The 72,089-nt window shown below is 44.3% G+C and overlaps 1 protein-coding gene across 3 annotated transcripts; it reads right to left on the bottom strand.

Annotated features, from left to right (window-relative positions):
• Positions 1-34,443: 34,443 nt before the first annotated feature.
• LOC134340294 (chondroitin sulfate proteoglycan 5-like) lies at positions 34,444-64,581 on the bottom strand. 3 transcript variants are annotated; one of them, XM_063037356.1, is made up of 6 exons: positions 64,445-64,581; positions 57,613-58,561; positions 56,838-57,026; positions 55,027-55,165; positions 53,213-53,377; positions 34,444-36,341 (listed from the first exon to the last, which is right to left on the bottom strand). In XM_063037356.1, exons 1-6 carry the CDS (start codon positions 64,524-64,526, stop codon positions 36,291-36,293), a joined length of 1,575 nt encoding a protein of 524 aa, XP_062893426.1. In that variant the 5' UTR covers positions 64,527-64,581; the 3' UTR covers positions 34,444-36,290. The 3 variants fall into 3 exon arrangements, with proteins under 3 accessions (XP_062893426.1, XP_062893427.1, XP_062893428.1); XM_063037357.1 differs by lacking the exon at positions 53,213-53,377; XM_063037358.1 differs by lacking the exons at positions 53,213-53,377; positions 55,027-55,165.
• Between the last annotated feature and the right edge of the window lie 7,508 nt (positions 64,582-72,089).

Genomic DNA, 72,089 nt, shown 5'->3' with positions numbered 1-72,089 from the left:
ATTTGAACATGGAAAATGAAAGGAGAGGATATCCACAAACCCGACAAGGACAGGGGTGGGGAAAGAGTTTAGATGCACACTGAAAGAGCTGATGGGAGAGAACTGTGAAGAACAGAGGTCTCTAGACATACGAGCAACTATTGTTGACCATATCCTAAATCATGGCCTGGCCATGCAGTAGGCTACACCCTTAGGCCAGCCTCGTGTGCCATGTTCACGTGCAGCATCAATGATTCAGACATTCAGGAATAAGAATCGGTAAGACATCACATAGCAAATTTACACCTGTATGTTATTTAACTGAGTTTGACACCATGTATAAAACAGTACAGTTTTCACTTTGCAAATAGTGTGCTACAGTAAACGTATTCAGTGGAATTAGAGGTGCAGTACTTGTCTTTTCATAGAATGGCAAGAAGACCTTCAGCTGATGGACAAGCCAAGGTGTTCAATGCTGGACAAGAGGCAGCAATTGTTCAGATGCTGCTAGCGAACAATGCCGTATGCTTGTGTGAAATCCAGACAGCTGTAATTGTAAACTGTACCATCTTCTCAAATATTCAATCAGTGTATTGAAAAATTGATATGGTGTTAAAATGTCACCACATTGAAATGAAACAGATCTACAGAGTGCCTTTTAATAGAAACAGTGACAGCGTTAAGAACCGAGGTACCTGCATGTACAGGTAAGTTGTCAACATTGTACATGTAGGTTTTATAAAGAAATATTTTATTCTTTTCATATAGTCCTGCATGATTCACTTTGTGAAAATGATTACCGAGGGTAATGGAATGGCTGTCCAATGCAAGTCTACATAAATTCATCTACTGTATGTTGATGAAAGTGGCTTCAATATGTCTAAGACAAAGTGGAGAGGAAGGAATATTGTAGGTCAAGGGCGACAATCCCGGTGCCATGTCAGGAAGGTTCAAACATTCCCATGTGCAGCTACTGGAGATCTGGCAGACATCCCAATGGCTGGGCCATATAACAACCCACGCCTTGTCACATTCCTTAATTTGGCTTTATAGACAACCTGGTGTCCAAGGAGGAACAGGATGCCAGGATCAATGGCCCGCACTATATAATCACATGCGTCCTTCACCACTCATCTGCAGTGACAGACTGGTGTTGGACTCATCCACAGTACTCCTTCCACCATACTCCGTGATCCTCAAACCTATTGAGACCTTACCCTCCTGGAGAGGAAAGGTCTATGACGAGCATCCTTCTGACCAAACACCATGACTGAGGGTTGTCGGATAATCACTGTGTCAGACTGCCAGGGCTGGATTAAGTATTCCCCCTGATGTATGACAATGTGATGTTGATGAAAGCACTTGGCCCAACATAAGGACAGAATAGATCATAGGTGGCCAACATTATACTGTATCTGTTATCAGATGTGTGTGTTTTTCCCTAAAAGTGTGAGCAATTTTGCCTTTGACAACAGATAGTAAACTGCTGAGAGTTCAGTGAAAACTGTGAGCGTGTTTTCATTCTTGTATTGTATTCTGTTGGTCCTTCAATGTTCTTACTTATGATCAGAGTTGTAATCATTATGTTTACAATAATAGACTGAACGTTATTATACGCAGTGAGTAACACTGCATTCTACACAGTGAGTAACAAGAATCATGGTGTATGACTGACTACACTAGTCAGTGCTACCCACGTGGACTGACTGACCAGGAAGGCTGGTGTGGGCAGCGATGTCTCTGGTCCCATTACACTGAGCACTGTCGCTCCCCAGGGCTGTGTGTTCATTCCGCTGCTGTTCATGCTGCTGACCCATGACTGAGTCACAGGATCCAGCTCAAACCGTGTCATCAAGTTTGCAGAGGACACAACAGTGGTTAGTCTCATCAACAATGCTGATAAGACGGAATACAGAGAGGAAGTAGAGCAACTGGTGGATTGGTCTGAGAAGAACAATCTAACCCTGAATGTGGAGAAGACAAAGGAAATCATGGTGGACTTCAGGGCAGCTCAGACGAACCATCCCCCCTCTGCGGATACATGGCTCCTCCGTAGAGAGAGATAAGTGCACCAAGTTCCTGGGAGTTCACATCACGGATGACCTCATCTGGTCCCTGAATATCACCTCCCTGCACAAGAAGGCACAGCAGTGCCTCCACTTCCTAAAAAGATTGAGGCAAGCAAGGCTTCCCCCACCCTCCCCCCCCATCTTAAATGTGTTTACAGGAGCACCATTGAGAGCGTCCAGACAAACTGCATCTCCGTCTGGTCTGGGAGCAGCCGAGCATCGACCAGAAGTCCTACAAGGGACTGTGAGAACAGCTGAGAGGATCATAGAGGCCTCCCTACCGTCCATCGGGGACATTTATCAGGAGTGCTGCATACACAGGGCCCTTAGTATTATCAAGGCTCCCACCCATCCAGCCAGTATCTTCTCTAACTTTCTACCATCTGGTAGGAGACTACAATGCATGAAAACAAGAATGGTCAGGATGAGAAACAGTTTCTTCCCCCAGGTCATTTGGCCTCTGAGTTCCCTGTCGCATCGTATTCGAAGTGTCACTGGTTAATCTGTTCCATACCTTACAATATTTAATATTAATGCACTTTAGTTTGTTATTTATGTGTGATTCCACTGTAGATTTTATACTTACCTTCATAAATTCTTGTATGTTATGTGCTTTACACCCTGATTCGAAGAATCATTGTCTTGCTTCTATGTACATTTTATGGATATATGAGGGGTGATTGATAGGTTTGTGGCCTAAGGTAGAAGGAGTCGATTTCAGAAAACCTAACACATTTAATTTTCAACATAGTCCCCTCCTACATTTACACACTTAGTCCAGCGGTCGTGGAGCATACGGATCCTGGACCTCCAGAAAGTGCCCACAGCAGGGGTGAAAGATAAGTTCGTGGCCGAAGGTAGAAAGAGATGAGTTATTAACTTCAAACTTTCTGCATAATCACTCAAGGAGTTGAACCGCATGTGCATGTAACGAGAGCTGTATAACTCATCTCCTTCTACCTTAGGCTACGGGTTTATCAATCATCCCTGCTGTGGACACTTTCTGGAGGTCCAAGATCCGTATGCTCCACGACCGCTGGATGAAGTGTGTAAATGTAGGAGGGGACTACGTTGAAAAATAAATGTGCTCGGCTTTCTAAAATTGACTCCTTCGACCTTAGGCCATAAATTTATCAATCACCCCTCATATATGTTACAAGCACATGTATATAGTTAAATGACAATAAACTTGACTGTTCATGTTGTCCCTCGGTGAGAAGGATGGTCAGTGATTCACCAGTGATTGCGAAGGTGTTACTGATGTAATGCTGTGTGCTACTGTTTTAATTGAAATATTCATTTTTATTGTAAGTATTTATTGATTTTGATTGGCTCGCTGCATTTTGCAGTGAGAATGAGGAGCTTTGCAAAACATGTTAGTAATTTGCGGGTTGTGTTGACTTTTGAGAATGTGGTTACTGTTTTGACTAGTGTGGTTAATTGACTGAGGGGGAGAAAAACTGTAATTAGAACCTCTTTAGACCTCAGCCTCCTTAGAACAGATTTCTGTCTAGATAGCCAACAAGGGAATGTGTTAGGGATTGTTAGCCTTGGAGCACCTGAAAGTAAGAGGGTTTAACGGCAGTTAATACAAGAACCAGGTTTTCAAAAAAAAACCTATTTACATGTAACTACCCAGATGTAATCAAACAGATGCTATTAAAAATCATATGCTTGTGGTTCACAGCAGAAAGCCACTTAAGATATGCTTTGGAAACTGAAAAATCTAATAAACACTTGCACATTTATACTTGATTAAATATTTGTAAATTCAATACTCAGTTTCTGCACCATTGTAACTACATAGGGGAAGACAATAACAAAATAGATTGGTAATTGGCTGTCATTGAAACTTGCAGGATGAGATCAGGGAAGATATGTTAAGTGACAATTTCCTGTATCATATCATGTAGCTAGAGACATTGCAACCACTTCACACAGTTATGACACTTGTTTAATCTATATTCATGTTTGTATATCCATAGCTGTCTCCCCCTAATGGAATTATATTGTGGGTTTTATCTCGGAGCACTGTGAACCATCTACTAATATTTGAATATTCAGAACTATTTTCAGATGAGGTGTAGCTGTAATCTACAAAATTACTTGTCTTCATTTCACTTTTGAAGTGGGTAATTGTAACCACTTTTTAACTATTAAATTACTTGTTTTGTTTTAAACAAATTATAAAGCCTCACTGCACTTCAAATCATCTCAGAGAGAGAGAAAGTCCAGACTTCCTACTTGTATAGAATGACCTTTCATTTCTACAGCTCATTCAAAATCAGTACCCACTGCCATTTCAACAACTTCCTGTTCTCTAGTACCAATGACCCAGCTTTTCCATGGTGTTAATGCTCCTCCATCCCCTGTCAGGAAGATCATGGTAATTGAGTGAGGACGGTGTGAGCTTTCGTGCCACCGATCACAAACACTGGACCCAGTAATGATGCTCAATGGTCCAAGTTTCAAGAGACCAGTGTTACGTACCCCGTAACTGGGTTGCCAAACCAGCAGAAATGGATCACTCAGTTGGAGTCTGGATTACTAGAGCTAAGGAAGTTTTATTAAAGAAACAAGCAACACAGTACTCTAATCAAAAGGATAATGAATGCAACAGTTCAGCAATGATAAACACACATGTACACAGAATTAAGATAACAGGATCAATCAAGCTCTATCGTTGTCTAGGGGTAAATGACCAGTTTCAAAGTGACGCAAAGTTCAGTTCAATTTAGTTCAGTTCAGTTCGCAGTAATCGCTGCCGTGGGAGATGGACAGTGTGGGGGGGGGGTGGGGGGGAAGGAGAGAGAGAGCAAAATGAATGAATATTCAAACACACAGACCTTCGCAGTCAGCTTTCGGATGAGTCCTTTGTGATGTCATCTGAGGTCACCGACCGTGACCCCTCTGTTTCCCGATACGATCGTTTCTCTGCGGTGAACCTGGCACCCAGGCAAGGGTGGACACACACCAGGTTCCCGCCGATCGTACCTTTCCACCCTGTGCGTCTATGGCTTGATCCCGCGACCAGCTGTCTAAAACTTCCCACCGACTTGTGAGAGACGCACCGCTTCCAGGGTCTCGTTACCTCGGGGTGTCGTGTGTGTCGTGTGTGTCCTGCCTTAGCGAACCTGTCCCTTTTTATCCCCCTGCTGGGGTATCACCTGTCCATCACTTCAAACAGTTCAGGGTTCAAAGGGGGAGCCGATCTTGACAGCTCCCCTTCCGTTACTCTCTCCCGTCCCTTCATTAACATCTCCAAATGCTGCTCCATTGTTTTCCTTATCTCTCTCTCTCCTGAAGACAGGTGGCAGACCAACTGCTGATCCCACTGGTGCCAGCACAGGACAGCTAACATCTTAATCTATGTGTATTCTCGTCACACTTCCCCCCTTTAAGGATTTTTACCGGGGTAAAAATTACAAACATGAATACATTATTTGATACACACAAATACACATCTTTATCAGCTATTGGCTGATACAACGAATTTGAAGTTGTCAACACCTGACAGACAGTCAGCCATCACATTTTCTGTTCCTTTTATATGTGTTATTAATAATCCCTTAGACCAGGCTCCAACTTAGCAAACTTCATAGTGGCCAAAAACACTGATGAATTGTGATCAATGTAACCTCTCATTGGGTTTCGTCCCAGACCACAATAACAAGGGTCGTCCCATTCTGACTTAGTTTTCTCTCACAAGGGCTTAGTAGGAGGGGGAGGGGTAGTAACCGCAGAGTTATTGCAAAACTTCCTACAGTACCCCACCATCTCCAAGAGCCTTCTGAGGGCCCTCTTGTCTGTCGGGGTTGGGATGTCAGAGATAGCACTTTAGCTTGCATCGCTGCCAGCTGCCCCTGTGTCACCACAATTCCCAGGTAAGTGATCTTCGTGTGGCCGAACTCATTTTTTTCAAGGTTCACTATCAAGCTGGCTTCAGACAGCTGTATTACATCGTCAATACACACCTCTGTGTTCGTCAGCCCTTTGGTCACTGAATTACTCATTCTATAGGGCTGTTGTTCGCTAGGCTGGCCTAGTGTAACAAACACCACCCAACGTCCCAGTTCTTTGCATCGCCTCGGGACAATCAAACACACGTGTGCGAGTCGTTTAATTACTTCTCCTAAAGAGTCGCTTTGTTTGGGGATTAAGGGAGAGACCTTATCAGCAGAGCTGGCCAAAACAATAGCCTTCTCCCATCTGGTCGATACCATACTCATCTTTTCAAAATGGTTTTTTTCTCTTATCGGGGGCTCCTAGCTTCGTTGATTTCCGCACGAACACCGACTAGGTTTGTTAGCATATCAAAAGCCTGTGACTGTCTCAGTTTGCGTCGGCCATAATCAATAACATCCTTCCTCCGGGGCAACCGGTAAACCTCTTTCATGATTCCACCAACTGTTTCCTCCAGCACCTCAAAATATCCACCGAGGGGTACCTTGTGGGCCAGGTTAAAAATCTCATCCCCATAACTCTTTTGCACCACCCGCCATTCCTCATCTGCGGGTACGGTACTTGGTCTCCCTTTCTTCCTTAGCACTTCCTCCTCCACATAATAGCCTACTAGTTCCCTTGTTAATTCTGCGTCAGAGAGAGCTGTCTCTGCAAAAACCATCAGCCCCTCGTCTCGCTCCTGCGCCTGCACAAATTCTTTCCTGGCTAATGCTAAGTCTGTCTCAGCTCCCTCACTACCTCTTGTTTCACTACACTCCTTCTTTTCACTTTCTACCCCCTTCTCGTACAAGGCTGGCAGAAACGTCTCAGCTAAATTTACTACCGCGGTCCCATGATGAACCTGTGAGTCCATGGGCGGGGCCTCAATACTGGCAGGCTGACCTGTCAATCTCACGACTGGGAACACGATTCCTCCGGCGATGTCATTACCGAGCAAGACTTCCACGCCTTTCATCGGTAATTCGGACCTCACCCCGATCGTGACTAGTCCAGAGACCAGGTTGCTTTGTAAGTGTATCTGGTGCAAAGGGACTGCCTCTGTCCCTTCTCCAATACCTTTGACCTTGACCTCCCCAGTCTGGGTTTCTGAGCTAAACTCTAATACACTCTTCAGTATCAGTGACTGACACGCTCCCGTGTCTCTCCAGATCCGCACTGGAACTGGTTTTAACCCCTCCTTCACCGACACCAATCCGGCTGAGATAAACCTCTCGCGCCCTTCCTGAACTTTGGCAGACCTGTCCTGTCCTAGCGGTTCGTTTACCAGCTCGATACAGCCAGTCAAAATCGCCGTTTTTCCTTTTCCCGTCTCCTTCTTTGGGGCAAAGCACCTGGACGCAAAGTGTCCGACTTTCCCGCAATTATAAAGACGACCCCAGGAGACTTCCTACCAGACTGCTCCCGGTCTACCTTATCCTTCTCACTAGTCCCCGGCTTACTTTCTGACTTTTCTGGCGGACTCTCCCCGCCGTCCTGACTACCCTTCTGGTAGCCTTTACTCAGGGCAAACTTCATTTTATGCGTCAACGCATACTCATCCGCTAACTTAGCAGTTGCGGCTAACGTGGCTGCCTCTTTCTCATCGAGGTAGGGTCTCATACCCTCAGGGACACAACCTTTGAACTGCTCAATCAGGATCAGCTGTAGCAGTCTGTCATAATCCCCCTCTACCCCCTTTGAGGCGCACCAACGCTCACAATATGTCTGCATCTCACGGGCAAACTCTAAATACACAGAGTGTCACAGTTTGAGGATAGAGGGGAAGCCTTTTAGGACCGAGATTAGGAAAAACTTCTTCACACAGAGAGTGGTGAATCTGTGGAATTCTCTGCCACAGGAAACTGTTGAGGCCAGTTCATTGGCTATATTTAAGAGGGAGTTAGATATGGCCCTTGTGGCTACGGGGGTCAGGGGGTATGGAGGGAAGGCTGGGGCGGGGTTCTGAGTTGGATGATCAGCCATGATCATAATAAATGGCGGTGCAGGCTCGAAGGGCCGAATGGCCTACTCCTGCACCTATTTTCTATGTTTCTATGTTTCTATGTTTCTATACGTGCGGTCCCACTGCTTCCTCGCATTCCGGAACCTCTGCCGGTATGCCTCCGGGACCAACTCATAAATCCTGAGGATGGCCTCTTTCACCACCTCATACCTCTGGCCATCTTCCGCAGACAAAACTAAGTAAGCTTGTTGGGCTTTCCCTTGCAGTACACTCTGAAGCAAAACAGCCCACTTATCCCTCGGCCAGTCCTGACTTGTAGCAACTGTTTCGAAATGGAGAAAGTACCGATCCACGTCGGTATCGTCAAATGGGGGAACCAGCCTAACCTCCTGGGTTGCCCGCAACCCTCCACCTTGGTTCGGCATGAGCCCCTGCTCTGCACTTATCTTTAACTTCTCCAGCTCGAATTCCCTTTCCCTCTGTTTCTCCTCTCGCTCCAACTGTCTCTCCTGCCTTTCTAACTCTCTCTCCTGCCTTTCTAACTCTCTCTCCTTCTCTTCTCGCTCCAACTGCCGTACCCGGAACTCGTGCTCGAGTCTCAGTTTTTCAAGCTGCACTTGTACCGCGTCTCCAGCAGGTTTTTCAGTAGACACCACCTCCAGCTCCCCTTGGGAAACACACCTTTAGATACATAGTGCTCTATGATAGCTCTGTGTATCTCCTCTCTCCTCATTGTCGACTTCCCCTTAGCAAGATTCAACCGTTTGGCCACAGCTGCCAATTCCGATTTCCTGGCATCCTCTAATGCCTCCAAGGTCGGCGCCTTTATAAATTCCTCAGCCTCCATTTCTGCCGTTTGTCTTTTCTTTCTTTCGGGAATTTTAACCCAATCAATTTACCCCGTCCCAAATTTAGCGTTCAAAATCGCGGACGAGAACCCCACTTATGTTACATACCCCGTAACTGGGTTGCCAAACCAACAGAAATGGATCACTCAGTTGGAGTCTGGATTACTAGAACTAAGAAAGTTTTATTAAAGAAACAAGCAACACAGTACTCTAATCAAAAGGATAATGAATGCAACAGTTCAGCAATGATAAACACACATGTACACAGAATTAAGATAACAGGATCAATCAAGCTCTATCGTTGTCTAGGGGTAAATGACCAGTTTCAAAGTGACGCAAAGTTCAGTTCAATTTAGTTCAGTTCAGTTCGCAGTAATTGCTGCCGTGGTGATGGACAGTGGGGGGAAGGAGAGAGAGAGCAAAACGAATGAATATTCAACACAGCTTCCACACAGACCTTCGCAGTCAGCTTTCGGGCGAGTCCTTTGTGATGTCATCTGAGGTCACCGACCGTGACCCCTCCGTTTCCAGATACGATCGTTTCCCTGCAGTGAACCCGGCACCCAGGCAAGGGTGGACACACACCAGGTTCCCGCCGATCGTGCCTTTCCACCCTGTGCGTTTATGGCTTGATCCCGCAACCGGCCTTCCAAAACTTCCCACCGACTTGTGAGAGATGCACCGCTTCCAGGGTCTCGTTACCTCGGGATGTCGTATGTGTCCTGCCTTAGCGAACCTGTCCCTTTTTTATCCCCCTGCTGGGGTATCGCCTGTCCATCACACTTCAAACAGTTCAGGGTTCAAAGGGGGAGCCGCTCTTGACAGCTCTCCTTCCTTCATTAACATCTCCAAATGCTGCTCCATTGTTTTCCTTCTCTCTCTCTCTCTCCTGAAGACAGGTGGCAGACCAACTGCTGATCACACAGGACAGCTAACATCTTAATCTATGTGTATTCTCCTCACAGCAGAAAAACACAAGTAAATCCCACCTCAAGTCAAGTTTATTGTCACCTAACTACATACATCTATATAACCGCATAATGTATATAGAAACGAGGCAATGTTCCTCCGAAGCTGGGTAGTACACATAGCACATGTTAACTTACGAAGGTAAGGATAAAATCTACAGATAAAAACCTGAAGTGCGTTAGTATTAAATATTGTAAGATATGGAACAGGTTAACCAGTGACACTTCAAATATGATGCGACAGGAAGTTCAGAAGCCAAAAGGCCTGGGCAAAGAGCCTGTTTCTCATCCTGACCATTCTTGTTTTTGTGGGTTGTAGTCTCCTGCCTGATGGTAGAAAGTCAAAGAGGATGCTGGATGGATGGGTGGGATCCTTGATAATACTAAGGGTCCTGTGTTGGCAACGCTCCTGATAAATGTCACCAGTGGATGGTGGGGAGACCCTTATGATCCCCTCAGCTGTTCTCACAGTTCTTTGTTGAGATTTACGGTCCGATGCTCGACTGCTCCCATACCAGATGGAGATGCAACTTGTCAGGACACTCTCAATGGTGCTCCTGTAAAAATGGAGTTAAGACAGTAGACAATAGACAATAGGTGCAGGAGTAGGCCATTCGGCCCTTCGAGCAGGCCCTGCTATTCACTGTAATCATGGCAGATCATCCACTATCAGTATCCAGTTCCTGCCCTATCCCCATAACCTTTGATTCTGCTATCTTTAAGAGCTCTATCTATCTCTTTTTTGAAAGCATCCAGAGACCTGGCCTCCACAGTCTTCTGGGGCAGAGCATTCCATATATCCACCACTCTCTGGGTGAACTCAACTCTGTTCTAACTGACCTACCCCTAATTCTTAAACTGTAGCCTCTGGTTCTGGACTCACCCATCAGCGGGAACATGCTTCCTGCCTGCAGTGTGTCCAATCCCTTAATAATCTTATATGTTTCAATAAGATCCCCTCGGCCTTCTAAATTCCAGAGTATACAAGCCCAGTCGCTCCAATCTTTCAACATATGACAGTCCCGCCATCCTGGGAATTAACCTCGTGAACCTACGCTGCACTCCCTCAATAGCAAGAATGTCCTTCCTCAAATTTGGAGACCAAAACTGCACACAGTACTCCAGATGTGGTCTTACCAGGGCCCTGTACAGCTGCAGAAGGACCTCTTTGCTCTTATACTCAATTCCCCTTGTTATGAAGGCCAGCATGCCATTAGCTTTCTAAGATGGGGAGAAGCTTTGCTTGCTGCAATCTTCTTAGGAAGTGGAGGTGCTGCTGTGCCACCTTGTTCTGGAAGGAGAAATTAAGGGACCAGGTGAAGTCATCTGTGATGAGAACTCCCAGGAACTTGGTGCACTTAACTCTCTCTACAGAAGAGCCATGTACTCACAGAGGAGGATGTTCGTCTGCGCCTTCCTCAAGTCCACAATGACCTCCTCGAGCTCAGCGAGGTCACAGCAATAGTCAGTGTAAAGGGAATAGAAGGTTAAGTTACTGTTGAGGAGATGTAAAGCATTTACAGATGAAACAGTCTGTTTTGTTTGGTTCTATTCATGTATAATGATAATTAAACTTGAATTTGAACAAGGCTGCCAGGAGCACAGGCCTGTCCACCAAGATTGCAGAGGTAGTGGAGACTGGTTAATTAATGGGCAAAATCCTCCACCAAATAAAAAAGAACACTGGTCACACACAACTGAGATACAAAACAGGTATGACTTTAGTTAGAGGTGGCTGGGCAGAGGCAGCAATGTGCAAGTGGAGATATTATGAGACCTTGTTTCACTACTCCAGCTTCACAGATTGTCAAAGTGGGGCCCATCCTCAAAGCTGAGACAGCACAAACTGGGATTGTGACTTTACTGAACACTGGCATTTGGCACCATGGTAATGGTTAAGTAATATAATCCTAATATGCAGATGTAAAATATGCAGATGGATATACGGATTAGTATTGCACTGTAGCCAAGCAGGAATGTACTGATGTATAATAATTCACAGTTTCTTTTGTTCTGTGTAACTATCTGAGGTACTTAGCAGCCCTTTCCCTGATAACTTAGAGATGGGCAATGCCAGCCTTGCCAATGTTGCTTGCATCCCAAAAACTGAATAATAAAAAAGGACCCCTGAAGATACAAGTAATGGGGCTTAGAATGTAGATATTAAATATGGAATATTCATTTTAAGGGAAGGTAGGTCATTCCACCAGAGTACCAGAATCGATCCTTGTGATCCAAGGAAAGAGGGGGGAAAACTGCAGGATGGTGTCCTTACCAGGATAAATGGTTCCCCAAAAATGCTGTACCTGCTTGGGAATTAAATTTTGAACCTTTGTCACAAATCAGTCACTTGATTTGGCACCATTAACGTTAAGTTTGTCATAGGCTTTTTGGCGATTTTTTTTTTGCAGAGTTGTTTTTAAAAAAACTGTCCTCTTAAAAGGATTAACATTTGCAATGAACCTCAATGTTTGAAACACTTAACTGAATAATGAGAGCCCTGACTTTTCTACTGCTCTGCTTTCTTTTTTTGCCTTTACTCGTTGTCTCTGGCAGTTAGCCTATGTAAACAAGTTTCAAACTCAACATGCATAGCAGCAACTGCTGTATTGAAACTATTTTTATTACAACCATTTTAAGTGCACAGTTATACTTTTATACTTTATTGTCACCAAATAATTGATACTAGAACGTACAATCATCATAGTGATATTTGATTCTGCGCTTCCCGCTCCCTGAATTACAAATCGATAGTAAATATTAAAAATTTAAGTTATAAATCATAAATAGAAAATAGAAAGATGGAAAGTAAGGTAGTGCAAAAAAAACAAGAGGCAGGTCTGGATATTTGGAGGGTACGGCCCAGATCCAGGTCAGGATCCGTTCAGCAGTCTTATCATAGTTGGAAAGAAGCTGTTCCCAAATCTGGCCGTACGAGTCTTCAAGCTCCTGAACCTTCTCCCGGAGGGAAGAGGGATGAAAAGTGTGTTGGCTGGGTGGGTCGTGTCCTTGATTATCCTGGCAGCACTGCTCCGACAGCGTGCGGTGTAAAGTGAGTCCAAGGACGGAAGATTGGTTTGTGTGATGTGCTGTCCCGTGTTCACGATCTTCTGCAGCTTTTCCGGTCTTGGACAGGACAACTTCCATACCAGGTTGTGATGCACCCTAGAAGAATGCTTTCTATGGTGCATCTATAAAAATTAGTGAGGGTTTTAGGGGACACGCCAAATTTCTTTAACAATTTCGTTAACAATTCTGATCTAGCACAATGTTGTCAATTTAACCCAGGTGAATTCAGCGAGGTTTTCAAACACATTGGTTTGAGTAGACTCTCAGAAAACAAATGAGATGAAATCTTAAAACATGGGAGCAGAGTCAGGCTAAATGGGTCAATTGAGTGTCAGGATAGTAGGTGTTGCTATCTCACCATTCACCTCAAGTGAATGGTGTATATCATACCTCAAGTTTGATTGACTTTTGAGGAAGTGACAAAACAAATTGATGAAGGTAGAGCAGTGGATGTGGTGTATGTAGGATTTTGGTAAGGCATTTGACATTGTTCCCATGGGAGGCTCATTCAGAAAGTCAGGACACATGGGATCTAGGAAACTTGTCTGTGTGGATTCAGAACTGGCTTGCCTACAGAAGGCAGAGGGTGGTAGTAAATGGACCATTTTCTGCCTAAAGATCAGTGACTAGTGCTGTTCTGTAGGATCTATTCTGGGACCCCTGCTCTTTGTGATTTTTATAAATGACTTGGATGAGCAAACGCAAGGTGGGTTATTAAGTTTGCAGATGAAAGATCTGTGGTGTTTTGGACAATGAAGAATGTTGTCATGAGTTATAACAGGATATCGATAGGAAGCTGGGCTGGGAAGTGGTAGGTGGAGTTCAATCTGGAAAAGTGTGAAGTGATACTCTTTGGAAGATCGAACTTGAAGACAGAAAACAAGGTTAATGGCAGGATTCTTAGCAGTGTGGAGGAACGGGGGATCTTGGGGTCCACGTCCATAGTTCCTTCAAAGTTGACATGCAAGTTGATAGGGTGGCTAAGGTGTTTAGTTGTGTATTGAATATTGCAGTAATATTGTAAATATGTTATTTGATAAAACATCCTTTGTTTATATAATTCATTATGGATTATATGTACAAAGTACAAAAATAGCAAAAGTCATTACAGCATCGCATTATATGTGTGCACCTTACTAACAGTAAAAATGAAGAGTACACACTTGTTTCTTTCAATTAGTTTTATGCTTTGGAGCTATAAGACAACAGTGGTAACAAATAAGATTTGAAATGAGCCCGAGATGACTACCTACCTATGGAAGTGCAGTGAGGTGTTAGAGTTTATGTTAAAAAAATAATAATTGCAGCGTGTGTTCTTCAGAAGGGACAGACACAATTAAGTTTTTTTTTAAAGAGAGAAAATGGATGAATTCACAGGTTCATAAACAGTGAGTACCAAGTGATAATCATAAATGAAATGGTTGGCTACAGTGAAAAGATGCACATTGACTTGCACAAGAGACCACTGGATATTGTATGGTGAGCAAAATGAGCTGTATTTTGAAGCCAGTGAAAACTGAGTGCAGTGTTGCTGTGTGTAATAGGTGGGAAAGCATACACTTTGCTGAGACTTTTAACTGCTCCAACCAAAATGAGTTTTGCTGAGATTGCAAAAGTAATGCAGAAATATTTGGAACTGAAATCATTGTTGATTGCAGAACATTGTTGATTGGCTTTGTAAGTGGAATCAAAAAGTGGAAAAGTCAATTTCAGCGTATGTGGCTGAATTGAAGAGATTGTCTGAGCATTATCAGTTCAGTGATGAGCTTAATGATGCACTGAGAGATTATTTAGTTTGTGGGATCTTACAGGAAAGCATTCAAAATGGCTCCTAAATGAAGCACAACTCCTTTAAAAGAGCGATTGAGATCACTGTATCAATGGAAACAGCAGAGAGACAAATTGAGTTGCAGTCAGGAATGAAACTAGATGTTGCAATTTTGTTCATGCTCAAACAAAAACCAACCTGGCTGAACAAATAGTGTTACCATTGTGGCAGGGGTTCACGTACACCAGATCAATGTAGGTTTGAAGACTAACTTCCAGAAAAAGCAACAAAGTTGGACACATACAAAAAACCAAGGCAGGCAGACAAAAATATATGGACTGTACGCAAGATTAAAAAGTCAAGGTGAAGTTTCAAAAAGAGCACTAGTCAACATGCTGCTGCGGGAAAATCTGATAGTGATCAGGGTGACACAGGACTGAGTAGCCTTGAGATTTACAATGTGAAAACTATTAAGAGACAAGCAATATAGCTTTCACCAGAAGTGAATGGCAAATTATTTAAAATGGAATTGGACACTGGCTTGGCTGTTTCAATTATTCCACAAAATGAGTTCGAATGGTGTTTCGAAGATTCTGAACTAAAGCTGCAGATAATCAACTAAGAACTTATACTGGAGAAACGATAACTCCTGTGAGAATGACATTTGTAACAGTGAAATACAACAACCGACAAGGCACATTGGGCTTGTATGTGGTAAACACAAAAGGGCTAGTGTTGTGGGCTGTGATTGGTTGAGACAGCTACAACTTGATTGGCGATCCTTCCACAATTTGCATGCCACATCTCTTGCAATAGTCAGAAGCATGAGAAAGTCTGCAGATGCTGGAAATCCAAAGCAGCACACAAAATGCTGGAGGAACTCAACAGGTCAGGTAATATCTATGGAAGTGAATAGATAGTCAATGTTTTGCGCTGAGACCCTTCTTCAGGACTGAGAAGGAAGGGGGAAGATGTCAGAATAAAAGGTGGGGGGGGGTGAGGGGAGGGGAAAGAGGTTATCTGGAAGTTGATAGGTAAAGCTAGGTGAGTAGGAAAGGTGGAGGGCTGGAAAAGAAGGAGAGGAGAGTGGAGCATAGGAGAAAGGGAAGGAGGAGAGGTCTCAGGGGAAGTAATAGGCAGGTGAGAAGTAAAAGGTTAGAGTGAGGAATGGGTGGGGGATGGAATTTTTTTTACTGGAAGGAGAAATTGATATTCATGCCGTCAGGTTGGAGGCTACCCGGACAGAATATGAGGTGTTGCTCCTCCACCATTAGGGTGGCCTCATCATGGCACAAGAAGAGGCCATGGACTAGTAAGTCAGAACAGGAATGGGAATTGGAATTAAAACGTTTGGCCACCAGAAAGTCCCACTTGTGGCAGATGGTGTGGACGTGCTTGGCAAAGCGGCCTCCCAACTTACGACTGGTCTCACTCATGTAGAGTAGGCTGCGATGGGGTATCATACTCAATAGACAGCCCTAGCAAATTCACAGATGAGGTGTTGCCTCACCTGCAAGGACTATTTGGGGCTCTGAATGGAGGTGAGGGAGGAAGTATATGGGTAGGTGTAGCACTGCAATAGTCAATTGAAAGTGAATTAAAAAGGGTGATTTTAATGTCATCAACAACCCAGTACTGAAAGTTGATCAATACCCTCTGCCCAGGATAGAAGATATCTTTGCAAACCCTTCTGGAGGAAAACACTTCAGCAAAGTGGACTCCAGCAAAGTTTCACACAGATTGACAGAGAGGCCTTGAGTCTGGTTTGAGGTGTAAACCATTTCAACTGGTACTTGTATGGGAGAGAGTTTACCCCCATTACTGATCATCAGCCACTAGTCTCCATTTTCAATCCACAGACGGTGTTCCACGAACAGCAGCACAAATGCAGAGATGGGCTCTGTTTCTTGGAGGACACAAATACAAGATCAAATTCAAGAGAACAACTAATCATGGAAATGCTGATGGGTTGTCCCATTTACCCTTAGAAAAGGAAATACCTGTAAAATTTACAAAATACGACTCTTAATGCTTAGTTAACAAATTTCACGTCACATACCAGTGATAGTAAATCTGATTCTGATTCCTCTCGACATTTTCTCCCTAACGCAAGTTTCTCTGTTACAGCAGTGATGATACAAAAGGAAACCAGAAAAGATCCTGCACTGTCTCAGGTCCACATTGCTGCCCAAAATGGTTGGAATATGCTGCAGAAGTCCCAGTTTCCCAATTTTTACCAGCACTGCGATGAACCTGCCCTTGACGGCAGTTGCCTTAGGTTGGAATTGTAAATTTTTGTACCATCCAAGCTGAGAGCTAAAGTGTTAGAGGAGCTACACACCAGCCATCTAGGTGTGGTCAAAATGAAAGCATTGGCTAGATGCTTGGGTGGCCTGAGATAGATCAGCAGATCAAGCAGCTTGCCATGCACTGTTCGACATGCAAAGAAAATCTTCAAGAAAGGGAAAAGGTGCCCAGAGCTGTCAGAACCACTTACTGTCGTCCCAGAATAAACTCCTACAATCACCATGGAGGAGGCCCCAGAAGCTGAGATTGTTTCACAACCACAAGTCTCACCTGTCAAGCAGAGTGACCACCCCACCCCACCCCCACCGGTCAGGAATGTTGTCCCACAAGAGTAAGAAATTCTCTGCAGTGATTAAATCTGTAGGCCTCAATGGGACAATTAAAAAAATTACTCTGCTGTGGATGTTTGTATATAGCAGTTGCATTATATAATATACTGTGTGGTAATATGACCACACTTGGAGTAGTGTGTTCAGTTTTGGTCACCTTATCATAGGAGAGACGTGGACGCTTTAAAGAGGGCACAGAGGAGATTTACCAGGACGTTTCCTGGATTAGGGAACTTGTCCTATGAGGATAGGTTGAACAAGCTGGGGCTTTTCTCTTAGCAGTGAAGGAGGATGAGAGGTGATTTGATAGAGGTGTACAAGAGATGAAGGGTAGACAGCCAGCAGTTTTTTACTGGGCCAGCAATGGCTAATACGAGAGGGCATACTTTTAAGCAGATCCTGGTGGACTTCTTTCAAATCTTGATATCAATTGACCATAATATTAGACTATTCTTAAGGGGGAGATTGGGTTATTAGGCACTTGACAAGGGCCAATAAAAATGTTTAAGCAGAGTGGTTGTTATTGTAGCAGAACAGAGTTTGAGTGGGGGACAGAGGCTTTGAATTAGGAGGGTTTGGTGAGCAGAGGCAGAGGTTAGGTTGAGGATTCTGTAAGTTTCTCTTTATTAGTAACTAGTTATAGAAGGAATGGACCCCAGGCCTGTGCAGTGCTCCTCTTGCAATATATGGGAGATCTGGCAGGCTTCCCATCTCCCAAGCTGCCATATCTGCGAGAAGTGCATCTGGGTGCAGCTCCTTACAGACAGAGTTAGGGAACTGGAGCTGCTGGATGACTGACAACTCACTCAGGTGAATGAGGAGCTGATAGGCGTGACTACCTCCCTGTAGCTTCTATCTAAGTTGCAGGAGCCAGGTAGCTGGATGGCTGTCAGTGGAAAGCCTCAGCAAACTGGTCTCTAGCACTGAGTCTGGCTCTGTCTCGGAAGGGAAGGGGGAAGAAGAGGAGAGTGGAGGTGATAGACGATTTAATAGTTATTGGAACAGAAAGGGAATTCGGTAGAGGAGAGAGACTTCCTGATGGTATGATGCCTCCCAGGTGCCAGGGTCAGTGTTGTCTCGTAAATACAAGAGATACTTCAGATGCTGGAAATCTAGAGCAATGCGCACAAAATGCTGGAGGAACTCAGTAGGTCAGGCAGCATCTATGGAAATGAATAAACAGACTCTGATTAAGTCCAAAACATTCTTAAGGGGGTGGTTGAGCAGCCAGAAGTCATGGCACAGTACAAATTGGAGCCAACAACATAGGTGGGAAAGGGATAAAGTCCTGAAGAGAGAATATAGGGAGTTAGGTAGAAAGATGAAATCCAGGATCTCAAGGGTCATAATCTCTGGATTGCTGCCTGTGCCACATGCCAATGGAAGTATGAATAGGATGATTGGCAGATGAATGTGTGGCTAAGAAACGGTGCAAGGTTTCAGCTTTCTGGATCATTGGGATCTCTTTTGGGAAAGTTGTGACCTGCACAAAAGGGATGAATTACACCTGAACCCAAGGAGGACCGATATCCATGCAAACAGGTTTGCTAGAGCTGTTTAAACTATCTTGGAAGGAATATGGGAACCAAAGTGATAGGGCAGTTGGTATACAAGTGGATGCAATGTGTAGAGAAATTGTGAGAATGGATAGGCAGGTGATGGGGTATAATTACAGTCAGTTGGATTGGTTGAAATGTGTCTATTTTAATGCAAGTATCAGGAAAAAGGGTGATGTGCTGAGGTGCACAGGTCAGTACATGGAACTACAATAATGTGGGCATTACAGAGACTTAAATGTCACAAAGGCAGGAATCGTTGTGGATGTTCAGGAGTTTAGATGTTTCAAAAGGGACAGGGAGGGAGGGAAGAGGTGGGGGAGTAGCATTGCTAATCATGGATAGTATCACAGCTGCAGAAAGGAAGACCGTCATGGAGGGATTGTCTGTTGAGTCAGTGATGCAGAAGTCAGAAACAGCGAGAGAGCAATCACTGTATTGGGAGAATTCTGTAAGCTCCCAATAGCAACAGATGCCAAGGAACAGATTGGGAGGCAGATTTTGCTAAGGTGCAAAAGTAATAGGGTTGGTGCAGTGGGTGACTTCAACTTCCTTAAATATTGATTGGCACCTCCTTAATGCAAAAGGTTTAGATGGGGCAGAATTTGTTACGCATGTCCAGGAAAGGATTCCTGACATAATGTGGGCAGGCTGTCTAGAAGAGAGGCTATACTGGATCTAGTACTAGGCAATGAATCTGGTCAGGTGACAGCTCTCAGTGGCTGAACACTTTAGAGACACTGACCGCAACTCCCTTATGTTTACCATAGACTTGAACAGGGATAGGAGTAGACCCTATGGAAAAGTATTTAATTGGGGGAACGGTCACCTGCTGAAATTTGTTATAGAATTTGGTATGCATTTCATAAAGTAATTTACAGAGCAATCACAGTTTAAATTTGAAGCTGATTAAAGCAGACCTCTGCTCATTGTTTTAATAGGCCATGTCTTTGCATTGGATAGTAAAGTTCTCCCAGGTCAATACTACCTAAAAACTGAATGCTTAAGATGACACTTCTGACCTGACACCAGAGTGCAGGTGTGCACAACTGGCCACGTCATTCAATTTGGTGAAGAAAAAAATGAGTGAGCAGCACACAGTAGCCTAGTGGCTAGTGTATTTAGTGCCAACATACGGGGTTCAAGTCCCACTGCTGACTGTAAGCAGCTTAAATATTCTCCCCGTGACTGTGTGGGTTTCCTCCGGTGTTCTGATACCTTCATGTATTCCAAAGACCTATAGGTTAGGGTTACTAGTGGGCTACGTTGGCACCAGAGGCATGGCAACACTCGCTGACGCAAACAACACAATTCACTAAGTTTCAATGCGCTTATGACAAATAAAGCTAATCTAGAACAGGGCTGATGGAAACAGCAGTGAAAAGGTTAATGTGGCTCAGAAGAAAAGCAACAGCTATTTAACTTGATTGCAGCTGTCAGTATTAATGAAACAGCAATTTAGAGACAATTTTGAAACAATCCCAGTGACAGATAAAAGCCTAAGAACAAATTATTACCCATGGAATGGATTCAATTAGGAAACACTTCAGGAATTTGTCTGTGTATAGGATTATACCAGGTTGCAATTTGAAATACATGGCAGATTTTTTAATTGGCATCTCATATAACGCCCCATTGTTGGGAGTAGGCCAGTGTTGAGAGTAGGAGCGTCAGGCTTTGACTCGAGGCTTTGGTGAGAAGAGGCTGAGGTCAAAGACACAGGTTAGAGGATTTGGTCATGGTCGTCCATAGTACAGTGCAGGCAGGATGGCAGATATGGCAGTGGAATGCTCCTCCTCTAGAATGTAGGCATTCATGGAACCTGATGGTCTCCACGAGGGCTACACCTGCGGGAAGTGCAGCCAACTCCAGCTCCTGAAAGACTACATTAAGGAGCTGGAAATGGAGACGGATGGGGTTAAGATCATTCGGGAGGCAGAGCACTTTTGAGCAGGTGGTTACACCCAGAGTGCAGAATTCAGGGAGTACTTGGGTGAACACCGAGAGAGGTAAAAGGAGAAGGAAGGCAATGCAGGGTCCCTGTGTGGCCATTCCCCTCAGCAACAGGTATATCCCTTTGGATACTGCTGAGGGGGATGACCTATCTGGGCAAGGCAGCAGCAGTAGCCAGACCAATAGCACTGTGGTCGGCTCTAAGCCCCAGAAGGGTAGGGTGAAGTCAGGCGGAGCAATATTCAAAGGGGACTTAGTAGTTAGAGGGACAGATTGGCGATTCTGCAGCAGCAAAAGAGACGCCAGGATAACGTGTTGCCTCTCAGGTGCTAGGGTCCAGGATGTCTCTGAGCGGTTACAGAATATTCTTGAAAGGGATGTTGAGCAGCCAGAGGTCATGATACGTGTTGTTACAATGACATAGGCAAGAGAGGGGTAGAGGTCCTGCGCAGTAAGTTTAGGGAGTTAGGAAGGAGGCTGAAGAACAGAGCCTCCAAGGTGGTAATCTCAGGGTTACTCCTGGTGCCACGAGCTAGTGAAGGTCAGAACAACAAGATAGTGCAGGTGAATGAGTGGCTGAGGAAATGATGCACAGGGGGCAGGGTTTTTCAAGCTCTTGGATCAATGGAACCTTTTCTGGGGAAGGGGTGACATGTACAAGTGGGATTGAACTGGAGGGGAACCAACATCCTGGGAGGGAGGTTTGCCAATTATATTGGAGAGGGTTTAAACTAAATTTTTAGAAGGTTAGGAACCGAAGTGAAGAGGCAGAGGATGGGGCGATTGGCACACAAGTAGAGACAGCTTGTAGGGAGTTTGTGAGGAAGAATAGGCAGATGTTAGAGCAAAGATGCACTCAGCCTGATGGTTTGAGATGTGTCTATTTTAATGCAAGGAGTATCATAAACAAGGTGGATGAACTTAGAGCATGGATCAATACGTGGAACTATAATGTTGTGGCTGTTACAGAGACTTGGATGTCTCAGCGGCAGGAATAGCTGCTGAGGGCGCCAGGCTTTAGCTGTTTCAAAAAGGACAGGGAGGGAGGCAAACAAGGTGGGGTGTGGCATTGCTAATCAGGGATAGTGTCATGGCTGCAGAAGGGGAGGAAGTCATGGAGAGATTGTCTACTGAGTCATTGTGAGTGGAAGTAAGAAACAGGAAGGCAACAATAGCTGTACTGTGTTTTTATAGACCCCCCCCCCCCCCAGTAGTAACAGAGACATTGAGGAGCAGATTCTGGAATGGTACAATAATAATTGGGTTGTTTTGATGTGTGATTATAACTTTCCTAATATTGACTGGCATCTCCTTAGAGCAAGGGGTTTAGATGGGGTGGAGTTTGTTAGATGTGTTCAGGCAGGTTTCCTGAAGCAATAGGTAGATAAGCCAACTAGAGGAGAGGCTGTACTTGATCTGGTATTGGGAAATGAACCTGGTCAGGTGTCAGATCTCTCTGGAGGAGCATTTTGGAGGTAGTGATCACAACTCTAGATCTCCTTAATGACAGTGCTGGAGAGAGATAGGAGCAGACAATTTGGGAAAACTTTTAATTGAGGTGGGAGAAATATGATGCTATTTGGCAGGAACTTGGGAACATAAATTGGGAGCAGATGTTCTCAGGGAAATGCACGGCAGGAATGTGGCAAATGTTTCGGGAACATTTGCATGGTGTTCTGCATAGGTACATTCCATTGAGGCAGAGAAACGATGGTAGGGTAAAAGAACTATGGTGTACAAAGGATGCAGAAAATCTAGTTAAGAAAAGAAAAGCTTATGAAAGGGTCAAGAAACTAGGTACTGTTAGAGCTCTAGAAAATTACAAGGATGGCAGGAAGGAGCTTAAGAATGAAATTAGGAGAGCTAGAAGGGGTCATGAGATGGCCTTGGCAAGCAGGGTTAAAGAAAACCCCAGGGCATTCTACAAGTATGTGAAGAGCAAGGGAATGAGCTGTTTGAGAATAAGACCAATCAGGAGCAATACTGGAAATGTGTGCATGGAGTTGGAGGAGGTAGTGGAATTACTTAATGAATACTTTGCTTCAGTATTCACCCGTGAAAAGGACCTTGGCAATTGTGGGGTTGACTTGCAGCGGACTGAAATGTATGTGTGTATAGACATTAAGAAAGAAGATGCACTGGAGCTTTTGAAAGGTATTAAGTTAGATAAGTCACCGGGATTCGACGGGATATACCCCAGGCTATTGTGGGAGGCGAGGGAGGAGATGACTGAGCCTCTGACGATGAGCTTTGCATCATCAATAGGGATGGGAGAAGTACCAGAGGATTGGAAGGTTGCAAACGTTGTTTCCTTGTTTAAGAAAAGGAGTAGAGATAGCCCAGGAACTTATAGACCAGTGAGTCTTACTTCAGTGGTGGACAAGTTGTTGGAGAAGATCCTGAGAGGCAGGATTTATGAGCTTTGGGAGAGACATAATGTGATTAGGGGTAGTCACTATAGCTTTGTCAAGGGAAGATCATGCCATATGCATCTGACTGAATTCTTTGAGGACTTGACTAAACAGATTGATAAAGGTAGAGCAGTGGATGTAGTGTGTATGGATTTCAGGAAGGTAGTTGATATGGTTTCCATACAAGGCTCATTCAGAAAGTAATGTGGCATGGGATCCAAGGAGACCTTGCTTTGTAGAATCAGAGTTGGCTTGCCCACAGAAGACGGGGAGGTTGTAGACAGGTCATATTCTGCATGGAGGTCAGTGACCAGTGGTGTTCCACAGGGATCTGTTCTGGGACACCTTTTCTTCATGATATTTATAAATGACCTGGATGAAGAATTAGAGGGATGTGTTAGTGAGTTTGTTGATGACACAAAGGTTGGAGGTGTTGTGGATAGTGTGGAGGGCTGTCCGAGGTTACAGCGGGACATTGATAGGATGCAAAACTGGGCTGAGAAGTGGCAGATGGAGTTCAACCCAGATAAGTGTGAGGTGGTTCATTTTGGTAGGTCAAATATGATGGCAGAATATATTATTAATGATAAGACTTTGGCAGTGTGGAGGATCAGAGAGGACACTCAAGCTGCTGCGCAGGTTGACAGTGTTGTTAAGAAGGCATACGGTGTATTGGCATTCATTAACCATGGCATTGAGGTAATGTTACAGCTATACAAGACCTTAGTTGACCCCACTTGGAGTACTGTGTTCAGTTCTGGTTACCTCACTACAGCAAAGATGTGGATACTATAGAGACAGTGCAGAGGAGATTTACAAGGATGTTGCCTGGATTGGGGAGCATGCATTATGAGAATAGGTTGAGTGAACTTGGCCTTTTCTCCTTGGAGCGATGGAGGATGAGAGGTGACCTGGTAGAGGTGTATAAGATGATGAGAGGAATTGATCTTGTGGGTAGTCAGAGGCTTTTCCCCAGGGCTGAAATGGCTAGCACGAGAGGGCGCAGTTTTAAGGTGCTTGGAAGTAGGTACAGAGGGGATGTCAGGTCCTCCATCGATTTCCCCGGGCTTTGTCGACTCCCGGTCCCAGTCCAATTCCTCCCCTTTCTAGTGTCTACGACCTCTCCTTTCTGGCATCTTCTTTTTTCATCTTCCACCGAACAGAAGACCCAGATCACCTCGGTCTCAGGCACTCAACAAGTAAAAACACTCCCCTCATTGGACAGCTCACATTCCAAAGCCCCCGTTATCTCTAGCCATAAACCAAACACTGCTGCTACAGAAAAACCATGACATTAGCAGTGCTTCTACAGAAAGACCATTACATTAGCAGTGAAACCTTTCCCAGGGTGTTACACAAACATAACGGCTTTCCCTGTCTCCCAAGATGTGCACTCCACTCATTCAATTGACAAGGACCTAAGAGTGAAACTTATTTAATAGATCAAAGCAGCTAAAAAAAATGTTTTTTGAAACCAAATCAGAATTGAGCATCTTCCCAAAGTCAGGCTAGCTCTACATTCATCATTGGGAAACATTTCTCTTTGAAAGTTATTCCTAGACCCAGCAGTATATGCTCCAACAAAAGGAAGTAGCCTTCCCACCACAGCTACCATATAGCCACCTATCAGCTCATCAATTATTTCAGATGGTCTGTTAATACAACAGAGTTAATGCAAAGTAGCCTTTATGTTACTGGGAAAGCTGAAAGCATTAAAGTACTAACTGAAGCTTTAAAATAATAAACGAAAATGTAAAGAACTACAAGCAAAAAAATTGAGGGAGAAGCAGCAATGTTTCAGATACAGCATACTTCATCAGGGCTAGGAAAAAGAAGTCTAAAGAAAGGTTTTTTGAAATAGCAGCAAAGATCGTTAGGGAAGGGGAGTGAGAAAAAAGAAGAGAAGGGGAGTGGGAATGGGGAGAGGGCAGGAGGGGAGGGATGGGGAGATAGAAGGGTCGGGAAAGGGGAACATGGGGAGAAGTGGGGGACGGAAGGTGAAGGGGAGCAGTAAGTGAGATCAGAAGTGGAGAGAGGGAAAGGGAGATCCAAGGGAGATCAGGGGAAGGGGAAACGTGGTAGACAGAAATGGAAGGTGGTCAGGGAGAAGTGGGAGCTGTAGTGTAAGAGTGGAAGGGGGAATGGGGTGGAGGAGCAGCGAGATAGGAGAGTCAGGGAAGGTGGGATCAGAGGGGAAGGGGATGTAGGAAGCAGGGTAGTCAGAGAGGAAAGGGAAGGGCATGGGGAGTGGAAGAATCAGGAGGGAAGAAGTGGGTTTGAATAGGGGTCAGGATGGAGAAGGAGGAAGGGGAAGGGGAGGAGGTGGTTTGAACAGAGGTCAGGAAGGAGAAGGGGAGTGGGATGGACAGGAGAAAGGAAGGAAAAAAGAAGATGGAAGGAGGAAGCAATGGGTGAAGGAAAGAGAAGGGGGGGAGGGAATGGCTGCCAGCAGAAGTTGAGGGAAGGAGGAATGAATATCAAACAATTGTAAAGAAATTAGAGAGCAAGCAGTCATCAAAACCTTTATATGGACTTTGTTACATCACTTCATGCAGCTACCTAAACCCTGAAACTTACTGCAACAACAACATGTATTTATGCGGTGCCTTTCATATACAAAGAATTCAATGGACTTCCCAAGGGTGTGAGGGAAATACATCAAATTGGATAAGAACAGCACAAGAGGGGGAAAAGTAAGTTTGACCCAACAGTTGGGACTGCAGGAAGGGCGACAGAGAGGGTGGGCAGGGAGGTACTGTAATTCTAGAAGAGCTTGGTTTGCTGCAAAATGGCTGCCACCAGAAGCCAGGGAGAGAATAACCCACCAATAATGTCCAGTGCAGTATTGAGATTGAGCAAGTTGTGCATTGTCAGAGGCGGTATCCTTCAGAGGTCTGGCCTGCTTTGTCAGGTCAGTGTTGTAGATGTCATGCAATTGCTTTGAAGACCTATTCATGGTTAATATTTATCCTTGGTTCCTGCTACTGAGATTAACAGAGTAAGTACAGAGGAAATTCACTGGAATGTTGCCTTGGATGGAGTGTTTCATTTGTGAGAAGAGATTGTACAACAGGGCCTGTTTTCTTTGGAGCAGAGGGTATGGGTGGAGGGCCTGATAGAGCTGTACAAGATTATGTAAGGACTATTTAGGTTGGATGGTAGGAATCTTCCTCATGGAAGAAACATCTAAAACTAGATGGTGTAGATATTGCTCTGAAGAAGCTTAGGGTTTGGATTAGGCTTTCTATTCCAGAACATTTCAGAGGTCCTCCTTTTTCAAAGAAAAGGGCTTCCCATCCACCACCATTGATGCTGTCCAAACCGCATCTCCTTCATTTTCCACACATCGACCCTTACCACATCCTCCCACCACCATAACAGAGGTATGGTTCCCCTTGTCCTTGTCTACAACCCCATTAGCCTCCATATCCAGTGCATCATTCTCCGTAACTTCTGTCATCTACAATGAGATCTGACTACTAAGCATACTCTTTGCTTTCCATAGGGATTGCTCTCTATGTGATTCCTTTGTTCACTCGTCCCTCCCCAATGATTTCTCTCCTAACACTTACCCTGCAAGCACCTGCCCCGACACCTCCTCCCTCACCACATTTCAGGATCCCAAACAGTCCTTCCAGGTGAGGCGACACTTCACCTGCAAGTCTGTCCGGGGTCATCTGCTGTATCTGGAGGTCCCGGTTCTGCCTCCTCTACATCGATGTGACCCGACATAAATTGAGGGTCCACTTTGTTGAGCACGTTTGATCTATCCACCACAAAAGGCGGGATTGACCAGTGGCCACCCATTTCAATTCAACTTTCTGTACCTATTCTGGCACGTCAGTTCATGGCCTCCCCTACTACCACAAAAAGGATCGGTTTGAGGAGCAACACCTCATATTCCACCTGGGAAGCTTCCAACCTGATAGCAGAAACATAGATTTCTCTAACTTATGGTGATTTATCTTCCCTCCTCCTCATCTCTTTTTTCATTCATCATGCTGTTTACCCTCTTACCCCTACTCTTCTCCTCACCTGCCCATCACCTCCCTCTGATGCCCTCCCTCCTTCCCTTTCTTCCATGGCCCACTGTCCTCTCCTATCAGATTCCTCCTTTAGCTCTTTACCTCTTCCACCTATCACCACCCAGCTTCTTACTTCATCCCCCCTCCACCCCCACCTACCCAACTTTCCCTTCACCTGGTTTCACCTATCACCTGCCAACTTGTACTCCTTCCCCTCTCCCACCCTCTTATTCTGGCTTCTGCCCCATCCTGGTGAAGGTTCTCGGCCCGAAATGTCAACTGCGTATTTCACTCTGTAGATACTGCCTGACATGCTGAGTTCCTCCCGTGTTTTGCATGTGTAGCTCCGAAAAATACCTTTTTCACATGGATGGTGATTGGAATCTGGAACCCATTTCCTGAGGGGGTGGTGGGGACAGAGACTCTTACAGCATTAGAAGTATCAAAATTAAATCACAAAGACAGAGAAGTCTACGGTCCAAGTTCTGGGAAGTGGGATTAGCATAGAGAGTATTTGATGATCAGCATGGATCTGATAGACTGACGGGTCTAATTCCATATTATGTGACTCAAGGACTGTCACTGTCAGTCTGGAAATTGGAGGTTGCTGTGCACAGATTGGCCCCACGTTCCTTACGTTACAACAGCAACTCCATCAATAAGACATAACACAAGCAAATAGTGTAGGTGCAAGAGTCAGTGCCTGATCCTTCAAGCTTCCCCATCATTCAATGTGACTGATGGGACTCCTTCCCTGTGCCAGACCCCCAGAGTCCTCAGCCCCGCAATCTTTCAAAACAGACAACCCCTCCACTGCAAGACTTGTAATATCACCTCCACCACTCCCTGTGCCAGAGAATCCCAGCAAATCACCACCCATCAGCATTTTTGATGCCCACAGGCACTGATTCCTCTAACCTGTGTGGTTGTGCAGCCGCACAGTAACTGAAATGTCCCTGTACACATAGGCTTTGTTGCTGCGCAGCTGGAATTTTCTTAACGTTTGAAAATTTGAAGTGCCATGCAGTTTTCAGGCCATGTAAAAGTTTCCTGTTCAGACCAATGGTTGGTCACGCAGTTGTAAAAACAAAGTAGAGGGAACATTCCCCACAGGGGATGTTAGGACAAATGTAAATGTTCATTGTTCTACTAATCTCAGGATTCCAGCAGCAGTTTAAAAAAATCCCAGCTCCCTGGGATCCAGAAACTCTCTACAAACTAATGAAGTGTGCATGCAACAAAAACATCTGGAGGGTGTCTGCGTTGGGAGACGAGACGTAATAAGAAGATTTAACCAAGAGCATACAAAGGAGCATCTAAATGAGCTGATTATCAGACATAATTTAAAACTAATCACAGTTACAATTAAAAATTTGCATGTTGAGGGAACAAAAACAAAGTAGCCGAGGGACTGTTCCTTTCTTGCAGAAGCCTTGCTGTCCAATCTCCTCCTAACTTTTCAAAGTCCATCCAAAGTTCATGTCTCCCACCCACACCAAATATACTTTGAGTTTCAATAATTGCAAAGGTCCTCTTCTCTCCGCCTGTACTGTTTTAATACCCATCCGATAAAAAACATTCCATTTGAAATCAAATCCAGCCTGATCCAGACCTTTCTGTGTACTCTTTGGAGCTTTAACAGGCCCCTTCAAATGGCAAATAACTAATTTCAACCCATTTTTTTTTATGTATACATGTGACTTAAGCAATGGTTGTGGGCAGAAGTTCTATAATGACTGGTCTGGAGAAAAGCCCATGCCTGACCTCTAGCTCCATTTACATTACCAGAAGCCTTCTGTTTCACGGTCATCTTACTGATCTATGGAAACAATGGAGTAAAAATTGGGAATCCAAAAACTGCAGCTGCTAGAAAACTGATATGGAAACAGAAAATGCTAGAAGCACTCAGTGGGCCAGGCAGCATCGGTAGAAGGAGAAACAGTGTTTGTTTCTCAGGTAAAATGTCCTTCATCAGACAACAGATCTTTGATCTCAAAATAGAACTTCTTTTCTTTTTCTGCAGATGCTGCTTGTGCTACTGAGTGCTTTGTGTGGTAACTGGGACACCTTACATAGAGACCCCTGAACAGATCCAATAACCCTATGACAATTGACAATTACAATAGGCTTGAACTAGTTCAGTGTCCCAGGTAATGACGTGTATGTAATAATCACCATATCGATGTAACAACAGGCCGAACATCTTGTTACTGGGCACAGGATCCCTTTGCATAGTCTTTTTCATTATTACCTTGCTGAAATGACAATAGCACTGATCTTGACTGCATTGCTGAATTCATCCAGAGGTATTCAGTTTGAGTTTTTTTGAGGAAGGCAAATGCGATGTTAGCATTCATTTCAAGAGGACTAGAATATAAAAATAAGGATGTAACGTTAAGACTTTATAAGGCACTGGTGAGGCCTCACTTGGAGTATTGTGAGCATGTTTGGGCCCCTTATCTTAGAAAGGATGTGCTGAAACTGGAGAGGGTTCAAAGGAGGTTCACAAAAATGATTCCAGAATAGAACAGCTTGTTATATGAAGAGTGTTTGATGGCTCTGGGCCTTTATTTGCTGGAATTCAGAAGAATGAGGGGTGACCTCATTGAAACCTATGAACTAGTGAAAGGCCTTGATAGAGTGGATGTGGAGAGGATGTTTCCTATGATGGGAGTGTCTAAGACCAGAGGATGCAGCCTCAGAATAGAGGGGTGTCCTTTTAGAACAGAGATGAGGAGGAATTTCTTTAGCCAGAGGGTGGTGAATCTGTGGAATTCATTACCATGGACAGTTGTGGAGGCCAAGTCTTTATATATACTTAAGGCAGAGTTGATAGTTTCTTGTATGGTCAGAGCATGAAGGGATACGGGGAGAAGGCAGGAGATTGGGGCTGAGAGGAAAATTAGATCAGCCATGATGAAATGGTAGAGCCAACTTGATGGGCCAAATGGCCTAATTCTTCTCCTATATCTTATAGTCATATGGTTTGTGAAGCCATGTCTGAACTTAATTCTATTCTCTGTTATCATCCAAACATGGATACAACAGCTGGGTGACATTGGATGAGAGAAATCGTTTTGACTTAAGTGGGAGGGTGAGCAGCCAGAGGTCATGGTCCTTGTTGGTACCAATGACAAGGAGGTAGGTGCTAAGTTAAAGGACAGGACATCCAGGATTTTGTGATCTCAGGATTGCTATCTGCTCCACTTGCTAGTGAGGCCAGAAATAGGAAGATCATACACTTTAACACATGGCTAAGGAGTTGGTGCAGGAGGGAGGGCATAAGATTTCTGGATTATTGGGCTCTCTTCCAGGGAAGGTGGGACCTGTACAGAAGAGACAGTTTGCATCTGAACTGGAGGGGTCTGATATCCTCGTGGGAAGGTATACTGGATGGAGCTGCACGGGGTGGGGGGGAGGGGGAGGGGGTTGGTGGTGTTCAAATGAGAGTTGCAGAGGGATGGGAACCAGAGAGCCAGAATAGATAGTGGAGTGCTTGTGAGGAAAGGTACAAAGGTACGTAAGCCTACGTACAAAGTCAGGAATCGAAAGGTCGAGCACAGTGGGACTAATGTTCTGTGTTGTGTATATTTCAATGCACGGTGTATTGTAGGAAAGGTGGATGAGCTCAGGGCATGGATCAGTGCATGGAATTATGACATGGGAGCCATTGGTGAGACTTGGTTGCAGGAAGGGTAGGACTGGCAGCTCAATATTCCGGGGTTCTGTTGTTTTAGACGTGATAGAGAAATTACTGGTCAGGGAAAATGTCATGGCAGTGCTCAGTCAGGACAGACTGTATAACTCATCCAGTGAGGCTTTATGGGTAGAAGAGAGGAATAAGAAAAGTATGACCATGTTAATGGGATTATGTTATAAACCACCCAACAGTCCATGGGATTTAGAGGAACAAATTTGTAGGGAGTTCACAGACTGCTGCAAGAAACAAGGTTGTGATAGTAGGTGACTTTAACTTTCCATGTATTGACTGGGACTCCCATACTGTAAAAGTGCTGGATGGGATAGAGTTTGTCAAATGTGTTCAGCAAAGTTTCCTTAATCAGTACATAGAGGTTGAAACTAGAGAGAGTGTGATACCAGATCTCCTATTAGAGCATGAGACAGGGCAGGTGGCAGAAGCTTGTGTAGGGAAACTCTTCACATCTCGTGATCATAATGATATTAGTTTCAAGGTAATTCTGAAAAAGGATAGGTCTGGTCCTCGGGTTGAGATTCTAAACTGGAAGGCCAATTTTGATGGTGTCAGAAAGAATCTGGCAAGTGTGGATTGGGACAGGCTGCTTTCTGGCAAAGGAGTACTTGGTAAGTGGGAAGCCTTCCAGAGTGAAAATTTGAGAGTACAGAGTTTGTATGTTTCTGTCAGAATAAAAGGCAAGGACAACAGGTTTAGGGAACCTTGGTTTTCGAAAGATATTGCCCTGGTTAAGAAAAAAAAAAGGAGATGCATAGCATGTATAGGCAGGTAGGAACAAATAAGGTAATTATGGAGTATAAGAAATTCAAGAGAACACAAGAATGCATGAGGTTGCTCTCACAAACAAAGTGAAGGAGAATTCAAAGGGATTTTGCAGATATACAGTATTAAGAGCAAAAGGATAGCAAGGGACAAAATCTATGTGTGGAGACAAAAGAGATGGGGGCAAATCTTAACTGGATATTTTGCACCTGTATTTACTTGGGAGATGAATACAGAGTCTACTGCTATTTTGCCTCATATCTATAATGTCATGGACTCTATACAGATTACAGAGAAGGGGGTGTTTGTTATTGAGGCAAATTAGAATAGATAAGTCCCCAGGGGCTGACAATTTGTTCCCTTGGACTCTGTGGGAGGCAAGTGCAGAAACCGCAGGGACCCAAGCAGAGATATTTAAAACAACACACACAAAATACTGGAGAAACTCGCAAGCCAGGCAGCATTTATGGAAAAAAAGTACAGTCGATGTTTCGGGCTGAGACCCTTTGGCAGAACCTAAAAGGAGGAAGACTATCATGGCTTGCAGCAGGAACTGGAGCAGCTGAAAAAATGGGCTGAAAAATGGCAGATGGAATTTAATGCAGACAAGTGTGAGGTGTTGCACTTTGAGAGGATCAACCAGGGTAGGTCTTACATGGTGAGCAGTCGGGCACTGAGGAGTGTGGTAAAAAAGAGGGATCTGGGAAGACAAATCCATAATTCGTTGAAAGTGGCGCACAGGAAGAGATGGTCATAAAAAAAGCTTTTGGCACATTGGGATTCATAAATTGATGTGTTGAATACAGGAGTTGGGATGTTATGTTGAAATTACATAAGGCATTAGTGAGGCCTCATTTAGAGTATTGTGTGCAGTTTTGGCCAGCTACCCACAGGAAAGATATAAGGAAGATTGTAAGAGTGGAGACAAAATTTATGAGGACGTTGCTGAGAATCGAAGATCTGAATTGTAGGGAAAGGTTGAATAGGTTAGGATTTTATTCCTTAGAATGTAGAAGATTGATGAGAGATTTGACAGAAGTATACACAATTATGAGGGGTATAGATAGGGCTGGGTGTCAGGGTGGTGATACGTCTCTACCAAAGGAGGTGTAAGGTGCTCCTCCCCTCCGCTAGCCTGCAGGTCTCCCTTGGGGAAGGTGTAGCACCTGCTTATCCCCCGATCAGGGTCACGTGAGGCCACGGGAACGGGTGGTGGATGGTCGTACGAGCAGCCAGTGCATATCACAAGTCCTGGCTATGTGACCCTGACGTCTGGCAAACAATCTCTGAAGAGTATTGATAATGGCTGGAGTCACCTGTCTTGTAAAAACACTGCCCAGAAGAAGGCAATGGCAAACCACTTCAGTAGAAAAAATTTGCTAAGAACAATCGTGGTCAAGAAAAGACCATGATCGTCCTCGTCATATGATGCGGCAGATAAAAAAAAATGACCCAATGAATAGATGGAGTAAGTGCAAGAAGAACCTTTGCACTGAGGTTAAGTGAGACCATGACTGGAGGTCATTGGTTAAGGGTGAAGTGTGAAATATTTAAGGGGAACAGAAGGAGGAGTTTCTTCACTTAGACGGTGGTGAGAATGTGGAACGAGCTGCCAGCAGATCAGTTTGAACATTTAGGAGGTTTGGATAGGTACTTGGATAGTAGGGGTTTGGAGAGCTATGTCCAAGTACAGATTCATGGTCTGGCACGGACTGGATGGGCTAAAGGGCCTGTTTCTGTACTGTGGTTTTCTATGGCTCTATGACTTTTCCTAACCCATCTCAAAAGGTTGGTTTGAGGATTATGATCAGTTATTTTACCGTGAAATGGAATCAAAACTTGTTTCTCCATCAGGGTTCAATACACACTGGCTGATCTCTTTAGCTATTGGGTTACAAGGTGATACCATGTAGTTTTATTTCTTTGTATTATCCCAGAATGGTATATCTTACACACCACCCATTTAACAAGTTGATTTAACCATGCAGAGTCAATGTGCACAGTATTTCTTGAACATGACACTTTAAATGTGCCATGTTCTTTCAACATAGCTCTTTAAATAGACATCCATTAGTCTCATGAGATCATGGATTTGCGCCTTGGAAGGTTTCCAGGGTGCAGGCCTGGGCAAGGTTGTATGGAAGACCAGCAGTTGCCCATGTTGCAAGTCTCCCCTCTCCACGCCACCAACGTTGTCCAAAGGAAGGGCATTAGGGCCGATACAGCTCGGCACCGGTGTGGTCGCAGAGCAACGTGTGGTTAAGTGCCTTGCTCAAGGACACACGCTGCCTCAGCCAAGGCTCGAACTAGCGACCTTCAAATCACTAGACGAACGCCTTAACCACCTGGCTACGCGCCAACATAGCTCTTTAACAAAGCAGTAAATTAAATTGTCATTATGTTAATTCAAAGTCCAACATAAGCCTTTCCGCTCACTTTGATTCAGGGATCCTTGACGCTTGACAGTGTCTGTTTTCCCTCAAGGGCTCACTGCACCTCACTTTGAGATCAATTATTCAGGATTATTTGACTTAATATAAAAGAAACAGACAGGGTGTTGTGAAGTTTATGTAAGTTTGATAATATGATGTGTGATCCTCCTTTAACTGCAGAACATTGCTGAGACACTAGATAAACCAAAGCAGTAATCTTGTTTTAGAAATGTAACGTGCTTTAAGTGTCTGCTTTCTACAAATTCACTGCTTTTTCACTGACAACTTTGAGCAATGTAAAACAATATCAGCACACAATTCAATATTAACAAGTGTATTGCAAAAGAACAATCAAATAATAATGTCATAAAAATGCCAAGACTTCTAGAAAAGTGTGATAGTACTGCACACCACAATGTTCTATAATAACACGGTACTGAATCATAATAAGTTCTGGAAATGGAATAGGACACTTTGCACAGACGAACAGAGACCTTGCAATGTCAGCTCAAACAGCGTGCCCAGTGATTCTGTCACAAATGATCATAAGGCTATTAGACGTAGGAGCAGAATTAGGCTAGTCAGCCCATGAAGTCTGCTCTGCCGTTCAATCATAATTATTTATTTTCACTCTCAATGGCATTCTTCTGCCTTCTCCCTGTAACCTTTGACATCCTTACTAATCAAGAACATATCAACCTCTGCTTTAAATACAGCATACCCAATGTCTTATCCTCCACAGCCAACTGTGGCAATGAGTTCCACAGATTCACCACTTTCTGGCTAAAGAAATTGCTCTTCATCTCTGTTCTAAAGGGACATACTCAAATTCTGAGATTGAGCCCTCTGGTTCTAGACGTTTGCAAATATCCTCTCCACATCCAGAATATTTAGGCCTTTCAATATGTGACATTGGATAAGGTGCCTCACTTTTAAGAATGAGGTGTATGATTCATGGAATACAGCAGTCAGGATAGGTCTTTTCTATTAATTAGGGTGTTAGTCAGTCTGGAGGAGTGTGGACCCTGGAGCAGTGCTGGGTCCAGTCTTTTTCTTGGTATGTATTCTTTATTGTAGGTCCTAGACTAAAGGAAACTAAATAATGGAAGGACTTGAAGGTCTTTGGGAGAGTGCCAGGAAAGTATTTGTAGGACTATGAGGAGAAGGTAGAGGAGGAGAGCAGGTTAAATGTTAAATTGCTCCTACATAGCTGGTAATGATACAGTGGGCTGAATGGCCTCCTCCTGTGCTCTAATTATTCCGTGATTCAGGTGCATCGGATGGATGGGATTTTAAGTGAGGTCATTCAGTTTTGGGGGCAAACATATACTGGAGAATAGGGTCAATGAAAAGAGACTGAGATGATGATGAACAGAGCTCTACAAAAATGCAGGAATACTCAGCAAATCAGGCCACATCCATGTGGAGCAAAACCTTCTGTCAGAACTGGAAAGGGACAAAAGGGGTCTCTGTTTCTCTTCCCACAGATGTGACCTGGCCTGCAGAGTATTTCCAAAAGTTTCTGTTTTTATGTTAGATTTCCAACATCTGCAATTTTACCTGATATTCATAGAAAATGTCACTAACCATTCAAATATCTCAAGTGCAGGTAAGTAAAACTATTAAGTTTAAATTCACACAAAGAATGAGGGAATCATAATCAAGGCCAAAAATTGTCCTTGAGAAGGTAATGGTGATCAATCTTCTTGAATGGCTGCTGTTATTTTGGTGAAGGTGTTCCCACGGGAGTTTTAAAGAGGGAATTGCAGAATTTAGACTCAGTGATGATGAAGGAATGGCAATATGTTCCCGAGTCAGGATGGTGAGCAACTTGAAGGGGAACCTACAGGTGGTGGTGTTCCTATGCATCTGCTACCCTTGCCCTTTTTGATGGTGGAGGTTTCTTGTTTTACAAAATGTGTTGGAATAACCCAGGTAAGTAACGGCCATGGATTTTGTAGGTGGTGCACACTGCAGCCATGGTGTGATGGTGCAAGAGGGAGTGAACATTCAGGTTCTTCACCAAAGAATCCAAAGCCAAAAATCTCTCAAAATTACATTTACAAATATTGATCTATCCCTCCTTCCCTGAGGGGCTACTGAACCATTGCTCTTCATATTTATCTTCCTCATTGGTTGCTGTTCAGTGACTTTAGTTGAATCAGACGCTCACACCCTCATTTGCAAATGTGCTTCAAACTGCTGTCCGTTCTGTTCTCCAAAGGATGCAAGAATTGTAATCAGCCTGCATGAGAGAGACAAGCAGAGTCAGAGGAGCGAGACGCTGGCATTTTCTTTGGGTAGTGAAATCCAAACTTAAACACTGATAGCATACATTGTAAACCTAACACTAGCTATTTAAGGCAGACCACACTTACTTTTGTGCCACCTCCCTAAGTGTGGCCACTCATGCCTTTGGGTTGTCCACACTTTCCCTTTGTGCCCACAACTCAGTGCTGGTTACTCTCACCCTGCCACTCCACGTCGGGGGTCGTTACACTCACCCTATCTCATCCCCTCAGACAGGCCATGCAGGACAGGAGTCACTCTCTGAGTGGTGGTTGGCATATGCCCACCCCCTTGCTACCCCTCACCATTTGATGAAGAAGAATCAGATTTATTATCACTGATATATGTCATGAAATGTGATGCTTTGGGGCAATAGTACAGTGCAGGCATAACAATTACTGTAAGATGTAATAATAATAAATAGTGTAAAAGAAGAAAAGCGAGCTAGTGTTCATGGGGACTTCAAAAAATCTGATGGCTTAAGAAACTGCTCCTAAAACATTGAGTGCAGGTTATTAGGCTCGTGTAGCTCCTCCCCAATGGTGGTAAAGAGAAGAGGGCATGTCCCAAGTGGTGGGGATGATGGATGTCACCTTCTTGAGGCTCCACTTTTTGAAGGTGGTGAGGAGGCTTGTCCCAGTGATGAAGCTGACAGAGTCTACAATCCTCTGCAGCTTCTTGTGATCCTGTGCATTGGGGCCTCCACACCAGGAGGAGATGCAACCAGTCAGAATGTACTCCATGGTACAGCTGTAGAAATTTGCTAGAGTCTTCGGTGACATACCAAATCTCCTCAAACTCCTAATGAAGTAGAGCCACTGGTGTGCCGCCTTTGTGACTGCATTGATATGTTGAGCCCAGGATAGATCCACTGAGATGATATTGATGCTCAGGAACCTGAAGCTGCTCACTCTTTCCACTGTTGAGCAGTCAATGATGACTGGTGTGTGTTCCCTCGACTTCCTCTTCCTAAAGTCTACCAGCAGTTGAGTGCAAAGATTCAGTAGTTGTGGTTAACTGGATTTGAGTCCTGTTGCATAATACACCTGCCTAAAATGTCATCGAGTCCTGACACTGAGTGTGAAAAGTGAGCCCTAGCACCCCTGCCCAATTGTTGAGAGTTATATCAAGAGTTCCAGCATCACGTGCCCTACTGCTGCATGGTTTCACAGCTGAATAGCAGCACTGAAAACTGGGTGTCCTCAGTTCCTCTTCCATAGATCGCATCTCTCCATTCAGCCATAAGTCTCCAGGAGGGGTGGATATTTCTCACTGGTCACTGCACTGTGAGATGGATTTGGTCTCCACAGCTCAGTTTCAGCTATTTCGATAGTCACCAGCAACAAATTACAACCCTACATTTTTAGCCTTGAAGTCATTCATTCAAAGTAGATTTCTGACAGCAAGAGGATTTCATTTCACTGGAGAGAATCATGAGATGATATGAATGGGACTGGGTTATTCAGTACACAAGCCTGCTGCACCATCCAATAAGATCATGGCTGCTCCAAATTTCCCTGAGGTCCCCTTCCCTCATAATTCTTGGTTCTCTTACTGATTAAAAATTGAAATCTCCTTTGAATATGTTGAAGGATTTAGCCTCCATAACTTTCTGGGACAAGTAATTCCATAGATGCAGCTCTCTGGGTGAAGAAGTCTTAGTCTTAAATGGGGACTCCTTGTGCTCAAACAATGCCTTCTGGCCCAAGACTCACCAGAAGGGAAACATCCTCCCAGCACTTACCCCTGTCAATAAGATCATCTCTCATCTTCCCAGTGCTAATAAGTACCAATCTGTTCAAACTTGCCTAACAAGACAATCCCTCCATACCAGGATCATCCTAATGAACTTCCTTTGAACTGCCTCCTGTGGTTGTTTAAATAAGAGGACCAAACCTGCAAACAGTACTTTAGATGTGATCTCACTAGAGTCATGAAAAGTTTTTTACAAGATTTCCTTATTTTTACATTCTATCACCTTTGAAATAAAAGCCAGCAGCCCATTAGCCTTCCTGAATACCTGGTGAGCCCAAATATTTCTGTCCTGCAGCTTTCTACAATCTCTTCCATTTATATTATAATCTTTTTATTATTCTTTCCTCTGTAATGAATAATTTCACATGTTCCCAGTTGCACTCCTGTAGCCTATTAATCTGTCAACATTTCTTTGTATCCTCCTCACAATTAGTCTTCGCACAAAATTTCACATCATCTGAAAATCTTGGCACACAGCATGTAGCCCTTTACTCTAAATCATCAAACATTGTCACGGACAGCACGAGTCCCTGCCCCTCTGATCACTGGTTGCCAAACTGAAAATGAACCCCTTATCCTTACTTGCCCCAGTGAAGGCTGCCAGCTTGCCTTGAGGTTGTCAGCAACAGATCTGTATGAGAGGCCTGGAGAGTGTAAGTGCTCCTGTGGTTATGGCAGGGGTGAGGATGTAGAACAGGCCACAACTGTAAAGCTGCTGGGAAAAAAGTACTGTCAGGCTAACGAGGATTAGTCAGCTATTAATCTCATCAAAAAACTGAATCTTTCTGAATCTTTGACATTCAGAAACATTTAAAATGTTTCATGTTCAACTTAAAATCAAACAATTAATGATGAACAATTTAGTATAACAAACACAAAAAGTACATTTGAAATCACTGAATTAAGAACATTCATGCACACACGGAATACTGTGATCCCTCCCAACTTGCCTGTCTATTCCCTGGAGCAACTGCTGAAGAGTTCTTGCAACTCTGAGCTCCACATCTGGGCTGCAGGAGGGCTCCAATGCTGGAGCAAATCTAGAAAATACTTAACATTTGGGAACATAGATGCAAGGACGCTGGAGATGAGGACATTCACTGCCAGCAGTCCCTACAACATCTGGGAGATTGCTGTGCAGAAATTGCCTGCTGCATTTCCTATTTCACTACAGTGGTCTTACTTTAATAACTGCTGTAAGTCAGTAGAGGTGTCCTGAAAGTGATATGAAAGGTATTGTTTTAAAAAGTCTTTCCTTCATCATTGAAAAATGAGAATAGACTGTACCACATCTCAGGAAATACCTCTTCGGCCCACCATGATGCCAATCCAAAATAATTCCATTGACCCGCACATGGTAACTTGATGGTCAGCAAAAACTCGAAAACCAAAGGAATCTGTGTGGTTTGATTCTCCAGAAACCCTGAATTGTCTGTGCAATGCTCTGGGAAGCCTTCTGGATATGAAAAGTGTTGCAAATCCTTGTTTTTGGCTGTTTTTGCTTTTAAACAGTTTCATTGTGATCCTGATACTTAAAATTAAATATGACTGTCATTATTATGAATAAGATTAATTCTGAAAAGTGAAATGTAATTTTGACCTGGTTCAGATTATTGTGCGAAAGCAAAATAATAGAAACATAGAAAACCTACAGCACAATACAGGTCTTTCAGCCCACAATACTGTGCCGAACATGTACTTACTTCAGAAATTACCTAGGGTTACCCATAGCCCTCTATTTTTCTAAGCTCCATGTACCTATCCAGGAGTCTCTTAAAAGACCCTATCGTATCCGCCTCCACCACCGTCACCAGCAGCCCATTCCACGCACTCACCATTCTCTACATAAAAAAACTTACCCCTGACATCTCCTCTGTACCTGCTTCCAAGCACCTTAAAACTGTGCCCTCTGATATTAGCCATTTCAGCCCTGGGAAAAAGCCTCTGACTATCCACATGATCAATGCCTCTCATCATCTTATGCACCTCTGTCAGGTCACCTCTTATCCTCCGTCACTCCAAGGAGTAAAGGCCGAGTTCACTCAACTTAATCTCATAAGGCATGCTCCCCAGTCCAGGCAATGTCCTTGTAAATCTCCTCTGCACCCTTTCTATAGTTTCCACATCCTCCCTGTAGTGAGGCGACCAAAATTGAGCACAGTACCCCAAGTGGGGTCTGACCAGGGTCCTATATAGCTGCAACATTACCGCTCGGCCCTTAAACTGAATCCCACAGCTGATGAAGGCCAATGTGCTGTATGCCTTCTTAACCACCCAGTCAACCTGCGCAGCAGCTTTGAGTGTCCAATGGACTCAGACCCAAAGATCCCTCTGATCCCCCACACTGCCAAGAGTCTTACCATTAATACTATATTCTGCCATCATATTTGACCTATCAAAATGAACCACCTCACACTTATCTGGGTTGAACTCCATCTGCCACTTCTCAGCCCAGTTTTGCATCATATCGATGTCCCGCTGTAACCTTTGACAGCTCTCCACACTATCCATAACACCCCCAACCTTTGCATCATCAGCAGATTTATTAACCCATCCCTCCACTTCCTGATCCAGGTCATTTATAAAAATCACGAAGAAAAGGGGTCCCAGAACAGATCCCTGAGGCACACCACTGGTCACTGGCCTCCATGCAGAATATGACCCGTCTACAACCACTCTTTGCCTTCTGTGAGCAAGCCAGTTCCGGATCCACAGAGCAATGTCCCCTTAGATCTCATGCCTCCTTACTTTCTTAATAAGCCTTGCAATAATGCAGATGGTGGAAGTATGAAACAAAATGCTGGAAATACTCAACAGGTCAGGAAAGATCTTTAGGGAGAGAAACAAAAAGGGTCAGTGTTTCGGGAGTAAATCATTGTGATCTGTTGTAGTTAAAGCATATCAGAACCATGTAGCTTTGCAGGTACGGTTTTTTTCCAAGTGATAAGGACCATTGTGAGATAGTAAGTCACTCACCACTCCAGAAATAAGGTTTGGCTATTTTCTTTCCTGAGCCTGGTGTAAGTTGTCCATGCAATTTGCAAATCCGGCAGGAAGTAATATGTCACAGAGCAGGTGGACCAACACTATGTCAAAGTAAGTGTTAGCTGCCAAGGCATTCTTGTGGGAACCACGTGAAGACATGAATGAGATGGTAGTGTAGGGACTGAGGGAGGGGCTTGACAGCAGAGATGGTGGGACAGAGCTGAGGGTTGAGTCTGCTTTGGGCGAAGCCTAAGATTTCGTTTTAGGGCCGGGGGTGAGGAGTTTCTAACAAGCAGAGAGTGACGTACCTACTCTGGCCCAGATTGTCTCTTCTATTGATATCACCAAAGGCACCAGCTGGGGCTGACAGAATGCTGGGGGACAAGATACAAAGTGCATACAGTCCCCTATTCAGGATTTTGCAGAATCACTCAGCCCTGAGTCCAGGAGTGGTACAGGAGGGCTGGTGCTCTGTACCAGAGGTCCAGCCCATTCCGTGCCCCCACACTGCAGTACTGTCATTCAGCAGTTGCCGTCTGTGCACTCAAGCTCATTGCCCAGGATTTAGCAAGTTTCTTGATGAGGACAGTTTGTTTCACTTGACCATCTGAATTGGATAGGACCTCATCTGAAGGGACAGTCATTGAAGTCAGTCCGGATTAGAAGCACAATTCTTTGAATAGATTTCAGACTCAGCCTGCCAAATAACCATAAATATACAAGCCCAGTGTGTTCTTTTTCTTTCTTGCACTGATGTCTTGATTTGCGCAATTTTTATTGTCCTCTTCTCTGCCTTGTCTGTATAATTTATGTATAATTTATGTTCTATGTCCACCACAGTTCGTGAGGAGATGTTGGATTGTGCATAATTAGACAGTTGGCAAGGGCCAATAAAAATAAATTAAATTTAAGCCGAGTGGCCATTGTGTGATAGAGCCAATGTTAGAGTGAGGAGTTCAGGCTTTAGCTCATCGAGGTTTCGGTGAGGAGAGGTGAAGCTGTAGGTAGATTCTTTAGTTTAAAAGAAACAAAAGCAGTGCAGATGTCAGGCAGGATAGTGGAATACTCCTCAGTTGGGATGTGGGAAGGCAGGGAGACCTCCAGTGTCCCTGACGACGACACTTGCAAGAAGTGCGTCCAACTGTAGCTTCTTTCTGATGATGTTAAGGAATTGGAGCTGGAACTGGATGAACTCTGGATCATTTGGAAGGCTGAAGGGGTGATAGATAGGACATACAGGGAAGTAGTTGCATCTAAGGTGCAGGACACAGGTAACCAGAGGACCATCAGAATGGGTAAAGCAGATAGGCAGCTAGTGCAGAGTATCCCTGTGGCCATTCCCCGCAACCACAGGTATCCCACTTTGGATAATGTTGGGGGGCATGACCTAGGAGAGGAAAGTTACAGAAGTCAGGTCTCTGGCACTAAGTCTGGTTTTTCAAAAGGGAAGGGGGAAGAGACGCAAGCTGTAGTGATAGGGGATTTATTTGTTAGAGGAGCAGTCAGGGGGTTCTGTGGACGAGAATGAGATTCCCTGATAGGTGCCAGGGTCCGGGGTATCTCAGATCGAGTCCACAGCATTCTTAAATGGAAGGGTGATCAGCCTGAGGTCATGGTCAATGTCGGTATCAATGACCTGGGTGGGGTGGAGGGGCGGTGGGGAGGGGGGGGGGGTTACAAGGTTCTGCAAAGTGAGTTTAGGGAGTTAGGTGCTAAGTTAAAGGACAGGACTTCCTATCTATGCCATGTGCTAGTGAGGCCAGAAATAGGAAGATTAATAGGAAGATCTGACAGTTTAACATGTGGCTAAGGAGATGGTGTAGTAGGGAAGGCTTCAAATTTTTGGATCATCAGTCTCTCTTCCAGGGAAGGTGAGAGCTGTACAGGAGGGATGGTTTACACCTGAACTGGAGGGGGACTGATACCCTAGTGGGAAAGTTTGCTGGTGCTGCATGGGGTGGTGGTTAAACTAGAGTTGCAGGGGGATGGGAACCAGAGTGCCAAAACAGTTAGTGGAGAGGTTATGAAGGCAGATGTTGGTAAGACCTCAGACAAAGTCAGGAATCAAAAGATAGAGTCTGGTGGGACTAATGTTCTGAGTAAATTATATTTCAATGCAAGAAGTGTTGTAGGAAATGCAGATGAGCTTAGGGCATGGGTCAGCAACTAGAATTATGACATTGTAGCCATTAGTGAGACTGGGTTGCAGGATGGGGCAGGACTGGCAGCTCAATGTTCCAGGGTTCTGTTACTGTAGACGCAACAGAGCGGGAGAGATTGAAGTGGGAGGGGTGGCATTACTAGTCAGGGAAATGGCATGGTAGTGCTCAACCAGGACAGACTGGAGAGGTTGCATTCTGAGGAATAAGAAAGGGTTGATCACGTTACTGGGATTATATTACAGACCACCCAACAGTCCGTGGGATTTAGTAGAGCAAATTTGTAGAGAGATTGTAGATTATTCCAAGAAACATAAGGTTGTGATAGTAGGTGATTTTAACTTTCTACATATTGACTGGGACTCCCATACTGTAAAAGGATTGGATGTGAAAGAGTTTGTCAAATGTGTTCAGGAAATTTCCTTCGCCAGTATATGGAAATCTCAACTGGAGAGTGTGATACTTAATCTGCTGTCAGGGAATGAGACAGTGCAGGTGGCAAAAGCTTGTTCGGGGAACATTTTGCATCCAGTGACCACAATGCCGTTAGTTGAAAAGTAAATATGCAAAAAGATAGGTCTGGTCCTCGGGTTGAGATTCTAAATTGGAGAAAGGCCAATTTTGATGGTATCAAAAAGGATCTGGCAAGTATGGATTGGGACAGATCGTTTCCTGACAAAGATGTACTCTGTAAATGGGAGGCCTTCAAAAGTGAAATTTTGTGAGTACAAAGTTTGCATTTTCCTGTCAGAGTAAAAGACAAGGATAGCAGGTTTAGGGAACCTTGGTTTTCAAAAGATAGTGAGTTCCTGGTTAAGAAAGAAAAGGAGCTGCATTGCAGGTATGGGCAAGTGAGGCACTTGAGAAGTATAAGAAATGCAAGAGAATACTTAAGTCAGAAATCAGAGGGCTAAAAGGAGGCATGAGGTTGCTCTAGCTGACAAGATGAAGGAGAAGCCTATAGAAATGGGGCAAAGCAGCAGCGAAGCCATGGACTGTGTACAGATTACAGAGGAGGAGGTGTTTGCTGTCTTAAGCACAAAGCTGTGCCTAACATGTCCTTACCTTAAATATTACCCAGGGTTACCCATAGCCCTCTATTTTTCTGAGCTCCATGTACCTGTCCAGGAGTCTGTTAAAAGACCCTATCGTATCCGCCTCCACCACAGTCGCCAGCAGCCCATTCCACGCACTCAGAGAGGGAGGGAGGGAGGGAGAGGGAGAGAGAGAAAGAAAAAAAAACTGGCAGCCCCTTCCCCACACACTCACCACTGTCTGCATCAAAACTTACTCCTGACATCTCCTCTGTACCTACTTCCAAGCACCTTAAAACGGTGCCCTCTCATGTTAGCCATTGCAGCCCTAGGAAAAAGCCTCTGACTATCCACGTAATCAATGCATCTCATCATCTTATACACTTTAAAGTAATTGGAAGGTATTCTAAGGGAGCAGATATGTAAGCATTTGGATAGACAGAGACTGGTGAGGGATAGGCAACATGATAGGTTGTGTCTAATCAACCTTATACAGCTTATTGAGGAAGTTACCAGGAAAATTGATGAAGAAAAGGCAGTGGATGTTGTCTACATGGACTTCAGCAAGGCACTTAACAGGGGAGGTTGGTCAAAAAGGTTCAGTCACTTGGCATTCAAGATGAGGTAATAAATTGGATTAAGCATTGGTTTTGTGGGAGAAGCCAGAGGGTTGCCTCTCTGACTGGAGGCCTGTGGCTTGTGGAGTGCCACAGGAATCGGTGCTGGGTCCGTCGTTGTTTGTCGTCTATAACAGTGGTCTGGATGGTAATGTGGTAAACTGATTAGCATATTTGTGGATGACACCAAGATTGGGAGTGTAGCAGACAGTGAGGAAGACTATCACAGCTTGCAGTAGGATCTGGACTAGCTGGAAAAATGGGCTGAAAAATGGCAGATGGAATTTAATGCAGACAAGTGTGACTTTTGACACATTGGGAGGACTAACCAGGGTAGGCCTTACACAGTGAGCAGCAGGGCACTGAGGAGCTTGGTAGAACAGAGGGATCTGGTTATACAGGTCCATAATTCATTGAAAGTGGTGTCGCAGGTAGATATGGTCGTAAAGAAAGCTTTTGGCACTTTGGCTTCATAAATCAAAGTATTGAGTACAAGAGTTGGGATGTTATGTTGAAGTTGTATAAAGATGTTGGTAAGGCCTAATTTGGAGTATTGTGTGCAGTTTTAGTCACCTATCTATAGGAAAGATGAGAATAAGATTAGAGGAGTACAGGCAAAATTTTCAAGAATATTGCCAGGACTTGCTTGAGGACTAGAGTTATAGGGAAAGGTTGAATAGGTTAGGATTTTATTTCCTAAAGCATAGAAAATTGAGTGGAGATTTGATAGAGGTGTATAAAGTTATGAAGGGGTATAGATAGGGTAAATGCATGCAGGGATTTTCACTGAAGTTGGGTAAAACTAAAACTAGAGGTCATGGGTTAAAGGTGAAAGGTGAAATGTTTAAAGGGAGCCTGAGGGAGAACATCTTCACTCAGAGGGTGGTGAGAGTGTGGAATGAGCTGCCAGCGCAAATGGTGGATGCGATTTCAATTTCAACATTTAAGAGAAAGTTGGACAGGTACATGGATGGGAGGGGTATGGAGGGATATGGTCCCGGTGCAGGTCGATGGGAGTAGTCAGTGCAGACTAGATAGACCAAAGGGCCTATTTCTGTGCTATAGTGTTCTATGGCTCTATGACTATGTGTTGTCTGAAACTATGTGCTACCAGCAAGTACTTCATTGCCCCTGTACCTCACCATGTTAATAAACTCATCTTAGATTTGACTTGAGAAACTGGAGGACAGACATTTCTTCTTCCTTCTGATTCAGTTTACTCACTTCTCCTCTGAGGCGACGATCTATGTTGGGACAGTATAAATGTACAGGAACAGAGTCCAGAGCTGTATGCCTTGAAATATTGCAATGTAACAGGAAGAAGGAGCAGAATTATACTAAAAAATCATAAAATACAAAGCAAGGAAGTTAAAGCTGTTCTATAACTCTTGATAGAGACATGAGCTTTGGAATTATAATGCCCAGAGCTGAATCTATTTCTGTGCATTACATTTAATGAAGAAACAATGAGAGGACATGACACATTCATTGGAATGGCACTAGGGATGACTGGCTTCAATTGCGCAGAGGTTCGAGATATCAAGGCTGTTGAAACAGATAAAATATGTTGATATATATTTAAGCCAATCAAGCTTGAAAGTGTACGGAGGTTCTTCTTTGTATGTTAAATTTTAAATGGCTTCTTTGTTATGTTAGTCTTTTAAACTGCTGCGTATGTGGATTAAAATGGCTTCTATGTTATGTTAAATGCTGAGAAAGTCTGTAGCTAGACATTTGCTTGGGTTAATACAGATAGCAGGGTGCTATTGGCCAATGGGTGTTCATGTTATCATTTCTTGGGGTGATAATGCTGTCACATATGACTGGGAACGGGGGTTTTTGGCAGGGAGTCGGAGGAGAGATGGAGAGGACGACAGACATGTGGGAAGGCTGTGGTCGATCACGCCGGGTGGTCCCGAGCCGCGAGTCGACAGAATCCAGCTGGTCGCCAGGAATTTCTGAGCTCCAACTTGTGAACGAAGAACTTGGACTTTGATAAGTCTGGCACCCTTTTTTCCATTCCTTCTTTGTCTGTATTGAACTTATATTAATTTCATAGACTTAGTAATATCTATAAAGTGTATTTGGTAAAACGTACTGTGTGTGCCGGCTGATGATTGATGTTTGGAACTGATTTGGGTGGCAGTGGTACAGCAACCGACCCAGCTGGAGGCATCCAGGCGGGCGCCGGGCAGGATTTCCCCCAGATATATACGAGCCAATATAGCAGAGCCTTACAAAAGAGTGCGGAGAAGATTTACACGGATGTTGCCAGGACTTGAGGACCTGAGGTACAGGGAAGGGTTGAACAGTTTAAGCCTTTATTCTCCGGAGCGCAGGAGAATAAGGGGAGGTTTGATAGAGAATACACAAAATTATGAAGTGTACAGCTAATGTGAGTGCTTGCAGTCTTTCTCCCCCTCAGGTTGAGTTAGACTAGAACTAGAGGTAATATATTTAGTGTGGAAAGGTGAAATATTTAAAGTAAGTTTGAGAGGGAACTTCTTCAGTCAGAGGATGGTGTGTGTATGGATTGAGTTGCCATCAGATGTGGTAGGTGAGGGTTTAATTGTAATATTTAAGAGAAGTTTGGATAGGATGAAAAAGGTATGGGGGGGGAGGTTATGGTTCAGAAGCAGGTAGGTGGGACTAGTTAGAAGACCAGGCTGGCATGGACTAGATGGGCTAAAAGGCCTGCTTCTGTGCTGCAGTACTCTATGATTTGATGACTACAAGCATAAATGGTTTTGATGGAATAAACAGGAAGAAACCATCTTTGCTGGAAGAATGGTCAGAACATGCTAGCAGCAGATGAGGAGCAGTTTAGATTAGATAGATTGACGAAATTAGTCCCCACAACATTATATGTTTCACTTTTCAATAACGAATCCCATCTCCTTTTGAAAGTTATGATTGCATCTTCTTCCACTGCCTCTTTAGGCACCGCATTCGAGCTCAAGTGACTCATCATGTAGAAAATAAAATTCTCCTATCGCCACTCCAATAGATTCGCCAATTATTTAAAAGCTGTGTTGTCTAATTAGCAATGTCGTGCCCCCTCCCTGTTACTGGGAACACTTTCACCTGAAAATGATAGAACATCTGTTCATCACTTGCGATGTCAAGGTTATTCTGCAGGAACCACTTTGCTTGTAGAATTTGGCTGCTGCATAGTAGGCGTCAGGTGAGAAGGATATGGTTAGGATGTGTTTCTCTGCTTCACAAGGGAGCATTTTTACATGGTGCTCCAATTGCCTGTTTGTGTGATTTAGAGAAGGGTGCACCCTGGGACTTGGTTGGTGGGGGCATTGCCATTTCTCCACCTTTACCTCTGTGCTTATGGCTGCTTCGGTGCTACTGCCACTGGGAGCTGGAGGTAGATGTCAGAGGCACGGCAGTCACTCTACAGGAGTGTACAGACTACACTGTACAGTCTCTTATCTACAGACGCCACCTCTACACCATACTGAGGAAGACAGACCAATGGACCCACGTTCTCCAGAGTCTGTGAGAGGGATTGGTGGTCACTGCCAACGGGCTCCCAACCACAGCCCCATGCCTGTGCTGTTCTGTCCTGACACCACGAGGGCACTATCGGTGTGAACTTGCTGACCCAGTGATGGTCCTGGCACTGGTAGTTTGGCTGCACCATGTCCACAGTTCACTGTGCACTGCAGCGTTAGGAAGGTACTGATGCTTTCTACACAGGGGAAAGGGAACTTGCCTCTATTCTTCCAGCAGAGTCTCCTCAGTCACCTGCAGGTAAACACACTGAGAGAATGGCATAGACCTCACCTCACTCCCTGAGCCTGCCTCTCATGGTTGACATGGAAGAGAAATTTCCAATAAACATTTGTTTAAGGCTGACCCCACTTACCTTGTACAACTATCTCAGACAGTTCTGGGAGTAAACTGTTTGGGGTCCAGCTTGAACTGTTGGGGTCCCTGAAAATGGCCACACAAGTCAACAGGGTGGGGAAAAAAGGCATATGACATGCTTGCCTTGATAGTTGAGACAGAGGGTACTAGTATTCAGCAATTATGTTACAGCTTTATTAAACTCTGGTTAAGCCATATCTGAAGTATTACATTGTATTCTGGTCTCCCTATTACAGGAAGGATATGGAGGCTTTATAAGACCATAAAACATAGGAGTAGAATTAGGCTATTTTGCCCATCGAGTCTGCTGCGTCATTCAATCTACTGTGCAGGTTGACTCTGTGGTTAAGAAGGCATACGGTGCATTGGCCTTCATCAATCGTGGGATTGAGTTTAGGAGCAGAGAGGTAATGTTGCAGTTATATAGGTCCTGGTCAGACCCCACGTGGAGTACTGTTCTCAGTTCCGGTCACCTCACTACAGGAAGGATGGGGAAACCATAGAAAGGGTGCAGAGGAGATTTACGAGGATGTTGCCTGGATTGGGGAGCATGCCTTATGAGAATAGGTTGAGTGAACTCGGCCTTTTCTCCTTGGAGCAACAAAGGATGAGAGGTGACCTGATAGAGATGTATAAGATGATGAGAGGCATTGATTGTGTGGATAGTCAGAGGCTTTTTCCCAGGGCTGAAATGGCTAGCACAAGAGGGCACAGTTTTAAGGTGCTTGGAAGTAGGTACAGAGGAGATGTCGGGGTAAGTTTTTTACGCAGAGAGTGGTGGGTGCATGGAGTGGGCTGCCGGCGACGGTGGTGGTGGAGGATACAATAGGGTCTTTTAAGAGACTCCTGGACAGGTACATGCCGCTCAGAAAAATAGAGGGCTATGGGTAACCCTAGGTAATTTCTAAGGTAAGTACATGTTCTGCACAGCTTTGTGGGCTGAAGGGCCTGTATTGTGCTGTAGGTTTTCTATATTTTTATGTTTCAAGCATGTCTAATCCTCTTTTTCTCCCCTCAGCCCCACACTCTGGCCTTCTCCCCGAAACCTTTGATGCCGTGTCCAGTCAAGAACTTATCCATCTCTGCCTTAAATGCACGCAACGATCTGGCCTCCACAGCTACACGTGGCAACAAATTCCACTAATTCACCACCCTTTGGCAAAAGAAATTTCTCCGCATCTCTGTTTTGAAGGGGTGCCCCTCTATCCTGAGGCTGTGCCCTCTTGTCCTAGACTCCCCCACCATGGGAAACATCTTTTCCACATCTACTCTGTCTAGGCCTTTCAACATTCAGAAGGTTTCAATGAGATCACCCCTCATCCTTCTAAATTCCAGCAAGTTCAGACCCACAGCTATTAAACATTCCTCATATGATAACCCTTTCATTGCTAGAATCATCCTTGTGAACCTCCTCTGAACCCTCTCCAACACCAGCACATATTTTCTTAGATGAGGAGCCCAAAACTGTTCACAATACTCAAGGCGAGGCCTCACCAGTGCCTTATAAAGCCTCAGCATCACATCCCTGCTCTTGTATTCTAGACCTCTTGAAAAGAATGCTAACATGGCATTTGTCTTCCTCAGCACAAACTCAACGTGCAAGATAACCTTTAGGGTGTTTTGCACAAGGACTCCCAAGTCCCTTTGCATCTCTGATTTTTAGGTTTTTGGATTTTTTGGATTTTTGGAGAGGGCGCTGAAGAAGCTTACCAGGATGCTGCCTGGATTAGAGGGCATGTGCTATGAGGAGAGGCTGGACAAACTTGAGTTGCTTTCTCTAGGGCGGCGAAGACTGAGGAGAAACTTGAGGTTTATAAAATCTGGAGAATCATATACAGAGTAGACAGTTTTTTTTCTCAGGATTGAAATGTCTAATACTAGAGGGCATGCATTTAAGGTGAGAGGTTAAGTTCAAAGGAGATGTGAAGGACAATCTTTTACACAGAGTGGTGGTGCCTGGAATGCACTGCCAGGAAAGGTGAGAGCGGGAGATTCAATAGTGGCATTTAAGAGGCTCTTAGGCTCATGAATATTCAGAATATGGTGGGATTTGGATATTGTGTAGGCAGAAGTAATTAGGTATCATTACCTTAATTAGTTCAGTACAACATTGTGGGCAGAAATGCATGTTACTGTGCTGCATTGTTCTGTGTACAGCATCATAAATTTGATGCTCTAACATTTACCAGGAAGGTCACATGGGCCTTTGTTTCTTGATCAGTCCACGTTACGTTCCGGTTTCAAAGGTAAGGGTAACCCCTGCCTCAGAGGTTGGAACTCAGTGGGTAAGGGATTCTGCATCCCCTGCCTATGCTCCAAGTACATCACCAGAAATCCATTACTGTTAGCCTTTTCCAAAGAAGCAGGCACTCGCAGAGACGTCATTGGTGTCCTCATGATGAGGTGTGGCCTGAACTATTCTCCAGAGCAAAGTAAATGCTTTATCATTAGCTGCTCCCGGTTTGCCATCAGGAGGCTCAGCTGTTGCCTGAGGACCTCCAGTAAGAGGCTGAGGAAGCTCACATATCAAACGCTGGAGGAACTCAGCAGGCCAGGCAGCATCTAGGAAAAAAGTACAGTCGATGTTTCAAGCCGAGACCCTTTGGTAAGACTGGAGAAAAAACGCTGAGGAGTAGATTTAAAAGGTAGGGGGAGGAGAGAGAGAAACACAAGAAAAAGCGGGATCTCCCAGTGGCCACCCATTTTAATTCCACTTTCCATTCCCATTCTGATATGTTCGTCCATGGTCTCCTCCACTGTCATGATGAGGCCACACTCAAGTTGGAAGAACAACACCTTATATTCCGTTTGGGTAGCCTCCAACCTGATGGCATGAACATCGATTTCTTGAGCTTCCCATAATGCCCCCCACCCCCCCCCACTCTCCTTCACCATTCCCCATCCCTTTTCCCTCTCTCACATCTCCTTGCCCGCCCATCACCTCCCTCTGGTGCTCCTCCCCACTTTTTCTTTCTTCCATGGCCTTCTGTCTCTTTCACCAATCAACTTCCCAGCACTTTACTTCATCCCTCCCCCTTCAGGTTTCACCTATCACCTTGAGTTTCTCCCTCCCCTCCCCTACCTTTAAAATCTACTCTTCAGCTTTTTTATTCCAGTCCTGCCGAAGGGTTTCGGCCCAAAACGTCGACTGTACTCTTTTCCATAGATGCTGCCTGGCCTGCTGAGTTCCTCCAGCATTTTGTGTGTGTTGCTTGGATTTCCAGCGTCTGCAGATCTTCTCTTGTTTGTCAGAGGATGAGAAGAGCTGGATGAATAGGCACAGTAGGCCCTCTTTCCATCTGCAGGTGATCACACTGAAGGAATGGTATTGAAATCAATTAGGTTGCCCCTCACCTGGGACATACCCTCTTCTCGTTGCTACCATTGCTTCTCAGGTACTGCTTCTTCCCCTTTGCCATCAGATTATATATATATATTTACTGTAATTTATAGTTTTTCAATGTACTGCTGCCACATTTCACAACATATGCTGGTGATAATAGACCTGATTCTGATTCCCTGCACCATTGCTCTGGTCTCCATACTCAGGCATAAAAGCAGGAGGTAATGACTGAGGAACTAACATACGCTATCACGTCACTGACTTTAGGTGTTCAACTCAACAAGTGTAAACCCCATCTACAATTACTTTTGACAGCTTTAGCACTTGTCTATAGTAAAATCTACATCATGCTTGTAAAAGTTGGTGATTATATTCAACTAGTTTTTACTGAGAGTCTGAGTCCTCAGCAGGTAAACATCAGTGGGAAACGAATGACCAACTGTCCTTGAAAAGATTAACTGCTTCCACTAGTCAGTCACAGTAGGCCTGAGTATTAAAAAGCAATCCTGCTTATGAAGGTTTTTCCACCTGCCTTGAAGAATCATTCTGAACAGTTCAAAGAGATGCAGAGAAGTGCTGTGAATAAATGCTCATTACCTGAGATATAAATGTCACCTCTACGATTGCTATTCTCAGCACTGGACAAACCTGCGACATTTTAAGTCCATAGTTCTCTTGAATATCATGGGCATTCCTATGCATGAAGAACCCATTATCTCAGGGACCAGTGAGGTATGATACCTACTTTGGCAAGTCCACGGACCTGCATGTGACCTCACTGCCTATGTAAAGCGGGAGCCCTCCCCTACCCAGAGCCTTTACTTTGCCCTGACAAATGTAAGAAGTCCTGTAAACTACTGGGTTATCATTCCTCTGTTGCTATGACTGTATATATTGTGTAACTTTGAACTGTTTGAATTGCCAAACAGCAGTGGAAGAGGGCATCTGTCATAATGGGATGTGTGTAAGCTCAGGTCCAAAGCTGTGAGTGGTGAACTTCTTTGCGTTTGGAGACAATGTATGTGCAATACAGTTCAAAATGTTGTGACACTAACTTGTGACACTGCTCCACCCGCAGGTGGAGCCACCGCGGGAGGGGATCTCAGCAGCTGCCTCCTGTCGCTTGTATCTTGACTCAGTTCTGGACTCCTCCAGGAATTGCCGATACATGTCTTGCATTCTCTCATATTCCCCAAGGTGCTTAGCTCGAAATCTATAAACTGAAAGACACACTCACCCCACTACAGAACCAGTTGGTAGCCATTAATATTGGTGCAGGGTGCACACACACACACACACACACACACACACAATCCAGCAGTACCGTGGCTTAGTGGGGGAAGATCTGGGATAACACAAAAGCATTTGAGATATCGGTGGGAAGACTGGAGCCTTAATATCAATTAGCACCAGAATGGGTGGGTAATCATATGTTACGAGGCACTGATCCTCATGAGATCAGTTTAAAGCAGCATTGTTCAAAATTAAGTTTTCATTTGTAATGCAGCCAAATGCAGGTCTTCCAGAGGTTATGAGTAAGCATTTGGGAGAGCATGGAGTGGATTTGCTGGTCGCTGCCTGGGAACTCGGTTCAAGGCTGCATTTCCAACTTGCAAACTATTTGAGTTATGAACACTTCAAAGGTACAGAACCCTTTCATAACCAGGGAACGAGCTGCACTGCACCTACATCCAACCAGCATGAATACTCATGAAGTAACTCAGGTTTCACCTTCTTATTAAGGGACAATTCAACTTCTAGATACTCTTCCCCACTTAGTTTATTATTTGGTCCATGGCTGTGAATGCTTTTATTGAAGCCCTTCAAGTTTTTAAGCCCAAGGAGAGGGAGGCAGTTTCTTCCTTTTAAACCCAGCCATCACAGTGGAGATGACCATGGGGGATGTTTGCTGGTGAGTGTAGTTTTACAGAGCATGACCAACAATCAGCCCCAACGATCAGATGCACACACAGTGGAACCTGCCATTCACAGAACAGGCAAAAGAAACTGGTTTTTAGTGACTGCTCCATTAATAGTGACTGAAGACTCCATACTGAGAGCATGAGAGTGAGGGGCACTGTACGAAGGGTTTTGAGGGAGCGAGTGAAGTGTCTGGAGAGTGAAAATAGGTAGAAGTTCGGTGAGGGTCATGATGAGCACAATGACATGGACAGGGAAGGAAGAGTAGGGGGCTGGAAAGAACGAAAGGAGAGACTTAGAAAATCAAGACCAGTGGTAGTTTCTAAGCATTAATGAAAATAGGTCAGAGAAATTGGCAAACTACATCCCATTGTTCTGGGTAGATCCAATTACAGATAATTAAGACTGCTTGCCTTTAACAAGAGATTACTGGATAACAGTGGTCGAGGTTATAGGGAGCTGGCACAGAAGGGAAGTTGAGGACAGCATAGATCAGCCACATTGAATGGTAGGGCAGGCTTGAGGGCCGAGTGGCCTACCCTTGCTCTTGTTCCCTTATTTTCTTGTACAAACCTATTGATTAAATACTTGGACATAAGGTAGGTTTTAAGAAGCATATTAAAAGAAGAGAGCAAGAGAGAGCTGAGAGCTTCTGGTGGGAATTCTAGATCTTTGCTCTAGTTTACTGAAAACTCGGTGTCAGTGGTGGAGTTATGAATATCAGGAATGAATTGGAGTAACCTTGTTATAGGGTTGGAGCAGGCTGCAAACATAGGGAGCACAAACTGTATCAGGATCTGAGAAAAAAAGATAGAGTATTTTAAAATTAAGGCATTGTTAGGCCTGCACTCAGTTTAAAAGTAGATGAAACAAACAGGTTAAAGATGGCAACTAGAAGAAGACCAAGATTAATGAAATAAATGAAAGTATATAATCTTCAAGCGATTACCTGGGTCAGGTGTTTCTCACTGACTGGTGTGCATTGGGTGTCAGGGCTACATCTAGCCAATGGGGAATGATTTCCCTGCTGACTTATTTCAGAAGTGAAAGAGGAGTTTCCTTGGAGCCCCGAGGAAATCCACAGCTTTCTGAATAAATAGAAGCACAAGTTAGAAGGCCAGCCATGCCTAATGATCTCATCATGCTTGTTTTTCACACACAGCACAAGTAGTGAAGTCAACCAGGCAACAGGAGGGTTTTCAAACCAAATACATTAAAGAAAAGCTTAAATTAAATTGGAAAAGCAAGTGGACTAGACATTTCTCTACTTATTACAAGGAACTACAGTTGCAGAAGATATTGGTCTAATAGCTACAGTCGACTGAATGAACTTGATGTGCTGCATGCACTGATATCGCCACATCATGAACACCTCCAATAGTCTCACATCACTTTCTAGGGCATCATATTTTACTGTCCCCTCCTAAGGGTGCCCATTCTTGCTTAGGGTACATTTCCACACATCCACAGATCCATTGAATCCCACCAAAGAAACAGTTCCACATGTCTGTACCTGAACCAGGATGGGAAATGCCCTGTTCATTTGTCGTCAGAGCCCCTAGCAATTGTGTCCCATTGAGGGCAGTAAAGGAGAGCAGAAGCAGGAACTAATTCCTGGCCTTCCTAGGTCTGGGCTGCTGACTCAAATCAGGAGAGCCAGTTCTGGCTAACATTGTGTTTAACGAATGCAACGTGAGTTCATGTTCAACCTACATAATAGAGTTGCGGAGTCCAATAGCATAGAAACAGGCCCTTCAGCCCACCACGTTCATGTTGACAGCAGTGTCCCTATTTATACTCAGCCAACTTACCTGCATCCTTTGGGCTCTTACATTCTAGCAGCCAATAAACAGCACAGCAATAAGCCACTTAAATATCAGTTTAACAATGCACCTGTCCCCAGGTCAAAGGTTGCGGATCTATGGATTTGGCAATATCATCTTTGGGAGCTGGATGGATTTCTTGGAGGTGTTTACCTTTGGATACAATGTTGACCTGAGACACTGTCAGTCTATAGTAGTAAAATACTAATGGTAGCAGCAGGAAACTTTCCTGGATTTCCAGCCAACTACCTGGTCACCAATTTATTGACCATTAGGAATCATTCTCTCTCTCTCAGGTGCACGCAGCAGTTTCAGAGGCAGCATGCATCCTGTTCCATTGTGTCGGTCCATGACCTCCTCTTGTGCCAATATGAGGACACTCTCAGGGTGGAGGAACAACACCTTACATTACAGCTGGGTACCCTCCAATCTGATGGCATGAACATCGATTTCTCTTTCTGGTAAACAAATTCCCCCCCCACCATTCCCCACTGACCTTTTACTTCTTCTCACTGCCTATTACTTCCCCCTGGGTCCTTTCCTCCTTCCCTTGCTCCCATAGTCCACTCTCCTCTCCTATTAGATTCCTTCCTCTCCAGCCCTTTACCTTTCCTACCCACCTGGCTTCACCTATCACCTTCCAGCTAGCCTCTTTCCCCTTCTCCTTTTTATTTTGGCGTCTTTCCCCATTCTTCTCAATCCTGAAGAAGAGTCTTGACCCAAAACGTCGACTCTTCCAGAGATGCTGCCTGATCTGCTGAGTTCCTCCAGCATTTTGTCTGTGTTTCTAGGCATCTGAATTCCTCGTCAGCACTGCCAGAGCCCAAAGGTCCCATCAGACACACCAGCTTGTTCAAGCACACTAAATCGCCTTCTAATAACTAGCATTCTTTGCCATTTTGTATACAGATAATGAAAAGTGCAATTTGTTACCAACCTTCTGGAGTCAAATCTTTGCTGAGCATTTTTGAGAGACCGCAGCTTCAGGGTAAAGGTCACTATGAGAATGAGGAACAGGATAGCAACAAGCAGAGATGCGCCAATCAGTATGCATGTTAGCTGAACCTCCGTGATCACTGTCTGGCACCGTCGTCCTCTGTACCAGGTGTGATCCTTTGCACTGCACCTAATCACACAGAGAGATAGCAGGGACTATGAACATTGTGGACATGCTATGTTGGCGCCGGAATATGTGGCGAAGCTTGTGGGCTGCCACAGCACACTCTTGGGTTGTGCTGGTTGTTAACACAAATGGCACATTTCACTGTAAGTTTCGATGTACATGTGATAAATAAATCTGAATCTGCATCTAAATCTGATTAGTTAACATTTAAAAGTAAGTAGCAATCTCGAGGTTCAACAATACACTTTTGTGGGTTTCAACTGGATGAGGAACAGTTCACTTTGACTACCTTTGTCTGGAAGAGACTAATAAGGATTAGATTAGTTTGTATTAGATTGGTTTAGATTAGATAATATTAGGTTAGAAATTACTGGGAATAATAATATCTACCATTTTACTATCTGTTCTTCACTGTTGACATGTTTCAGGCTTTGTATAGTAGGAACAACTGCAGATATGGAAAGACGAGAAGGGGGTTATCAGGGAGTAACCACAGATGACCTGAAACAATGATCATTGTGATAAGATTTACGGAGAAAGATAATTATATATTTTATTAATGAATGGAGTTTAAAAGAGTCCTTCCTACCTGCAAATCGCACCAACATTTTCAATGACTCCACATTCACCTCCGTTGTAACAATAATTGGGAATCACTTCACAAACAGACCAGCATGAGTCATTCTTATGGATATATCCTGGCTTACAAACACTCCAAGAGTTATTGGAGTTCTGGATTGTATTTGGTTCAGTGATTAATGTCCGCTGGAAAGGCCAATGCTCCCATTGCTCTGATGTTGCTGTTGGTGTGTCTGATACCCCCTCTGAATTGTTGTTACTCTCATTCATCTTTCTGCTGCTGGTCGAGATCCCATCTAATGAAGTCAGACCTCTTTGCAAGACATTCTCAGACTTTGTTGGAATATAGCTATGGTCCAGGTGAGAGTTCGATGTGTATGATGTAATCAAATACTTCGGTCTGTTTTCATTGGAAGGTGTAACCATACTGCCGGATGTTTTGCTGGTGCCTTCAAATTCCATGCTGGTTATTCTTTGAGATCCAGGGTTGGTGTCTTCTGTGTCAGGCTCCAGGGGATGTAAGCCACTCCCCTCTATCACCTCATTGACAGGAAAAATGTCTGTGGGAGTAGAAACGCTAGAATTTGAATTTGAATGTCTGTTATTTTGAGGTGGATTAGAATTCCTTAGAAGTCGAGAATCAAGAGCACAGCATGTGACAGATTTTTCAATCTCCTTGTAGTGTCTTGCTCCAACTCCCATAAGATCATGTGGGACAGGATTAGACACCTCGAGGATGGCATCCCTGCTTTCACTTTCTGATTTGTGAATAACAAAAGTTTTAAACTGAGGACTTGCATCGAAGATGAGAGGATCTTCAAAATACACATGGTCAGCAGTAGATCGTTTCACCATTGATTGAGAGTGAAGGGGGTAGGATGAGCCTGATGAATGGTCTCCTGCTTTCCTCAGTCCAATGTAAGAGACTCTCTCATGTGAAAGAGCAGAGATTCCATCACCTGTTCAATATTTCAACACCAAATGATGTGATTAGAACACATCTGCCATGGTTCATCATTGCTACTGATGCTAAAAGTGGGGCCTTAATCAAATTTCCAATTTGTCCAAATAGATCTTATATTATAGACTTACAGTTGTGTGATATGACTGTGTGGCAGGACAAATCTAGTTTCCAACTCACAAAATTGCCTCACAAAAACTGGAAATGTTTGGATACTATTTCATCTTTGGAAAGAGTGGCCTTTTGATTTCTGGGATTGGAAAGGGTGGATTCCTTTGTTGCAAGGTTAATGTGAGGAGGAGGACTGGTCCAGAGTGTGAGTTGGAACCAGGCTTATATTCTAGTCAGGGGTCTGTAGCAGGAGTCAGTGACTACTGAAAAAGAGTAATAGGATCAATTGAGATCCAATTACCTTTTACCCTGCGTATAAAACAGCTACTGCACTATGATTACCACTGCATCAAATTCTCACAGTTCATGAGAAGAAGAGTTTAGAAGATTTTGTTCCTATAAAAAACTTATTCTCTGTAACACAAAGAATTGGTCTGTGGCTTCCCAATAGCAACAACAATGTAGGTTCCTCTAGATTATATCTGTTGACATAAGGCTGCACAACAACCAACAGTATTTGAAACAAATGTTGTTAGCACAGCTGCCATTGCTGAGTCCCAGAGAGCTGAAGTCAGGGTTGAGTTCATGCTGGAATTGGTTCTGAATACGGGCAATGTGGCCAATGGTTCATTCAGAACCTCAACAGCAGCCAGAATATGAGACCAAAACTTCTTTGCTCTTTTTTTGCTTTTTGTCCTGGGCACGGTTGCTTAAACGCCAGTTATGAACATCGGCCAGTCCAAACACCAGGCTAATAGGTTGTTCCCCTTGTTTTCACCACAGCAAACCAAATAATAGCAGCTGTTGGATAAAAGTTATCCACTATCAATGTGGTTCAATGAGTGATCCACTTGCAGCGGCTCTGCTGCAATGGAAAGGCAGAGGCAAAAGTAAAGTAGTACAATCTGGTACAGCATTCCGGTAAGGAAACTGCCAGCAAGATGTTGGCCATTCAGCCATACTGGTAAGAAATTTAAATTTCTTTCAGCCCTGGGTGAAGTGGAACAGTTACATGGCGAAATAACATTTCTGCTGCTTGTACTGTTCCGGATGAGTCTTGCAGATCAGGTGTCCAAGATGTGTGTGGTCCTTTGGAAACTACACAGGCTCACTACTCCACAGGGATAAGCTGGAGAACAAGAGTAGGGGAATTTGGAGGAAGCTGAGCAGGAAATGGGGGAAACCTACTCAAGCACTTGCTGCTCTGGCTATTGCTGAGGAACTAATGCATATGATATTAGTAACCACAAATATATTTCTATTCCCCAGCAGCCCCTCAGAATACTTTCCCACTTTCAACATCCAGCCGGCCATAAACACAAAATGAACATTCCAAATTTGCTTATGGATCAATGGTTGTTTGAAAGCATCAGCTAATCACCCATGCTTTCTGTTGTAGAAACGTAGAAAACCTACAGCACAATACAGGCCCTTCGGCCCACAAAGCTGAGCCGAACATCACCTTACCTTAGAAATTACCAAGGGTTACCCATAGCCCTCTATTTTTCTGAGCTCCATGTACCTATCCAGGAATCTCTTAAAAGACCCTATTGTTTCCGCCTTCACCACCATCACCAGCAGCCCATTCCACGCACTCACCACTCAGTGCGTAAAAAACTTACCCCTGACATTTCCTCTGTAACTACTCCCAAGCACCTTAAAACTATGCCCTCTCGTGCTAGTCATTTCAGTCCTGGGGAAAAGCCTCTCACTATCCACACAACCAATGCCTCTCATCATCTTATACACCTCTATCAGGTCACCTCTCATCCTCCGTCTCTCCAAGTTCACTCAACCTGTTCTCATAAGGCACGCTCCCCAATCCAGGCAACATCCTTGTAAATCTCCTCTGCACCCTTTCTATGGTTTCCCATCCTTCCTGTAGTGAGGCAACCAGAACTGAGCACAATACTCCAAGTGGGATCTGACCAGGGTCCTATATAGCTGCAACATTACCTCTCGGCTCTTGAACTCAATCCCACAATTCATGAAGGCCAATGCACCATATGCCTTCTTAACCACAGAGTCAACCTGCGCAGCAGCTTTGAGTGTCCTGTGGACTCGGACCCCAAGATCCCTCTGATCCTCCACACTGCCAAGAGTCTTACCATTAACACTATATTCTGCCATCATATTTGACCTACCACAATGAACATTATCTCGGTTGAACTCCATCTGCCACTTCTCAGCCCAGTTTTGCATCCTATCAATGTCCCGTTGTAACCTCTGACAGCCCTCCACACTATCCACAACACCCCCCAACCTTTGTGTCATCAGCAAATTTATTAACCCATCCCTCCACTTCTTCATCCAGGTCATTTATAAAAATCATGAAGAGTAGGGGTCCCAGAACAGATCCCTGAGGCACAGCACTGGTCACCAACTTCCATGCAGAATATGACCTGTCTACAATCACTCTTTGCCTTCTGTGGGCAAGCCAGTTCTGGATCCACAAAGTAATGTCCCCTTGGATCCCATGCCTCCTTACTTTTTCAATAAGCCTTGCATGGGGTACCTTATCAAATGTCTTGCTGAAATCCATATACACTACATCTACTGCTCTACCTTCATCAATGTGTTTAGTCACATCCTCAAAAAATTCAATCAGGCCCATAAGGCACAGCCTGCCTTTGACAAAGCCATGCTGACTATTCCTAATCATATTATGCCTCTCCAAATATTCATAAATCCTGCCTCTCAGGATTTTCTCCATCAACTGGCCAACCGCTGAAGTAAGACTCACTGGTCTATAATTTCCTGGGCTATCTCTACTCCCTTTCTTGAATAAGGGAACAACATCTGCAATTCTTCAATCCTCCGGAACCTCTCCCGTCTCCATTGGTGATGCAAAGATCATTGCCCAAGGCTCAGCAATCTCCTCCCTCGCCTCCCACAGTATCCTGGAGTACATCTCGTCCAGTCCCAGTGACTTATCCAACTTGATGCTTTCCAAAAGCTCCAGTACATCCTCTTTCTTAATATCTACATGCTCAAGCTTTTCAACACTCTGTAAGTCATCCCTACAATCGCCAAGATCCTTTTCCGTAGTGAATACTGAAGCAAAGTACTCATTAAGTACCTCTGCTATCTCTTCTGGTTCCATACACACTTTTCCACTGTCACACTTGATTGGTCCTATTCTCTCACGTCTTATCCTCTTGCTTTTCACATACTTGTAGAATGCCTTGGGGTTTTCCTTAATTCTGTCTGCCAAGGCCTTCTCATAACCCCTTCTGGCTCTCCTAATTTCATTCTTAAGCTCCTTCCTGCTAGCCTTATAATCTTCTAGATCTCTATCATTACCTGGTTTTTTGAACTTTTCGTAAGCTTTTCTTTTCTTCTTGACTAGATTTACAACAGCCTTTGTACACCATGGCTCCTGTACCCTACCATCCTTTCCCTGTCTCATTGGAACGTACCTATGTAGAACTCCACGCAAATATCCCCTAAGCATTTGCCACATTTCTGCTGTACATTTCCCTGAGAACATCTGTTCCCAATTTATGCTTCCAAGTTCCATCCTGATAGTCTCATATTTCCTCTTACTCCAATTAAACACTTTCCTAACTTGTCTGTTCCTATCCCTCTCCAATGCTGTGGTAAGGGAGATCGTGATCATAATTCTATCTCCAAAGTGCTCTCACACTGAGAGACCTGACACCTGACCAGGTTCATTTCCCAATACCAGATCAAGTACAGCCTCTACTCTTGTAGGTTTATCTACATATTGTGTCAGGAAACCTTCCTGGACACAGCTAACAAACTCCACCCCATCTGGAGGAATTTAAGGTGGGGGTTATATGGGAGGCAGGGTTTGAGGGTTGGCACAACGTTGTGGGCCGAAGTGCCTGTACTGTGCTGTACTATTCTATGTTCTATGTAAACCCCTCACTATTGGAACATGCCAATCGATATTTGGGAAATTAAAATCTCCCACCAGAACAACCCAGTTATTATTACACCTTTCCAGAATCTGTCTCCCTATCTGCTCCTTGATGTCCCTGGTACTATTGGGTGGTCTATAAAAAACATCCAGTAGAGTTATTGACTCCTTCCTGTTCCTAACTTCCACCCACAGAGACTCCGTAGACAATCCCTCCATGACTTCCTCCTTTCCTGCAGCCATGACATTGTCATGCCCCCACGCCCCCACCTGTTTTGCCTCCCTCCCTGTCCTTTCTGAAACATATAAAGCCTGGCACTCAAAGTAACCATTCCTGCCCCTGAGCCATCCAAGTCTCTGTAATGGCCACCACATCATAGCTCCAAGTACTGATTCACGCTCTTAGCTCATCTGCTTTGTTCCTGATACTTCTTGCATTAAAATAGACACATCTCAAACCATCGGTCTGAGCGCATCTCTCTCACCTGCCTACCCTCCCTCTTGCACTGTCTCCAAGCTTTCCCTACTTCTACATGCATGAAGTTGTCCAACTGCTCATTGAGCAATGGCTGCAGTGGCCGGGGACACTGTCAGTGGAGGAGACTAAGTGTGGAGGGCAACACAGGCAGCTCTGAATCTGATCACCAGGAGTAGACCTCACTGTGTCAGCATTGTAGTGAGTCTATCAGGAGGACGCTGGGTGGGACCTGTCAATGCAGCACCAAGCTTTGTACCATTGGTGGAGACCCTGCACTCGGTTGGCAGGGATATCATTTATGGGAGTGACTCTGTACCAAGTGCACAGAAAAAGATTAGTATTTGGTTCAAGTCAGAGGGAATGGTGGAGCACAAGAGTTGTGCCCATGATTGGATCTATGAGTAAATCATTCCAGGATTTGCACAATTCTAGCTTACCTGCATCATTCCAACCAGATGTCATACTGTACCTTCTAATTTTTACTTATTTTGTGTCTCCTGAAGAGCCCCAAGAGCTAAGCTTACTGAACTTAAAGGGGAACTAAAACGGCTGACTGACAGGCAGACACTGCCATAGTAACGTGACAAACGTGGGAGTCAGGACATCAAGGGGTCATTGAGGGCGATGCCATAGACACCTGCTGATCAGCTGAAAGTCTAACTGCTGAAGTGCTGGAACACCCTCTGAGCCCCTGTGCGCACTGCAGGTGACAGTAATCTGAGTTTACAGAATACCAGTCTGAGCCTGTGTGAAGCTGCTGGACCGTCTGATGCAGCATTGCATTGTTGGGCGAATCCTGTGGTGCTGAGATGTTGCATGAGTGACCAGCATCTGCTCCCTGAGTCATGGTGGGTCCACTTGGGCGGCTGGAGTTGGCCACTGATCCCACACCGTGAGCTGGTGGGCACTGCTGTTGGTAATATCCACCATCTCTGAGCAACTGAGGTCTACTTCCTTATTGTGTGAGATTAAAAGATCCAACGGTATTAGTCAACAGAAAACAAAGTCGCATTCTTTCCTCAGTCAATATCTGAACTAAATGATTCAGTCAATTACTGCTGATGGAACCTTGCTGTGTAAAAATTGGCTTCTACATTTCCCGTGGTCCAACTGAGGCAACGTTTCCATCTATTCAGTTAGTCATGAAGCCACTCAGTCAGCTCTAAATGATCTGTTTGTAACAAGAACTACAGTACAGTGATGTAAGTACTTTAATTCTCACATTTCAAGCAAAACTCCAGAATAGTTTTTACTCTCTGGGACCTCGAACATTTATCTATTGCAGTGTCAGAATTACATTGGGACTGGATTACAAGTTACAAAGGCAGGTAACAAGACAAAGCAGCCAATGGTTCAGGGTTGTGACACAGCCAACTAAAGCACCCAGAAGAGGAAAGGCTGACCCTTACCTTTGAGAAGGAGGAAGAGCATCGTCAGGTGAAACATCTGAAATGTTCTGTCAAAGTTGTACTGGATCACTGGTTGAACCATGAGTTCTCAGATACACAGTTTTTATTTGAATCCTTCTAACCCATGAGTTATGTTGAGCCCAGGCAGTTTTGCACTCACATGCAAGCACTGCTGCCTTTTCTTCGTCTCGTGGCACTGGGACGACAGCAAAAATATGATGTGGTTGTTGGCACGCTGCTGGGATAATTGGATACATACTGCATCCTTGCTTTGATTACTATATTCACTTCAATGTGACCACAACTTAACTCTTCCTGTTCCAATCAGCCACTTGGCTCTACAGTGAGCACCATTTCTCTGCACCGTGCTTAAAATTACACCAAGAACAGCAAATAAAGAGAGATTAAGTTGCCAACTCTCTTCAGCCAAGTTGCTGCAAACTTACTTGGTTCAAAGTACCAAGCACCATGTAAAGTAGGAGACGAGATTTAACCCCATCCTCGCCCAGGTGGGACTGACCCACATGTGGCTGGGATTGAGCCCCATTTTCCAGACCTGGCTTTGCTTGACCCAGTACCTTGATGATTTTATACATTAAATCCAAGGGATCTGAAAGACTGCATCATGCATGAAACTTGCTGAAGGATAAAAACATAGTGTCACAGTCCCGACTGTTAATTCCCCATTTTCTCCTAATTCCCTTTGATGGCGACACACCTGGTTCTCATCAAGACCTGCAGCATCAAAAGCCCAGCTTTGCATCCACTCGTTGCCAGAGCGTTGTTTAGCCAGTGTGGTAATTAACGTTCCCGGCCACTTAGGATTGTGTATTCTAAGTTTTACTTCAGTACCGAGGTTTACCTGGGTAACTCTGTCTCTCCGTGTCAAGGTAAGTATGCTAAGTTTTACTTCAGTACTTCAGTTTCTGTATATCCTGCTTGACAGTAGCACTGATAAGATGAGAGCGTAACCCAGGTAGAGGGGATCACTGATGACTGATGCTACCTTATTGAGACATGCAGATGCTGTCGGTGAAGGAGAGGACTGTGCTCACGATGGACCGAGCTATATCCACAATCTCTGCAGCTTCTTGTGATCCCATGCTTTGGAATTACCGAACCAGGCCACGATGCAACTGTTCAGGATACTATCTTACCTAGAACAAGGCCTAGCAAAGACTATATTCTGATCTTGATCCACATAATTTTGATTGTTTTGCCATTCTGATGGGAAAAGAGGGGAGTTAACATAGGTCAGATGTCTGGGGTGGGTCCTACTGTTGTAAGTGTAGACTGTCTGATCAATCACTTTTAAATCAAGTTCATGAACATAGTGCAAGCTTTCTCCTTCTACTCAGAATGATTCATGGGCCTGCTTTAATGACCATTGAAGTAATTGTTGCAGAAATTGGTTCTGACCAACAAGGGCCAATTCCAGTCGAAACTGTGATAAATGTGGTCCTGTAGTCTGGAATGTTGATTAGTATGGATTGTACATGGAGGGAGTCAGTACGTGGCCAGTTCAGTAAGCAGGCTTAGTTGAGAAAGCAGGTAGTCTATGAACAGAGGCAGTGGACAGCTTCAAGAGTGGGAGCGGCCCTAGGCTGTGGTGTTCTACTGCATCTAGACCCAAGGTATTGCATGTGGTAAAATAAACTGCAACAGGTATCAAGTGAGAAGGCCTTTTGTCCTGAAATGGTGAAGGAAATGAATTGGGTTTGGTGTTGGTAAGGTTAACCTCTGAGGAAGAGCTACAACAGTGTGTGAGACGCATTCCTTTATGGACTTCAGACATTTGGGTGGGGAAGGGAGGACTGAGCTAGTGCTGGGGAGGAGGAAAGCAAGGGCAAAGAAATGAATAGTGGGAAGGAGACAACTGGAGATATGATCTGGCAAGGTCAGTCAATCAGAGGTGAACAGGGTTGGCCAAAGTTCATGAAAATGACCAAGGAACCAGAGCAATGACTGGGTTCAGAGAGATGACAGGAGAGGGTCAGGTAGATGATCAGAAGAAAGGAAGGAAATACTTGGAAGGGGTATGTGTGTGGAGGTAGATTTGAGGAAGTGATTGTGGGGGTCCAAAGGCTTTGATCAGGAGAAGAGTATAGAACCATTACAAAAGTTGAGGAAGAAACTTACCTTGTGGAAGATTAACATCTCAAAGCACCTGCCAGCTAGCCAGCAAAAACCAAGCATTTTAAATGATGCCAAAACTATCCTCAAACCCCAAGTTGAGATGTGCTTTGTGGTTTGAAACCAAGACTGTGTATGACCTTTGAATACATTGTTGAATACAGTATATAACATGGATTGACCATAATGCACTGATTTACACCAAACCATGTGTTCAATAGCCTCCAGACATCCAAATTTTATACACCAAAGCCTAAATAAAACTATGAAAGAGTTACTAGCACATTATACACAGTCATTTGATAAATTATTATTTCCTCATTGCTTTCCAAGCTATTTTGAGTGAAAGTATATTATACAGACAGCAGAGTTTTCTTATCGCTTGTGTGAACTTGGTGGACACCTATTGACTCTGTAGCCATGTGGCCTCTGTCAGTGGAAGGTGCTGCTTCTGACTGCAACTCGGTTGGGTTCTTGCAGAGGGGAAACACTCATTCCCAATCTCTGGGATATTCTGCAGAATTTCTGCAGAACAACTAAGCTAGGCTTCCACTTTCTCAAATGTGGGGCTCTCCGTGAGGGAACGGCCCCAAGGAGATCCCTACAATTGACTTATTTTTGTTCTGACAAAGGATCTTAAGCCCTGAAACGTTAACCCTACTCCTCTCCTCTCTCCACAGATGCTGCCTGACCTGCTGAATATTTCCAGCCTTTTCTGCTTTTATTTCAGATTTCCAACAGATGCAATTTTTAAAAAATTTTTATTTATTTTTGTTGGCAACTTTATGGGAATTACTGATACACAAGTATTTAAGTTAATAATTTTTTATATAGGCATAGAACAATATTGATGTTGTCAAACAACAGGGCGTTTCTGGAATTTGGAAAGTAATTTGAGTTTCCATGGTAATGTTCAAATTTAATTGGTGAGAATTAATGGGAAATTTTCCATTCGTCCAGTACATGAAAAGAAATAGGATCTTCCTTGGACTGAAGCTGGTTTATCCCCATTTCCATCCCAATCAATCTCACCTTTTGATTTTGATGGTGCAGAAAAGAATTCACAAGATCGTAGAATCACACAAAAGTGAGAGGCCTATCAGCCCACCAAGTCTGTACTGTTCTAAAACCACCCAGTTACAGAAAGAATATAACAAAAAACCACCCCCACTAGATTCTGCTACTTATCTCCATACTAGGAGCAATTTACAATGCCCTATTAATCTGCCAGCCCGCACATGTTTGAAATGTGGAAGGAGACCTGTGCAATCCCAGGCAAATGTACTTGCTGCAGACAGGTAGCACCAGAGGTGAGGATTGAAACCATGTCACTGGAAATGTGAGACAGCAGCATTACTGACTCCTTGTTAACAATGGCCTCAACTGATAATCAGGACTTACTTGTATCATATGACTGCATCTCAGTAATGGATCCAGTAGTATCCAAGACACAAGACCATAAGACGCTAAGATATAGGAGCAGAATTAGGCCATTTGGCCTGTCGAGTCTGTACCACCACTTCATCATGGCTGATTCAATTTTCCTCTCAGCCACAATCTCCTGCCTTCTCCCTGTATTCCTTCATACCCTGACCAATCAAGAACCTATCAACCTCTGCCTTAAATATTCATAAAGTTTTGTCCTCCACAGCTCTTCTAAATAACTGTTCTGGCATTCTGATTCCCATCCCCCTGCAACTCTAGTTTAAACCCCACCGTGCAGCATTAACAAATCTTCCTGCTGGGATATTGGTTCCCCTCCAGTTCATGTGCAAACTGTCCCTTCTGTACAGGTCCCACCATCCCTGGAAGAGACCCCAGTGGTCCAAAAATCTTATGCCCTCCCTCCTACACCAACTCCTTAGCCACATATTAAACTGTATAATCTTCCTCGTTCTAGCCTCACTAGCATGTGGCATGGATAACAATCTTGAGATCACAACCCTGAAGGTCCTGCACTTTAACGTAGCACCTAGCTCCCTGAACTCCCTATGCAGAACCTCGTCACTCGTCCTACCCATGTCATTTGTACCTACGTGGACTACGATTTTTGGCTATTCACCTTCCCACTTAAGAATGCTGATGACTCGATCTGAGATATCCCGGACTCTGGCACCCGGGAGGCAACATACCATCTGGGAATCTCATTCTCGTCCACAGAACCTCCTGTCCATTCCCCTAAACTATCAAACAGCTCCTATCACCACAGCTCGCCTCTTCTTCCCCTTCCTTCTGATTCACAGAGGCAGCCTCAGTACCAGAGACCCGACCACTGTGACTTTCCTCTGTTATGTCATCTCCCCCAACAGTATCCAAAGTGATATACCTGTTGTTGAGGGGGATGGCCAGAGGGGTACTCTGCACTGACTCCTTAACCTCTTTCCCCTTCCTGACTGTCACCCAGTTTCCTGTGTCCTGCACCCTGGGTGTAACTACCTCCCTATCATCCCTTCAGCTTCCCGAATGATTCGGAGTTCATCAGTTCCAGCTCCAATTCTTTTAACGTGGAGTGTTAGAAGCTGCAGCTGGAAGCACTTCTCGCAGTTGTAGTCGTCAAGGACACTGGAGGCCTCCCTGCCTTCCCACATCCCGCAAGAGGAGTATTCCACTATCCTGCCTGACATCTCCACTGTCCTAGCTGAGCAGATATAAAGAAGAAAAGGAAAAAACTTGAGCTTTTCTTTCCTTTGCTTTCTCTGAGTGAAGCCTCAAGATCACCACTCTGACTGTATCCACTCAGACGACAGCCGCTGCAATGATGGCAACTGCGCTTGCCCCTGCCTTCCTTTCATTTGCTCTTACCAATCAATTCCAAATGCCAACTGGCCGCCGGTCAAAGCTCTATTATGCTGCCGCGATCTGCTCCTGCCTTTTATCCTTGGGTGGTGGATCGGATTGAGGTCCAATGTCCATCCTCTTCAAGGAGCAATGCCTCAAAAAGGTGGCATCCATCATTAAGTACCCCCAGCACCCAGGTAATGCCCTCTTCTCATTGCTACCATCAGGAAGGAGGTACAGGAGCCTAAAGGCACACACTCAATGATTCAGGAACAGCTTCTTCCCCTCTGCCATCCGATTTCAGAATGGATATTGAACCCATGAATGCTCCCTCACTACTTATTTACATTTTCGTACTACTTGTTTAATTTAACTGTTTAGTATTCACACAAGTTTCTTTTCTTTTCTATTATTATGTATTGCATTGTACTGTTGCTACAAAGTTAAATGAATTGCATGACGTATGTTGGTGATACTAAATCTGATTCTGAAAGGGGCCTCGAAATTCTGATGTAGCACAATGCATCAAAATCAGAATCAGATTCAGGTTTATCATCACTGACATAAGTCGTGAAATTTCTTGCTTTGTGGCAGCAGTACAGTGCAGGCGTAACAAATTAGTATAAGTTACAGTTAAAAAACAAGTAAATAAATAATCCAAGAGAGGAATAGTGAGGTAGTGTCTATGGACCATTCAGAAATCTGATGGCAGAGGGGAAGAAGCTGTTCCTAAAGCATTGAGTCTTTCGGGTCCTCTCTGATTGCAGTAATGAGAAGTGGGCATGACCCACATGTTGAGGGACCTTCATGATGGATGCTGCTTTCTTGAGGCATTGCCTTTTGAAAATGTTCTCAATGTCATTGCACATTTGCACCAATGAAAGTGTGCCATTCAGGCTTCTGTACCTCCTCCTTGATGTAGCAATGAGAAGACGGGATGTCCTGGGTGACGAGGTTCTTTAGTGATGAACGCCGCCTTTTTGAGGTATCGACTTTTGAAGGTAGCCTCATGGCTAGGAGACTAGTGCCTAGGATGGAGCTGGCTGAGTTTACAACTTTCTGCAGAGTTTTCCAATCCTGTGCAGTGACCCCTCCATACCAGACAGCAGTTAGAATTCTCTCCACAATACATCTGTAGAAATTGGGTGTGCATTTGCAAATTGCAAATTTCCTCAATCTTCTAATGAAATATAGCCGTTGTCATGCCTTCTTTGTAATTGCATCAGTATGCTGTGCCCAGGATAGATCTTCAGAGATGTTGACACCCAGGAACTTGAAATGGCCCATCTTCCTGAAGTCCACAATCAATTCCTTGGTCTTATTGATGTTGAGCGCAATTCTGCCATCAATGGTGTGTCATTGGCAAATTTATAGAAGGCATTTGAGCTGTACCTAGCCACAAGCTGAGGGTGTAGAGCAGGGGTTCCCAAACTGGGGTCCACAGGCCCCTTGCTTAATGGTATTGGTTCATAGCTGGGAACTGCTGATGTAGAGAGAGCAAAACAATGGGCTAAGCAAGCATCCTTGAGCTACGCCAGTGTTGAATGTCAGCGAGGAGGAGATGTTATTTCCAATCTGACCTGACTGTGGTCTCCCGGTGAGGAAATCAAGGATCCAGTTGCAGAGAGAGGTACAGAGTACAAAGCTTTGGAGCTTCTTGATTAGAATTATGATTATATTGAATACTGAGCTGTAGTCAATAAACTGCAGCCTGATGTAGTTATTACTGTTGTCTAGGTGATCGAAGGCTGAGTGGAGAGCCAGTGAGATTGTATCTGCTGTAGACCTGTTGCTGCGATAGGCAAATTGCATACAGATCCTTGCTTCGGCAGGAGTTGATACTGGCCATGACCAACCTCTCAAAGTACTTCATCAACGTAGATGTGAACTCTTCTTGGGCATTGGTATGATTGTTGTCCTTTTGAAGCAGATGGGAATTACTGACCACAGCAGTGAGAGTGATGATGTTCTTGAACACTCCTGCCAGTTGGTTGCACAGGTTTCCAGAATCCTACAAAGTACACCACTGGGGCCTGATAGCTTGAGAGAGTTCACTCTCATTCACCTTATTCTCCTTTCCCGATATCACTGGGACAAACCTATCAAGAATTCCAATCAAGTGGTCCCTAAGCAACCTCCACATTTCTATTGTGCATTTCCCTAAGGACATCTTTTCTCAATTTATGCTCCCAAGCTCCTGACGTAATTAACTCTCCCCCAATTAAATAGCTTCTCATATTGGATCTCCTATCCTTATCTATGACTATGCTAAAGGTAATGGATTTGTGGTCACTATCTCCAAAGTGCTACTCCACTGAGAGATCTGTAACGTGCTGTAAGGTTTCACTGCTAACGTAATGGTTTCTCTGTAGCAGCAATGTTTGGGTTATGACTAGAGATAACGGGGTTTTGGAATGTTGGCTATCCAATGAGAGGGGTGTTGTTCTTTCTTGCAGGTCTGGGAGCAGGGATTTTGCGGTCTTTTGCTGGGGAGAGAAAAGGAGAGAAGACGTGAATGGAGAGAGTTGGTAGACCGCTGGATGGAGTGAGGGTGAGGTCGACGGGAAACCAGTGGACTGAACCGTGAGCTCCAACGTTGCGCATCAGACTTTTTAATGAGAATGGGCCTCTTTTCTTTTTTGTTTCTTTACTAACCATATAGTCAAATTAAGAATTATAAAACTCAGTGGTTTAATCGCATACTGTGTACTGTTTGTTATTTCATGGTACTGAT

Source organism: Mobula hypostoma, chromosome X1, assembly GCF_963921235.1.
Source record: "Mobula hypostoma chromosome X1, sMobHyp1.1, whole genome shotgun sequence".
Lineage (NCBI taxonomy): Eukaryota > Metazoa > Chordata > Chondrichthyes > Myliobatiformes > Myliobatidae > Mobula > Mobula hypostoma.
Note: the sequence above shows the minus strand (reverse complement) of the source record. Positions and strands in the feature narration are given on the sequence as shown.

Coding starts and splice junctions, on each gene's coding strand:
- LOC134340294 (XM_063037356.1), bottom strand. CDS start 64,526: ATGGTTCAACCAGTGATCCAGTACAACTTTGACAGAACATTTCAGATG. Junction 55,166..56,837: donor CAAAGATTTGACTCCAGAAG/GTTGGTAACAAA, acceptor CTATTTATTCAG/AAAGCTGTGGATTTCCTCGG. Junction 36,342..53,212: donor CGGGTGGAGCAGTGTCACAA/GTTAGTGTCACA, acceptor TCTCTCATGCAG/GCTGATTACAATTCTTGCAT.